Here is a 72,089-nt window from a genome sequence, read left to right as displayed (position 1 = left end):
TGTTTTCACTGAATATACTTTTACTTATTGTTTATCGATAAGTTTATCCATAATCTATTTATCAATAATGTGTTCGATCATTATTACTTTAAAATCTGTTTCTATAACACCTTGTTTATCGAAAGCCTGATTGATCAACAAGTGGTCGATCACTTGTTCGATCATAGAGCGATTTCAGTTTAAACTTCAACCACTCACGATGTTTCTCAAAATTTATCATCTATTTCATTCAAACTTTTCTCAGCCTTCATGTTTGTTTTAATTTTCTATTTAAAGAGTTTCAGAATCAAGACAGACCTTGAGCTTCCTTTTCTCTACATACCTTTATAAAGGCACTGTTTCCTTTTATCAATCACTTGATCGATAAATCAATGATCCATCACTTGATCGATAAACATAGTTACCTGTGTCAAAAGTTCTCATTCTGAATAATCGATAATCTGATCGATCAACCAGTCATCGATCATTATTTCGATTAAGGATGTCCAGTTATTGTTCAAAACATTTAGCTGATTGATTCTACTTTTAAATTATGAATATTCATCTTATCATTTGTTCGGTCTGATCTAAGTCTTACTCTGTAAAGAGAAACTTATTGAATTAAAATTGCAGATTACGAAGAAAAACTCAACGGCTCTCCAACGGTTGTTTAGTAGCCTGAACCTACCATGTCAGAAGCATTAATGGCGAAAACCATTGCAGCTGGGGAAACATGCAACTGAACTCCCAACGGCTAGAAGTTCTTCTGTCTAACGGTTACTAAACTACCTCAATTATAAAAGGCACGAAGAAGCATTAAATGAAAAGATTGAATACGTGAACTACCCTCTGTTGATTATTTACTGTTACATTCAATACTCTGTTCTTCCATACATCGAGCTTCAATGATTCTCATTTATTCACTCTGTAAGAGAGGTTGTATCTATCATCATTAATCACGTTCTGTGTGAAACTCAAGAGTGTGGACTCTTAAGTGGGATTGTAACCTTACGGGTAGTAAGGGGGAGTGATTGAGAGTATCAATTGCTATACTGCGGCACCAAGAGCTCGATTAATCTTGGAACATAGTGGAATACTCAGAGGTGTTCTGAGGACTGGACGTAGGTCAAGTGGTTGAGACCGAACCATTATAAATTCCGTGTCCACTTTTTACAATGAAATCTCTCTAACTCACACTCTTTGCTTTTGTTAACTTATTTTTTTAAATTCTCAAAATTTTTATAACTCACCTAATTCATCCCCCTCTTGGGTGAGACTGCCACTAACAGTTTTGGGCCTCCAAAAATTGATTTCTTTCTTTCTAAAATCACATTTTAATATAGGAAGGTCCTTTGAATTTGTTTAAAATTTTTCTCAACCTCTGACTATTTATTTTAAATTTTCTCCAAAATCAGGCTTTACCAATAAAATTTCAACAATAAATATTTTAAAATTAATTTCTGCACTTCCAAGGCCTAGAAATAATTTTATAAACTCAAATAAATTCTTAGATAATTTTTTCATATTTTTCTTAGAATTATTGATGCCTCTACATATTTAAAATAATTATTTCCAGCTAATTTTTCACTGTTTTTTTGGGAAAAACCTTTGTTTACAGAAAATTCTGTAATAAATTATTTTCATGTTATTTTCACCTCCAAGGCCTCAAATAAGGTTTAAAAATCTCTAATTTATCTTTCTACTATTTTTCAAGAATTTTCTAGAATTTTTTTATAATTTTTTCTTTTTGTCCTTCCTGAACTGATAATTTCAAAAATATCAGTCCAGACTCTATCTAAATTTTATGTCATGCATGGCTTCGTTAGCCAATCTACTTTTCCTATTGGCTCTTGACTTAATTTTTTATTCCCATTATGAGAGTTAAATTTTATAGGATAAGACAGATTTCCTGTATTGTTTTCTCTAATAGTGTTCTTGGCTTTACAATTCTCTATTATTCATATCAAGCTAGGTCTTCATCAAATCTACTTTGCTAATAGCAAGAGGTATTTATAAGTCTTTTGTCATAACTCCTTCTAGTATCATATGCATGTATATAATTCAAATTGATTGAATAATATATATGTGTGTTGTTTCTCTCACACATGCCATTAGAGCTTGGTTCCCGATTTACCTCGCCTTACTTAATTGTGATGCTCTTTATGATTTAATTACTTTTCTATTTTCGAAACATTATTTGGAAAGTTTTTGGGATCATCAACTTTTTGTTTGATTAGCTTGTTTCGATTTGATTATCTGTTGGCTATTATTTTATAATTTACAGATTATTAGGATAGAGGAAAATAATTTTTAAATTTCTCATGAACATCACCATCTCCAAACACTAGAACGTCTGATCAAAATTCCCTTTACATTTAAGTTTGTATCGAGTTTCAATTATTATTGAATATGTGATCGTTTCAAGCTTTTAAATGGGAAAAGAAATAATCTTTCATATTATCCATTAAAGATTGTCGTCACCATGCTGTCGGTCTCATAGCTCAAGTCAGAGATGTGTTGGATTTGGATTCTCTCCGCTTCTTCTCCCATCCTCTTCCCCTCCACTACCCTCTTTGGCCTTTTACAACCATTGGGTCAAAACTTCAATAGTCCATATCTAATATTTTACAACATTTTATAAAAATAAATATAATTATAAAAATAGATAAATAAATTTAAATTATTAAAATCTAATTTGAACATCTCATATCTACAGATTATTATTACAAAAAAAAATTTCAACTTTTTTTTTATTATAGTTATTAACTGTTTAAACCAGATTTTAACAATTTAAATTTATTTATTTTTTTAATAATATTATTTTTATAAGATGTTAAATATGAACCATTGGAATTTTGATCCAATAGTTGTGAAGGGAAAAAGAGGATAGTGGAGGGGAAGAGGATGGGAGAAGAAGTGGAGAGAATCCAAGTCCAGATGTGTTATGCTATTTATATTTTTGATTGTTTGAGTTTTGTTGTCGAGTTAGAGAAACAAAAGGAGAAAGGACTGCTTTCTGATGAACACCATGACCAACTCCATCGACCTTAGAGAACCCAAAACACTGTCATCATTTTCCTTCAAAATTGAATTTTTTTAATTTGCTTTTGACTCATTATCTTGTCAAAATTTGTTTGAAATACTGCTTATCACTCTTTTTTGGTATTACACTATTAAAATGATGTAAAACAACATGAGAATCTCCAGAAAACAACCCAAGCCAGAAGGTGCAGAGTAAAGGCTATAGGAGACGAGTTGCTGATTGGGTCCTAGGGATCCTGTTAGCATGAAGAAGACCCTGGTCAAAATGCCATATTTTGACTTGAAGAGAGAGCCTTCCTATTTCACGTTAAGTGATATCATTTCTGACCCCCATGAAATTCACCATTTTATTAATTTTGGAGTGGACTGGATATGGGTTTGTTTTATTTACAACTTGGACCTTACTGTTTGGGTTTTTGAAAAATTAAATTTATTTATTTTGTTAAATTTATTTTGATTAGGTTGTGTAATTTTTATTTTTGGTTTTTTGTTTTGCTTTTCCAAATTGGGTTGTCATATTTTGGGCCGCCTTTTTTTAATAGGAAAAAAAAAATTACACAGTAACACAAATTGACATTTTGGGCTTTGAATTAGGCTTATTTTTGTACAGACATCAATTTTTTTGGGTCTATGTTTACTTTGTTAACCTTTGTTTTAGGCCTAAACTTTTTTGTTTTGTTTCTAGAATGCTTATTTTCAACTCTATTTGGACTTTTTCAATATGGGTCATTTGGTTTTATTTCCAAAAAATATTTTTGGGCCACTTAGTTGTTTTCCAAAATGTATTTGTACTAAATAAATTTCTTTGCACAATTTTGATTTTGCTTTACAATCTGTTTTATTTGAATATTTTGTTTTCATGCACTTAATTGTTTAAATTGAGGAAAATCAATTTCTTGAACCTTTTGACATTTGGAAAATGTTTACAAAATTTTATTTTGTTTTGTTATTTAATTGTCTATTTTAGATAAATGATTCTAGGCAATTAAAATGACTATTTAAATTTTGTAAAATCCTTTTGAGTTGAAATGTGTTGAAATTAATTTATTAAATAATTTTTTTGGGTGTATAAAATAGTGGGAGGTTTTAATTGAGTTATTTAGTCACTTTTGTTGATTAAATTAATTTATTAAATTCTCCTTTGAGTTGTGCATATTTTGAATTAAAATGCACATTAATAATATTCATGATTAGCATGCGTTTTACTAAGGAGTAGCCACAGCATCCTTAATTTTGTTGCATGCACTAATTAATCACATATGAATTTGAAATATCAACTTTAATCAAATGTGTGATTATAATTTATCTTTGGCTATAGGTAGATATCTTATAATTGCATATTTAATTAGAATGGGATAGAATGGCTTAGTTATTTTCTAAGTAACCCACAGGTATTAGAACATATAAATGCATTCTAATTTCATCAATTTGAGATAAATACATGCTATGTTAATATGCCTTTGCCTACAGGTAGGCATTAGTTATACGTATTTATAATTTGTATGCTTTATTCAATTAAGCATATATATATGGCACAATGAATTGTGACTGCCTCAAATTCTAACATATGAGCTTATTTGTTTGTTAGTTAGTTTGTCTATTTTTCAATTTGCAGTTCCAATTATTGCTCCTAGAATTATGACTGATGTAAGCAACAAAATCATTTTAGATGGCAGCACTTACTACACTAATCAAAGAGATGATGTTTTGTTACAGCTTGGTTGCATTGACTTAGATTATGCTTTAAGGTATGACAAGTCACTAGGACCATATGATAAGGAGGTAAAAGAAAAGTATAAATCATGAGAGCAAAGCAACTACTTATCTCTTCTACTTTTACAATAAAGGATCACCAAAAGCATTCAGGGAGTAATCTCTAAATATAAAATGACCAAGGGATACCTGGAAGCTTTAGATAAGCAATTTAAGCCAATAGACAAGCATATAGGTGGTGCCATCATGTTTAAATTATATGTTACGAGGCTTATATGTATTGGTGGTGTAAGGCAGCATATAATGAAAATGAGAGACCTAGTCACTCAATTGAAATCCTTTGAAATGGAACCTATCAAGCAGTTCCTAGTGCAATTGATCTTAAACTCACTTTCTGCTCACTATGACGCCTTCAAAGTCTCGTACAACACAAACATGGAGAAATGATTAATGAATGAACTATCGTCCATGTGTGTTCAAGAAGAGACTGAATTATTGATAAGTGGAAAGAGTGCACAAAAGGAGCTCATTTAGCATAAAGGTCCAAAGTTGGTAGGGAATGTATTAATTTGTAACATTAGAGTAGATGAGCCCTATGTGGCAATATATAACAAATCATCACATAGAACAAAAGCAGGGAGGCTGTACAAGCTATAACAGCACACTATGCCTCCGAAGCCTTTCCTGATAGGCCACCACCTGAACTATCACCTGAAGATAGTAAAACCACGGGGTGAGACAAACATATCAATAACCAACTTTCCAACTTATCATACATACTAATACGTGCTCATGAGGTGTCAAGTGGGACAGTTATTAATTCTCGAGAAATATATATATCCATAGAAATATAACTTTAAACATCCAAACCCTCACTATGGGGGCCAACACACAAGCCACATAAGTCTATCCCTCACTATAGGGGATCAATCAGACATATAGGCCAATCCCTCATTCTAGAGGGCGAATAAGAAGCCACAAAGACCTATCCCTCACTATGAGGGACGAAGGAAGCCAACCATTGTGTACTAATGGCAACCTTATCACGTGGTAGAATAGGACCCATTCTAAAATCTAAATAACAACCAATCATTCACAATATAATGAAAAATGTCTCAATCTTTTATCAGTATAATTCATAAGATATAAATAATATATCTTTCTAAGCTTCTCAATCACAATTCCAAAAACCTTACAAGACAATTTTCGTAGCTCTAAAGGTATAATATATCTACTCGAGTTCCAAATAACACATCATTATTCTAAAATAACAAAAGACTCACAAACAACATATTAGCACTTATAACAAGTGGAAAGTGGTTACCTCTCGCCAAAGCAATAGAAAGGATTACCACAAGGTCAATCTTTTGCTTAACCAATAATTAATCTACACAATTAATATAACCACATATTAATATAAGCTAAATAATTAATTAATTAAGCTTCTATATATCATTTAAGTCTCTAATTTAATTTAATTTTTATTTTAAATTTCTGCAACTCTCATCACCCAAAATTAAGTATTTCAGAAATACTTAAAATTTTCTAACAAGCCAAATTATTTACTTTAATAAAAAGGATTTTTCAAAATTTTCAAATATAAATTATTATGCTCTAAATTCTAAAAATCTCATTTTAAGTTTAAACCTCAAAATCAAACCACTAAAAATTTAATAATACATTAAATATTTATAAATAAATAATCTAATTAAAATTTTAATGGTATAACTATCAGATTTCTTTTTCTTCATAAATAATAGAATTTTAGCTAAAATAATTATTTAAAAGCCTCCAATTATCCAATACATAAAACTAGATCAATTAAAATCTCAATAATATGTCAGTAAACCCAAATAAAATATTTAACTCAATTTTAATCGGTAAAAATATGATATATCCCAAAAATAACAGATTTTCAACTAAATAAATTAATTTAAATACTAAAAACTAACAAATAGACAAATCTAAACCAATTAAAATTAACAACTCATTTACTTCTAAATTTCTATGGTCACCTTTTATCAAAACTCAATACTTACATCATATATAAATCTCAAAATTTTCTCCAATCATTGCAGTAATCATGTCAATAGGAAGCTTAAAATATATAGGAAATATTCATAAGAAAGTTTGATAAAAGGAAGTAATTTTATATACCTAAAATATCTTTAAAGTTTGTTCTCTCCTTCACCTGTCTGTTCCTCTCTCTCTCTCTCACCCACTCTATCTCTCTTTCTCTCTTTCCTTTTTGGTCTGAGGGGAGGAATTGAATTTTGGGAGGTGTATTTAACACCCCCACACATTTATTAAGGGGGAAATTTCAAACTTAACCCCCAACCCCCCAACTTTCTATTGAATTTTGGTGGAAAGTTTTACTTCTTTTTTTTAAAATATTATTATTTTATTATAATAAAATATTTTTTTCATAAATCCTAAAAATTAATTTAGGATATTACAATTCTCCCCACCTAATTAGAATTTTGTCCTCAAAATTCAAAAAACCACACACAAGAAATAAAAACAAAAGTAACTCAAAGTGCTTATTAAGAAAACAAGTAAGGGTACTCGTAACGCATCCGTTCCTCCGTCTCCCAAGTAGCATTATCGGGACTTGTACCCTTCCAAAAGAACTTAACAAGATGAATTGTCTTGTTCCTCAATTGTTTATCCTTAACGTCTAAGATCCACTATGGTTCTGCTGGATAGGTCAAATTGTCTCACAACTCGGCCTCTTCGGGCTCAATAACATGAGACGGATCGGGATGATACTTTTCAACTGTGACACGTGGAACATGTCATGTAAGCTGGAAAGATGTGGCGGCGGTACAATTTGATATGCAACAGGTCCAATCCGCTCCAAAATCTCATAAGGACCCATAAATTGGGGTGTAAGCTTCTTGGCTTTAATAGATCTACCAACTCCAATGATAGGTGAAACCTTTAAAAATACATGATTACCCACTTCAAATTCTAATGGTCTCCTCTGACGATCCGCATAACTCTTCTGTGGACTTTGGGCCATCAACAACTTTTGCTTGATTAGCTTAATCTTTCTGGTTGTGATGTCCACTAAATCTGGGCCAATAATTGTTCTTTCACTTAATTCAGTCTAACAAAGTGGAGATCTACATTTCCTCCTGTATAAAGCCTCATATGGTGCCATCTGAATGCTAGTATGGTAGCTGTTGTTATAGGCAAACTCAGCTAATAACAGGTGAGTGTTCCAACTACCCTTCAGCTCTACAGCGTAAGCCCTCAACATATCCTCAAGAGTCTGAATAGTCCTCTCGGTCTGTCCATCAGTCTGAGGATGATAAGCAGTACTAAACTTGAGTTTAGTGCCCATGGCTTTATGTAATAACTGCCAAAAGTTCGATGTAAATCTCAGGTCCCTATCTGAAATGATGGACTCCGGCACTCCATGGAGTCGAACAATCTCATCTATATACAGCTTTGTCAATCGTTCTAAAGAGTAAGTACTCTTGATAGGCAGGAAGTATGTTGAGTTAGTCAATTTGTCCATAATTACCCATATCGTATCATAGCTAGCCGGGGTTCTTGGCATACCAGTGATAAAGTCCATAGAAATGCTGTCCCATTTCCATTGGGGAATATCGAGATTCTTTAATAGTCCTGGAGGTCTCTGATGTTCTATCTTGACCTTTTGACATGTCAGGCACCTTAATACAAAATCTATGACATTATAGTCAAAAGAAATAGAATTTCAATCATCCAAACCCTCACTATGAAGGTTAACACATAAGCCACATAAGTCTATCCCTTACTATGGGGTATCAGTCGAACATATAGGCCTATCCCTCACTCTGGGGATGAATAAGAAGCCACAAAGGCCTATCCCTTACTATGGGGGATGAAGGAAGCCAACCAATATACACTAGTGGCGGCCTTACCACGTGGTAGAATAGGACTCAACTTAAAATTCAAATAACAACCAATAATTCACCATATACTGAGAAATATTTTAATCTTTTCTCAATATATATCTGTAAGATATAGGCCAGATATTTTTCCAAACTTCTCAATCAAAATTTCAAAAATCCCACAAGACAATTTTCATAGCTCAAAAAAGATAATATATCTACTCGAGTTTCAAATAATACATCATGATTCTAAAATAGCAGAAATACTCACAAACAATATATTAGCACATATAACAAGTGAAAAGTGGTTACTTCTTGCCAAAGCAATAAAAAGATTACCACAAGGTCAATCCTTTACTCAACCAATAATTAATCTACACAATTAATATAACCACGTATTAATATAAGATAATTAATTAATTAAGCTTCTATATATCATTTAAATTTCTAATTTAATTTAATTTTTATTCTAAATTTTTGCAATTCTCATAACCCAAATTAAGCATTTTAGAAATAACTTAAAATTTTCTAACAAGCTAAATTATTTATTTATGACCTCCAAATTATTTACCTTAATAAAAAGGATTTTCTAAAATTTCAAAATATGGAATTATTATGTTCTAAATTCTAAAAATCTCATTTAAAATTTACGCCTCAAACCGAGCCATAAGAAAATTCAATAATACTTCAAATATTTATAAATAAATAATCTAATTAGAATTTTAATGGTATAACTATCAAATAAATATGTTTTTTCATAAATAATAAACTTTTTAGTTAAAATAATCATTTTAAAACCTCTGGTCACCCAGCAAATAAAACTAAACCGATTAAAATCTCAGCAATATGTCAAATAACCCAAATAAATTATTTAAATTAAATTTAATCAATATAAATCGTATATAATAGATTTTTCAACTAGAAAAATTAATTTAAGTATTAAAAACCAACAAATTGACAAATCTAAACTAATTAAAATTAACAATTCATTTACCTCTAAATTTCTATGATTATCTTTTACCAAAACTCTATATTTATATCATATATAAGTCTCAAAATTTTCTCCAAGCACTATAGTAATACTGCCATTAGGAAGTGTAAAATATATAGAAAATATTCATGAAAAAAATTTGATGAAAAGAAGTAATGTTATGTACCTAAATTATCTTCAAAGCTTGCCCTTTTCTTTACCGGTATGCTCCTTTTGCTTTTCCACACACCAATCTCTCTTTCCTTTTTTCCTTCTTGCGCACAGCCAAAACTGAATATGGGGGGTATATTTAACACCCCCACGTATTTATTTGGGGGGATTCAAACCCAACCCCCAACTTTCCACCATATTTCAGTGGAAAGTTTGACTTTTTTTCTTTTTTCTCTTTAAAATATCAATATTTTATTATAATAATAAAATATTTTTTTTGAATTTTTTTTAAATCCTAAAATAAACTTTAGGATATTATAATTTTAAGGTTTCTTCTTTTCTATTATGGTTGATCTTCTGAATAAATTGTTTGATTTAACCTAAATTCGAAAGAACAATCATCACAGTTCTAAAGCATGAGAACATGTAATCCTTACTAACTTGCATGAGTTATTGGCCGTGAACACGTGCAACTGAAAGATATGGGGCCTTATGAGCCATTATTTGTGTGGCCTTGCATGCCATTATATGTCTGGCCTTATGTGCCATTGATTGCGCATTCAGTTCATCAATTTGAATATTTGTCATTGCACTGAAATGCTTTATATGCATAGCTTGTAAGGTTATGTTCTGTTTAGCTTGTTTTGCATGCTTTATGAGATCTGCATATATGTTTGATGGAAATTACTACTATGGGGATTCTCCAGAATATCACTTTCCCTTCCATGATATACAGTAAAAGCACACAGCTTTAAGGGAAAGGAAGTTATATAAGAAAAAGGTAGGCTAGTTAAAGTGCAGGGAAGCCTATTATATTCCATATATATGTAGCAAAATATCTTGATAAGTTAATATTTATTCTATTATATATCTTATATGGGCAACTAATTATTACTTGCTTTATGTAAATATTATTTTGTATCCTCTATAAGGAGGAGAGCACTGACGGGTACAAGTATGTGCCGTCAACTGATATGATTGCTATATTTTTAATAGGATATTATGAGATTGTTCAGTATGAAATCATTCTAGGTGATAATAGATTAAGTTGAAAGTAGGGTTGATTGTAGATCACTCGTCAGTTATTCTAAAGGTTTGAAATATTTGATTGACAGATTCCAATGTTGAAGGAAAAAAAATTTCTTGTCTTTTTCTAGGTAGGAAACCTAGTGTTAGTGTTTCACAGATGTTAAAATGATCCTATTAGTATATATAAAAGTAAGGTGTTACAATATGAGCTATGTATCAATGATGTATGTTTTGTCTCTTGATGATTTTATGGCCATGAGTGTAGTTGGAGACATTGAGCATAAAGTTAGATCACTATATTGGCACAAAGATAATTAAGGAAGCATATAATACATTTGCATTCATCTTGCATATATTGATGGTATTATTTGCTACTGAGATTCTCTCGAATCTCACCCCTCCCTTAACCAACCATAGTATGTCAATTGATAAGGAGGAAGCATGCATGAAGAAGAAATCAAGAAGCGAAGCAAGGAAGACAGGACAAGAATTTAAGCAATGTATTACATTATGTTGTATAGTTTATATGTTAATGTAGGATATAAACATAAATGTTATGTGATGTTGATTAATACTGATGGCATGTATAATTAACTATGATGATGTATGGGAATAGTTTATAGATTGAAGGAATAACTTTATGCATGCTTGAATTAGTTTGAATGTATATGCCCTAGTCTAGCATGCCAGGTATTCATAGGAACCCTATTAGAAGAAGTAGCGAAACAATCATGTGTATTAAAATCACAAATAATATCCATAATAAAGAACTTTTTTTTAAAGGAAAGCTGAACATGAAAAGTCAAATTAAAAAATATGTTTGCAAGTTTGCCATGAAAGTTAACATTGAAACCATATTCTAGAAGAACAGAAACTAAATTGTGTGGGATGTCAAGAGTAGGGAGAACTTTATGTAGGGCCAAGATTTTTCCAGTATTCAAAGCTAATTTGCAAGTGCCAATGCCTTTCACCTTGATCCTTGTGTTGCTTCCTACATATAATCTCTTGCTTAGATGTAGCAACTAATGGTACTCCACAAAGGATCCTCCATTCCTTTTTACATAGTTTGTTGAGCTTGAGTCTAAAATCTAAGAAGAACAAACAGATTCAGTTAGAAAAAAAGTATTTAAAATATAGGAAACATATAAATTCACATAATCTACTAATACATTTTCATGTTCATTTAGCTCTGTGCAATCCCATGTGAAATGGCCCATCTTCTGGCAGGCATAACATCTAACCTTTTTTAGGTCAAGTTTCTTCATCTTACCCCCATTCTTACATCTCTTCTTAAACTGCTTCTTTTTTTCCTTTTTGAATTTGGAGTCGACTTTCTTTCCTTTCTTATGAAACTTCTTGCCTTTCTTGAAATTAGGTTTTGAGTTGGAAGGATGTGCACCATTAATGTAATAGGCCTACCTAGAGGACTTGTATGCTTCTAAGCGTTCATCTTCTGATTCAAGATTTTTGGCCACATCATTAAAAGTGACAATACTCTCATTATGGGTAAGATTAACCTTCAAGTATTCCTCGCTAAAAGGAAGCAACCTTATCACAACTTGAACTTGTTGTTCATCAGTCAAGGTATACTTGGCCTCTTTGAGTTCCCTTATCATGTTGGAAATCTCCCTTAGGTACTACTTCATAAGAGTGTTTGCCTTAACTTATAGGTATCAAACTTAATCATCGACCTTCTTAACTTAGTCATAGACATCCCACTGAACTTGTCCTTTAGGACTGTCCACATGGTTTGAATAGTATCATACTTTTTGAACTCACATGAGATCATCAACCATTACACTCAATAAAGTGATTCTAGCAATACTATTTTTCTTTTTCTAGGAACGGAAGAGCTCTTGATCTCTTTGATACTGAGTTGTATTCCCAGCTTCAGGTTCCTTCATCAAAGTAGTTAAGGGCTCTAAAGTCTCTTATTCCTTTAAGATGTATTGCACCTTTCGGTTCCAGGTATCCATTTATCCCTATTAAGTTTTTCACCCTTATTCAATTCAATAATGATGTTTTTGGTTGCCATTTTCAGTTCTATGACAAAGCTATTCCATATTAAAAGATTGTTCCCTATACGAGAACCAACAAATTGAAGGACATATAAATGATTATATATAGCATTAGCATAGTATACAATGTCTTGTACTTATATTATTCCTGACTAGAACATAATGACAATGATAGGTCCACGATCAGGAGCATAATATCATCATTAGATTCCATTAAGAATTTAAAATACAAGTACTTTATACTCAAGAAAGATACGTCAATAAATGCCAAAACATCAAACAAATTTGCATATAATTCAAGTCATAACATTAAAAGCATTACAAAGAACTATGTTTCTTCATACAAAAACCATAAAAATAAGAAACATCATACAAAAAAATTTAAATGCCTATGCAAAAATCAGTAAGAGCCTTTCTAAGCTTGGGTGATTTCATGTAATTCTCAACCACTATATTTATAGTGCAAACCTTAAGTGTCCTTCAGCTCTCATTTCTTTTTAGCTTTAACTTCTTCACGAAATATCATCATGACATTAGCATAGAAGTTAATGCTTTCATTGTTATACATGCTTATAACGTATCTTTTAAGAACTCTATTTATATCCCTAATGATTTTAATTCTTATTGCATCATATTTTGCTATCCTTCTTCTTAGAGCAAGAGTAAGAAGTTGATTTACTTCTTCATCCTTTGGTCCAGGATCAGTATAAACATCTTAGAGTTCCTCCATAGGACCATGCTCATAAAGATCCTTTTCCTCAAGATCTTCATCTGGATCCTCCTCAAGGTCTATCTCTAGATCCTCCTCAGGGTTCACTTCTAGGTCCTCCTCAACAACCATCTTTAGATCCTCCCTAATTTCCATGTCTAAGTCCACTTTGAGATCCATTTCAAGGTCTTCCTCCAAGTCCATCTCCTGGTCCTCCTTGGGATCCATTTCAGAATCCTGCTCCTGTTCCATATCTAGCTCCTCATCAGAATCATCACTTAATGGTTCGTATTATAGAAGCACATCATCCACGTATTATATACTAAACAAACCATAAGAATGAGGTTCAGTGTCGGACGAAGCCTCTTGCTTCATTTTTACCTTAAAAAATAATTTTCAATTAATATTTAATTTTTTTAAAAAAATTTTCAAACATAAAATCATTATAAAGACACTAAAAAACTCAAAAATAACTCCTAAATTGCCTTCTAAAATAGGAAAATCATATATCATAATGAGGATCATGAATTTAGGGACTTTTAAAGATAAATTGCACCTCAAACAGAGGTCTCACGTGCCTACATGCACCTAAGGAAGCATAGATCCTGAAAAAATAGAAAAATCTAGCAAAGCCTATTCTCACCACTAACACGTGAATGTCACTCACTGTTATGGAGTTTGCTAATGGTGACATGTGTTGAGCCATTAGCTTCCATATGCCACCACCTAAAAGTGCTCGTGTCCACGTGGTAAACATGTAACAGTTTTAGCCCTCTTTATATTTATTTTATTTTTTAAATAGGTTTAAAGTGCAATTTTGACCTCGATCATATTTTTTAGGTGTAATTTTGTCCCTAATCTTTTAGTACTACAATTTTGTCCCTGATCTTACTTTTCAGGTGCAATTTTACCCCTGATCTTTTTTTCTCAGGTGCAGTTTTGCCTCTAATCTTTGGATGCAATTTTGACCTTAAGGAGTAAAATTGCACTAAAAAAAATATCAGGGTCAAAATTGTACCATTAAAATGATCAAGAACAAAACTGCATTTGAAAAATAAGATTGGGGTTAAAATTGCACTTTAACTCCTTTAAATATTTTAATAAGTACTATTTTATTTTTTGGGCCAGAATTATTTTGGGTTTTTTGTTCTTTTTTTTTTTTATAAAATGATTTTAGGCCTTGAGGAAATGGATAGACAAATTTTTTTTTATTTATATAAAACCCTGGATACTAAAATAGTGTCATTTAGGGTACTGTTCATCATCTTCAACCTCTACCTAGGTCAATCTAACTCCACTGGCGAGATGTGTTGAGTCTATCAGACCCGAAAGTTCTTTTCCCCATGTCTTAGCTGAAAAAGCATGTCGTAATACCTATCAAAATTCTAAGCTAAAATGCAGCAATATAGGAACTAGCCTAGGTCAAGTCTCAAGGAGCCTTTTTACTATTAAGTTCCCTAACAGGTCCAATGAACCATAATTTAACAATTTGAATTGAGAAGAGTGTTAAGGAAAAAGACTAATTCTGTAGTTTCCTGACTTAAAAAGAACCAAAAAGATTTTTTATTTTTTTAAAATTTCATTATCCATTTAGAAAGCAGTTGTAGATGAACGAGGAACTCGAAACACTGCAATGGTACTCGAGATAAATGGTTAGAATGTTCCCTTAGAGATGATCTGCACCTTCCTTGCCTATTTAATGGCAGGAGTTAGAAACCAAATAAAAAGGCTTGGCTTACAACTTGCAAGCCGCTCACTATGAGTACTCAACTCGAGAGAAATAACAGCAAGTAACAGAAGATTCGGTCCAGGAATAATAATCAGCAAATTAATTCCTCTACTAATGACCAACTCGGTTCCACTTAAAACCAACTGAATTTATGCAAGAGCAACAAACCAACTCAAATAATGTTTAGATGCAAAATCAGTTATACAGAGGAAGTAAGCATCAACTCGAGCCTATGAATGATTCATCAATCAATATTCCTATCAATCTCAATGAGTCAGATAGTAACAATCATCACAATTTTGAATTCTAACATTTAGTCTTACAACTCATTCGACAAAATAGAAAAAACTCAACTCAAGTCAATATGAGAAGAAGAAACTCCCTTGCTCGAAGATCTAAGGCTCCAGTACATTCACATCTATAAGAGAACCAGAAAGCTTAGCTACGCATGATCTGGATTTGGAAGAGGCTTCGTCTCATGGGTGCGACAGCCATGGATGAGGAAGAAATTGAAAGAAAAAATGGATCAAATCTCATATCTAAAAACTAGTCAGAGAAAATTAGTTCCGAACTTGCCCAAGATCAGCATCCCCTCCTCCTATCGCATCCGATCTGTTAAAAGCTCTTCTCCCTCCAACGGTCCATAACAAAATCCCCCACTCTCTCACTCCCTTGAAACACTGCACTTCACTTAACCAGCAGGACCTTTTGTTAGGCTGGGCTCGAGCTCTATCACTATTCCTGGCCCAAAATCCGTCTAGCCAATTCTGCAGATCCAGAATATGCTCTCTTTCCTATTTTTCCCCTGTAATCAATTCAAATGTAATGCAAAAAATAATTCCCAACTGAAAATTCATTCAGAACACTAATAAAGTATCATGTTAGTTTAGATTCTCATTCCATGTGCATTTACGATATTATTTAAACAATAATGCAAATATTATTTAATTAACTCTCTAAAGTAGCCCAAAATACGTATTTTAAACACATTGAAAATATGGTTAATCAAATTGCCCCAAATTCCATTTTAATTATTCTATCTTTCATATAAATCATAGTATTTGTAGTTCTCAAAAATGGCCTACCCAAGATAAGAGTGCCATCACTAAGATTTTCATTAGGCATGTCAAGAATATAGAATTCTGCGGGGGAAAAAAGATCCTTAACTTGCACTAAAATGTCTTCTAGAATACCCTTAGGACTTATAATACTCTTATATGCTAGCTACACCAAAACACTTGTGTTTTTAATATTTCCTATCCCTAAAGCACGGTAGACTAAACTAGGCATCACATTTATCACTATACCTAAGTCTAATAAAGCCTTAGCTATAGATATTTTACCAATAATGCAGGGGATGGAAAATACACCTGGATCTTGACATTTTACAGGCAATTGCTTCTCAAAAAGTATTGAAACATTAGGTCCTACTTGTATCAGCTCATTAAGCTTGTATTTCCTTTTATTGGTGCAGATATCTTTCAAGTACTTAGCATATTCAGGGACTCTTTGTATCCAGTCCAACAAGGGAACATTAACTTCTATTTTGCCAAAGAAGTCAATAATTTCCTTGTTTTGCTTCTCAAGGGCTTTCTTTTTACTCATAACAAATGCTCTTGGAAAAGGCTAAATCTTTTAATCTTTCTTCCTCAGATATCAAGTGGGAATCATCTTGTTGCTGTCCAAATACTTGACCAATCTATTTCTAAATTCTTGTACCTTGATGATTCAATTCAAGAGTTGATAAACTGGTTTCCTAAGTTGGCTTTCCAGCATCCAAATCGTAAGATTCAGTAGCTTCAAGGTCTGCTTTCAGATTTCCTCATGTTATCATAAATTTAGACAAAATCTTTACCATCAATTTTCTTATCAGTTTCAGCAAAGGACACTTTCTTGTTTCCAATTTGTTTGCCATTCCTCAAATAGATTGCATTGAGACCCTTAGGGTTTATAACAGTACTTGAGGGAAGAGTGCCAGCAGTTTGTGCTTGGAAATTATTGAAGCTGTCATATAATTGGGTGACAAAACCAGAGAGGTTGCAAGTCTTTGCCCCCCATTGTTCCATTCTCTTCTTAATGGCAACTAGCTTAGCATTATTTTGAGCTCTATCATTGTCAATTCTAGCAGCCAGAATGTTCATAGTGGACATTAGGGATGTGGACATATTGTTCATGCTATTTATCGATTGAGAGGTATCATCTTTTGTTGCCCCACAATCAGATGCCACTATTGCCTTAGTAGAGTTAGAGTCTTGGAATGGATTTTGATTGTTTTTTAACTCTTAATTTTTCCAGCTAAGATTTGGGTGCACCTTCCAACTATCATTGTAGGAATTAGAATTCCAAGTTCTTTGATTCGGTCCTTGTCTACCTTGGAAAAGTGTAGATACTTCTTCATATTCATGTGGGTAGTTAGAAGTGATGTGCATGGTAGAACTACAAACTTCACAGATTGGAGGTACTAAAGCTTGAGATGGTTGTACTTGCACATTATTTAGTTGGGTCGCTAGTTTAGAAATTTGGGCACTCATGGCTACTAATTGTGAGGCTGTAACATCATCAATTCTCCTTGATTTCAAATTGCTAACTTGTCTATCATCTGCCCATTCAAATTGCTGAGTATTAGTGGCAATCTTTTCTACTAAAACCCAAGCTTCTTTAAGAGTTAAGTTTTGAATTGTTCCTTCGGCAACTGAATCAAGACTCCTTTTGTCATTGGGCATTAAACCGCTGTGAAAGTATTGAATTAATTGAGCTTCAGGTATTTGGTGATGTGGATATTTAGAGAGAAGCTCTTGAAATCTGCTCCAGTACTCATAAAAAGACTCATTCTCATATTGTTTGATGCTATAAATTTCTTTTCTGAGGGAGGCCGTTCTTGATGGTGGAAAATATTTTTCCCAAAAAATATTTCTCAGATTAGGCCAAGAGGTTAAGGCACGAGCATTGTGATGAGGCAGCATGAAGAACCATTCTTTAGCCTTCCCTTCAAGAGTGAAATGAAAAACTTGTCTGAAAACTTCATCCATATTAGTTCCCATGGGTTTCATAGAAGCACAAACCATAGACATGGTCTTGAGATGTTTGTAAGGATCCTCACCAAGTAAACTGTTAAACTTGGGTAAGTTAGCCAATAAGGGACTTTTCAATTCAAAATTAATATTGAAAGTAGGACAAGAAGAGAAAGGATCATAAGTGTCATTAGAAGCAGTGAGATCCTTAATAGTCCTATGCTCTCTATTATTTCTATTCATATTATCATCATTAGGCATGACATGTTCATTCCTATGACCATTATCATCTTGCCTATCCCTGTTTAGAGGATTACTAACTTGTTGACTAGGCTCTATACAAAATGATTGTCTACAAACTCACCAATTACAAAATCAAAATTAGAAGAAGTTGGGGAATTAGATTCAACAACAAGGAAGGGCTCAAGTGGCACAGATTGTTCAACCACCTTCTTAGCTTGTTTAGCCTCCTTCCTAATTTGCCTAAGTGTCTTATTTATTTCTGTATCCAATGGAAGTAATTGTTGATCCTTGGTCATGCAACTAGCTTGCAATGAAAATATAGAAACAGAACGGGACAACACAGAATATAAATCCCAGTTACGAATGTAGGCAATCGGACTATTCAATTCCCAGCAAGATCTAGTACCACTAATGCTACATAATCTGAAAATAAGTTGCTACCAGCAAGAGTTTAGTTAATTCTTAAAAAACCAAATCAACCTAAACAACTTGGCATCTTGTGTGATAGTTCCTCCTTTCTTAGAACACAGTCAAATTCAGCAAGGAATAGTACCAAGCTTCCAAATCAGAACTGAGTTTGTTGCTTCTAGTAAAAGCAAATTGTCAACAGTCTTAAACAGCTACCGAATGCAAGTTCACTTTGAAAGTAAGGAAGAATAGCAGGATTCAGCTCACCTCCACTGAATTGAGAAGAATTAAATACAAAAACCAACCAGTAGCTACAACAATTTTCAGGACTGGACTAGCTCAGTGTCAGCAATCATGAACGAATCCTCCTCAGTGAGAATTCAAACACAGTTCAATGTAATAAGAGAATTAACAATAATATTGAACCAAGAAGGATTGAATACTACTTAGATATTTATTTATTTAGGTGTATACTTTTTCTTTGATCTATCACTAGCTCAAAGGACTGCTTAGGAAACCTTAACAAGCAAGGCTCCCTAACAACGATGCCACTTGAAAAAGCATGTCGTAATGCCTATCAAAATTCTAAGCTAAAATACAGTAATGTAGGAACTAGCCTAGGTCATGTCTGAAGGAGCCTTTTTACTGTTAAGTTCCCTAACAGGTCCAATGAACCACAATTTAAAATTTTAAGAATTGTGAAGAGTGTTAAGGAAAAAGGCTAATTCTGTAGTTTCCTGACTTAAAAAGAACCAAAAAGATTTTTTATTTTTTATTTTAATTTCATTATGCATTCAGAAAGCAGTTGTAGATGAACGAAGAACTTTAAACACTGCAATGGCACTCGAGATAAATGGTTAGAATGTTCCCTTAGAGATGATCTGCACCTTCCTTGCCTATTTAATGGCAGGAGTTAGAATCTGAATAAAAGGGCTTGGCTTACAACTTGGAAGCCGCTCACTATGAGCACTCAACTCGAGAGAAATCACAGCAAGTAACAGAAGATTCGGTCCAGGAATAATAATCAGCAAATCAATTCATCTACTAATGACCAACTCAGTTCTATTTAAAACCAACTGAATTTATGCAAGAGCAACAAACCAACTCAAACAATGTTCAGATGCAAAATCAGTTATACAGAGGAAGTAAGCATTAACTCGAGCCTATGAATGATTCATCAATCAATATTCCTATCAATCTCAACGATTCAGATAGTAACAATCATCACAATTTTGAATTCTAACATTTAGTCTTACAACTCATCCAATAAAACACAAAAAACTCAACTCAAGTCAATATGAGAAGAAGAAACTCCCTTGCTCGAAGATCCAAGGCTCCGGTACATTCACATCTCTAAGAGAACCAGAAAGCTCAGCTACGCATGATCTAGATTTGGAAGAGGCTTCGTCTCATGGATGCAACAGCTATGGATGAGGAAGGAATCGAAAGGAAAAATGGAGAATCGAATCTTAGATGTGAAAACTGGTCAGAGAAAATTAGTTCTGAACTTGCCCAAGATCAGCGTCCCCTCCTTCCATTGCATCCGATCCGTTAAAAGCTCTTCTCCCTCCAACAATCCATAATAGAATCCCCCACTCTCTCATTCCCTTTAAATGTTGCGCTTCACTTAACCAGCAGGTCCTTTCTTTTGGGCTAGGCTCGAGCTCTATCACTATTCCTGGCCCAAAATCCGTCTAGCCAATTCTGCAAATCCAAAATATGCTCTATTTCCCATTTTCCCCTGTAATCAATTCAAATGTAACCCAAAAAATAATTCCCAACTGAAAATTCATTCAAAACACTAATAAAGTATCGTGTTAGATCAGATTCTCAACCCATATGCATTTACGATATTATTTAAACAATAATGCAAATATTATCTAATTAGCTCCCTAAAATAGACTAAAATACATATTTTAAACACATTGAAAAAATGGTTTATCATTAGCCATCCAAAGTCTAATTTTCACGTTCTTGGTGTCATTTTTTTTATTTTTTTTTCAAGTTCTATGCAATGAGATAATTTTTGGAGCCTAAAAAAAATTTGATTCTCAAAACACCCAGAATAAAAACTAAACCCCTAAAAAGAGGTTCTCATATATTATGAGTTTCATGCCTCCAAGTCTATGTTTTTGGCCTTTTCCATATGTTTTTAATGGTTTCCTAATTACTTTTACATATTATTGGCATGTAGTAATAGGAAACAAAGAAAGTATGAAAAATAAAAAATAAATGAACTCGTGTTCAAGTTTCATGGAGGCAGTAAAAACAACACACATGCACTTACTCACAAGTATAGTTTACAAATAATAATTATACTAGAAATAAAAGAGAGGATTTGCATAATATTTGAGAGCAAATCACATATGTGAGAACCGATTTGTAACCTTAAAAAAAAAAAAAACAAGAACACGAAAGTATAAACAAGGTAGGAAAAAAATATAGGCCACTGTGACTTTCGGGCATACCTAGAAGGCATATAAATATTTTCAGTAGCCATGTGTGATCCGATGACATAGATGGAGTCAAATTTTGGTTATATAACAAGTATACTTGTGAAGAGAGAATGGGGAGGGAGAAAAGTTGCAAAGACAAAAAAACTTCAATAAGGGAACTATCATGCACACCTACGTATGTATCATGCATGCTTCAGTATTCCCATTTAAAAACTGAATAAAAAACTATTCCCTCTAAAAGATAAAGAATATTTTACAAGTAGTAACCCTCAGTCTTTAGTTTATTATATTTTGGACCTTAAATCTTCTGGGCTTAAGCCTATCCACCAAGGGTGGATCAGGCTAAGTCCAAGAGCAATATAGAAAATCAAAATTCAAAAAATTTATTTATAAAAATGCCATTTGTCACAATTTTGACATTGTCCACACAATCATTATATTAGTGTAGAAAACTGGCTATAAAAAAAATATTTTGCAATTATTATCTTACTTCTGGGTGCTTGAAATTTGAAATTGAGTTCGAGTAAAATGTATCTGATTAGGAATTTTAAAACACAATATTTGACGGTTATTGGCTAAAATCGTCAAGTATTTTAAAAACATACTTGATGGTTTTAGCAAACAACTGTCAAATATTCCTATACGAATCAATACTTGACCGTTTTTTGATAAAATCGTCAAGTATTTTAGACAAAAACTTGACGGTTATTGGGAATAACCGTCAAGTATTATTTTGCTATTTAGCACCTCTTTTTATTTGACGGTTTTTTAAATAACCATCAAGTATTTGGCATTAAATATTTATAAATCTGTAGTAATGTTAGACTTAAATCAAATATGCCAACATGTTAACAAGTGAGAAAGTTTGGGTCTATTTTTCAGTCCCAAAAAAAAAAAACCTAAAGCGCTTCATATTATGTGCCTATATGGTGTAAAAATCAAGTGTGCTGTTATCTCTTAACCCTTTGGAAAGTTTCCATCAAAATATTAAAAATTGAATTGGTTAGCAAAAGGTTGAGGCATATATACTACAAGACAATGATTAGATTGCAGTCAAGCAAAAGTTAATTAAATTAATAGATGTTATTATTTATAATAAGAAAGTACAAAAATATAATGACAATATTAACAATTGATTTCAAAAGGAAAAGTTAATAATTATTTTCCTGAGTTAAAAAATTATAACAAAAACATAGTCTTTAGCTGGAATTAAAATTTTCCTGACCTTCATCTTCCATATTTTCCATTACTCATATTTCACATTTTAGTTCACAAATTTTTCAATTTTTTCAATAATCATTTTATATATTTTTCAGTAATTATCGAACGTAATTTACAAATATGCTTGACTTGACTGCGTCTCCCATACGAAACTCATAAGCGAGGTGGATTTCCATCTAAACTCTGCGTCTCCCTTTCTCTGCTATCACAAGTTTGGCCACAAAAAACAAATTACACATGCTTAACATGCTTAGGACCACTTTGTTTAATTGGAAAAAAAAAAGTGATTTTAGTTGGGAAAGTAAAGGAGAGTAAGAGGAAAACACTTTAGCAAAGGAAATTTAGAGATATGTTTGAGCTTATTTTAATAATTAAGTTGCCTGGATTTGCTTATCGATCGAAATGAGCTAAAAGTGAAAAATGGATTATTTTTTATACGTCCTCATTTTCAATTTACCTCAAATTGCTCCCAACGCGCCCTTTACCATCTCCTTTACTCCCCCAACTAAATCATTGTTTTTTTGGAAAAAAAATAATTAAACAAACTGGCCTAAAATCATGTATGCACAATCCCTCGTTATCAGTTAAGTTTAGATCATTACATCGTTTATTTATGAGTAAAATACACCACCTATCCTTCTGTTTTACCTCAATTACAGAAACCTCCCTTTTATTATGAAAACGTGTATAAACTTCTCCTAAAATCAAAATGTATGTTACACAAACCTCCATCCTATATTTAAGATTCTATTTCCATCCATCCAAACCGTTAGTTGACCGTTAAGTTTGATTTTTAAATTTTGACCAAAATGCCCTTTTTTAACATAATAATTATTTAAACATTTATATTTTTCAAAAAAATATATTTTATAAAATCAACAAATGGTTCTAATACATGTATTTTAAAACTTCTAATATGTTATAAAAATTATTAATTTGAATTTTTACAATATTTTGTAATTTTAATTTTTCATCACATTCATTAAACTATTGATTTTGATTTCTTTTAAAATGCTAAAACATATTTCAAATATATAGTTTTATTTTATCATAAAATACAAATGATATAAGTTTGAAATATTGTTTAAAATATGTACATTTTTAATTCAAAATTTTTAAACACATTTTTGTACAAAAATATATAAACAAATTTAGTCAAGAATATATTTACTAACAAAATTAATTAAATTTTTAATCAAATTTTTTATGTCTACCTTAACTGAATTATTTAAACTTATGCTAAAAATATTAAACAAATAATTATTTACAAAAATAAAATAAATGAAATGAATAAAAACCTCTTAAATTCTTCAAAACAATCTTGACCAAAATGTGCAATACAAAATAAATACATCAAATATGTGTAATATGTCCATATAACATCCAATGATTTTGAATGACATTACCAAGTGACAAAATTTAAATCCTATTCTAGAGGAGTAACTGAAGGTATTTGAGAAGTAATTGAATGGGGATTGCTAGAAATTCCGCCTGACCTGGCAATCTTCAAAATCACCCAAAAAAAAGTCAGATTCAACAAAACACTCCAATATATTTTACAAAAGACATTGAATGTGAGAAATTTGATGTGCATACCTTCTTTGCTCGTCTAGCTTCAATTTTTGACTTTGCTCTTGCTTGTACTAAAGCATGATCTTGAGTTACTTCTTTAAATGAAGTTTGTGATGCACTTACAGAAGATTTCTGCAATAAAAAATGAGTAAATCGAAGTAGAAAATATTAGATGTAATTGTTGATAATAAATTAAGGTAATATATTACTTGTCTATTTTTCTTGACTTTGACAGGAGCTCTTTGACAACTACTTTTATTGTGTCCTAATTCTCCACAATTAGCACACTTGACAGTTGATAGTCTTCGTCTTGCATTTGATGGTGCATCATCATCTTTTTCTTTTTTTCTGCTTACTCTGGGCCTGCCGGGCAGTCTACATAAGGGGGGTGGAAGTATATCCATTTCTTCCACCAAACTTAAATCTGGCAAGGGGCTAATTATGCTAGAATATGTGGCTATGTAATTTATTTTGCTATAATAAGCATCACAATAGTCCTCTACTTTTGCCCTTATATATGCAATGGCAGCTGCACCATGTTTACAAGGCAATCTACTAAGTTGCCATGCTTTGCATTCACAAGTGTGAGAATTCAAGTTCACAGGAAATCTTGTAAACCCATCATATACTTCAAATTGATTATTACTAGCTACATCTACTCTACAATGCCTTCCATCTCTCATGGTCTTGTTTATTTCATCCACAATTCTTGCACCAACATTTTGTTGCCAAGATGTAGTAGAATGAAGCTTCTTGTGAAATCTCATCATTATTAATTTTTGACCTTAACTTATTTAATATATTCAATACGTTCATATTTCTCAAGTCATTTATCCACTTATTAAAAGATTCACAAACATTATTGGTAATGTGTGGACTTTTGCAACTTTCATGAAATGCATGTCGAGTCCAAGTATTTAATGGGATAGACATCAAATAGTGATACGCCTTATCATCATGTCTTTTCATTTTTTCCATTGCCTTCTTAAAAATGAATTCATTTGGAGCTTTAATAGCCATCCAAAAAAATTCCTGTAAGATTAGCAACGGAAATTTAACCTTGAAATTATTAAATAAATGCCTACCACAATATCTATGCCATGAGTTTGGAAAAAATTCAGCAACTGCTTGTCTCAATCCCTACATCCAACGAAAAAAGATCATAAATATGCAATCATAACATGTACAAACTTAAAAGAAATAAAGTCTGTAAAAAAAATTTACCTTTTGTCTGTCACTCATAATTATATAATGATTATCTCTAATTGCATCATTAAGATATTTCAAGAAAAATCTCCAAGATTCCTTATACTCTGCCTCAACCATTACACATGCTAATGGAAATAATTTGTTATTTGCATCAAGTGCAACTGCACATAGTAACACACCTCCATATGGACCTTTTAAGTGGGAACCATTTAGTCCAAAAAATGGCCTACAACCTTTCAAAAAGCCATCTCTACCAGCAGCCAAACACACAAAAATCCTCTTGAAAGTAAGACTTTCTTCAAATGATGACCTATCGTGATAGCATAACTTCACCATACTTCCCCTATTTTTTTCAACAATAACTCTGCATATTTTGGTATCTTCTTGTAACTTGTAGTATGAGAACCTTCACATTCTTCTCTCCCTTTTTTCCTTGCCCTACACAGTTGCATCTGATGAGCCTTAACTTCGTACTTGATAGTCAATTCATTATCCATTAATTCATAGTTCATGTTAAGATCAGCATTCAAAGACACTTTCAATTTATTTGCTATCCAAGTAGAGGTAGCATTGGGTTGCTTAGTTAACCTAACACAATTGTGCGTAGGTTCATATGTCTTTATCATAAAAGTCACACTATCTGGTGTGGAAGAAGCATGAATTCTTCAAGGACAACCGTCAGAAGCACAAATAGCAGTTACTCTTGTTTTTTCATTTTTTAATCTGAATATGTCAAAATTCTCTTGGATTATATAATCCCTTAAAACATTCCTAAACTCATTCACGTTAATAAACAATAGATCTCTTTCCAAATGCACTTTACCATTAGTATCATACTCAAATCTTCTTCCCTTAACATTCTTAAAAATATCTAGAAATTTAGGCTTTTCTATGTCACTACCACTTGCAAAATTTTCATTACCATCAATATCAACTTCAGGCTCACTATCTTCATTGTCTTCTACTCTATTCAAAATGGAATCATCATCAATCCTTTCACCCTCTCCCCTTTCTTCTAGTTCATTATCATCATAATCCTCTTCTTCAAAATCAATATATAATTTATCAGTATGAGGTTCACTTTTATTACAATTATCAATATCTTCAATATGAGTTACATTATCCTGCAGTGAAAATTTTTAAAATCAAAATACAAATATAATAAAATCAAAAGAAATAGAAAGTAAACTAAATAGCACAAATAGGTGATTGGTCATCTGGACACTAAATTCCTAAATAATATTTGGAAATTACTAAAGATAGCATGTGGGTGTGAGATGATTTTCACAAAAAACCGTGCTGCAATATCCGAAAGAAACCATATGTCAATATATACACACACATGTATGTATGTATGTATGTATGTATGTATGTATGTATGTATGTATGTATATGGGCAATTTCATTTGTTTGATGCCATTTTGATGGTCTTCAGTGACGACTTCAAGAGCTATTATGAACAAGCCAAAAAGCTGTCAATGACCATGTGAAAAGCTATTATGCTATGCTCTCTCTGAGACAAGCATAACGCAAGAGGCTGAAGAACCAATATACCCTTTGCTATCGTTGGCGACTTTGAGAGGAAAAGAAGAGTATGAAAAATTGGTACCTGCTTAGCCCTTGCTGCCATTGATTTTAGGTTGCCTCCCAGTCGTTGTTTTGATTCTTTTCTAAGCTGTGTGACCGTAAAAATAAAATTTAAAAATTTGTTAGAATGAAGGGTAAAATAGTAAATAAAATTTATTTTAATATAAATTTAAGATAAAATAATATTTTTAGAATCTTTTTAGAATATTCCTAATAGTGTTAACTAATTGGATTAAAGTGCATGTTTTAAAAATAGAGGGGAGGTTTGTGTAATTGATGCAAATTAGAAGGATAGTTAGAGTATTTTACTCTTTATTTATATATTTTATTTAAAAGAAACTAAGAAAGTTAGGTCAAGGGAAATGGGAAAGTAATTTGATTTCTCTTAAGCTGCCAGTTGAGCTCCTAAATTTTGTCTAATCGAGTAATATTGGATATCAAAGAATTAAAATTCACACACACAAAAGTCTGCAAATAGATACATGAGTACGTGACAATTCGGTATTTTACAATTTTTTAATCATTATGAAGTTATAAAAAAAGGAATGTAATCACCATAAAATTTTATAACAAGTAAGTAGAATGTATTGACAAGTTCTAGCATAGAACCCGACAACAAGTCCAAGTCCATGCTGCTTATTTATTGGGGGACCCTTTATTGATTGCATTCATTATTCTTGGGATCTCATAATGATTTTTCGCTATATATTTTCTTGTCTACCATTTTTGATAAAACTATCTTTTTTTTTTTTTTTTGCCAATGATAAAACTATCTTTTAATGGTATTATTTCTCCCTTAAATGGTTTGGGGTTTAAATTCTAACGTCTTATCTACTCTACTTCACGTGCGGAGTTCATTACTGATTTTTACAATGATTGGCTCAGCATTTTCTTCACTCTCATCTCTTGAAAAGAATTATTTTTTCCAATTTAAAGAAAAAATTAATAAATTGCTGCATTATCACTTCCTTGCTGGTTGGGCTAGATCTATTCATCGATGAAAATCCGACGGTCAACTTATGCCTTGTTGTTTTTGTAGCTTTAAATCCCATATTATACGCTTCCAAAACGCTCCATAGCCACCTACCCGAGCCACCGTCAGGGGAGTAACATGACAATCCAATCTTCAATGATGGGGTCCTACGCAGGAACAAAGAAATTCCTTCATCAATTATTCAATTGGTGAGTTGTTAATAAAATTATTTGTTATTTTAATATTTAAATTAAATCATTTTTATTTTAAATCTGAAATGAAATTTTTAATAAAAATTTCCAAAATTTTATCAGATCATTCCCAATATTATTTTACTTAAATATCATGCACAAGCCTTGAGACCTGTGGCAATATTGTCAATTCGGTCTTCTACTAAGTTTGATTTCTCTCATTTCTCTAATATGTGGAATATTAACCTGTGTTTGGTATAAGGAAAATGCAGGGAAGAAAATTTTCAATAAATTTTGAATTACAAAATTAGAGAAATGGGAAGAGAAGATATTTAAGACACTCCTGTCCATATTATAAGATCTCTTAATCCTATATGTAAGATATATGTTGCATGCTTATTAATTTTTTTTTATAAATTAACCCTATTAAAATTCTCTCAAGAATAATCAAGTATGAGAAGCAATGTACAAAAAACCGGACCGGTCACTAAACCGGTCAAGATAATGGGTTAAGGGTTAATGGGTCAGATCGGGGTTGAACCGGATTTAAACCGGTTTTAATTAAAAATAAAATAATATTTACAAATTACCATATTAAATAATAAAAATATTACATACTACAAAAGAACAAATACATTCATAGAAGAACGTGTCATATTAATATTTTATTTTTATGTAAAGGATTAGAAGAGGAGAGATCAGGGATCACGTGCTGCACTTTCAAAATAATAATAATAAAAAAACCTAAAATGATGCAAGACATGTCATAGGCTCATAGCTACAGATTAGCCATCATTGCTTCAGCCTTCCTCTTTTCTTGTTCCATGAGTTTATCTTCCCAATTCCGTGATTTACATTAGAAAACCACAACTTTTTTTCCTGAGTTTCATGCCCATAGCCCATTTTATTCTCCTGGGCGTATTGATATGCATTTGCACGATCTGCCTGGTTCACCTTCTCTGATCTAGCCTTTTGTATAGCTACCCTTACCTCTGTCAATATCTTTTCTAGAGCAGTGGACCTGGTTTTTTCATCTAGCTTCTTCACGTTAAGTACCGAGGCATTTTTCTTGTTTGAACCAATATGGAACTTCTTCATCAACTTTTGCTTGGAGTACTTGATTCACGGCTTTCTAGCTGCGTAGATCCTCATCGGAGTACTTCTTTCTCCTTCTCAAACTTCCTTCTCTTCCTCCTCTCCTTTTCTTTTCCGGTGACTCACTGACTCCCTTTCTTCTTTTTTGAGCTCTGCGTTTTTTTCTCCCCCCACAAAGTGAACTGGGTAACCCACCAAACCCAACAGTTACCTGGGTTTTGGCCGGGTCGCACCGGTTTAACCGGTTCACCACCAGTTTAGATTTTCCCCGGTTCAAGAGGTGAACCAGACCGAACAAATAGCTGGTTCACCGATTTCCGGTTTGAACCGGACCGGGTTTTTTGAACATTGATGAGAAGTGAGGGAGAGAAGTGAGAAAGATTCTTAGAGTATTTTAGAAAAAAAACATATTATATTAACTAATTTAACTAGCAACCTTAATCTACTCAAATTAGTTAATTAGGTTTTACATTAAAAACTAGAAAAGTAAAAAATAAGAAAACTTAATTACAAGCTTTTAATTGAATTGAGTCAGGAAACATGGAGCCAAAAATTAGTTAATTTGGCCGGCTACCCCGTGACGGATTGTGAGTTAAGTGATGTGGGTTAAAAAGTTTCGCTTGCTGAGCTAGCCCTAACCTACCATTTTGGGTGGGTTGGTGGGTTGGACCAGCAGATCCAACCGATATTACTAGCCCTAATTTTAAATTTGTGGTGTTTAAGGAAATTACTTTTTCTAATCATAATAGCGACATCCTTTTCTTTTGAATCTACTTTTTTTCCATTATGGTTAGCTTTGACTAACTTAATAAGTTGGTTTCTTTTCTGTACTATGGTAGCATTTGATGGAACCAGTTTCGATGCTTATCACTTTGATGAGCACCCTAAACTCATCAAATTTAAATCATCCATATCTTATTTAGATGATCCGAATTTGATTTTTTATTTTTATTTATTTAAAATAGTTATTTTAATATGTATAGGATCTAAAATAAAGATAATCTCTTACCTGTCATTCTTTCTAATCTCTTACATGTCATTCTTTCAAAAAAAATAATTTTTTATTTAAAAATAATTAATTAAAGATTTTAAATCTATACCGTTTAAATTAGATATAAACGATCTAGATCTGGTGAGTTTATGGTGCTCATCAAAATGATAAGCACCAAAACTGGTTCTAACGTTTCATTGACTCTTTTCCTCTTCTATCATAATAATGTGCTAATGATTTTAAAATAGCCAAGTATTGGAGTTATAAAAAAAGGTCTCTTCATCCGACCTCCCCTGACTTCCCCAAATACCCTAACATTGTCTTTTCCTTTTCAAATGCTTTCTAGTTCTGTGCTGTGTAATGTGTTTTAAGGTTCTACTTCCTTTACGTGTGTATATATGGCATAACCAAGTCATAACAAACTATACTTTTCTTTCACATCAGCTTATTTAGTGATCAAGCCAAATTAACATAATTGATGGTCTTACTACCACATCATCGTTATTAACAACATTAACTCTAATTATAGTCCTTCACAAAAAATAGGCCCTAATGGTTTAAATAAATAGAAATTTAAAAAACTAAAACTCATATAATTTGAAATTTGAGGGGCTAAAACAAATATAAAAACAAATAGTAAGGACCAGCAATAGAATTAACCTTATATTATTTTGTTACTATTTATTGTTATTAAATTGCTTTTTGGTTAGTATTTTTATATGGGCCTCGATGACTGGGCCTTGTACGACCAGCCCATTCCTCAACTTTTTATTTTGATTTTGTGTTTTTTTGTGGGCCACTCTGCTTTCGGCTCATTACAACTTTTTTTTTTTTAATTTATCTATTGAAGCAAAATGCACAGTGTTGCTAAAAACGTGAAATGGCCCTTTTTTTTTTGGATAAAAATTTTGGGTGCTTTTTGTTTCAGCTATTGATGAATAAAATTTTGGACAGAAAAAAAATCAACAGGAGTTGGTTTTAGTAGAAAGGGCTAGTCTCCTATCAAGTGGTGCACTTAGTTTCAAATTCCTGCAGATGGAGCTAGTAATATGGGTTTGATCTGTGGATCCAATCCGCCAACCCACCATTTAGGGTTGGCCTGTAAATGAACCTTTTTAATCCGCCAACCCTCTGCAAGTTAGCCCACCAACCCGTGGGCTAACTCGCATCTTTTTTTAAAAATTTTTAATTGTTATAATTATATTATTATATATTATACCCTATCTAAAACATTTTTAAAAAAATAACTATATAATTTATTTGGTGATTTCAATCAAATATTTCAAGAAAAATTTTTTTATTATTGTTTTAAATATTGTATAAAAGAAAAATATATTGAAACGTAAAAAAAATTCACAAAAATAAATAAATAAGTGGTGGCGGGTTGGTGGGCCAACTCTCCAACCCGCCTTCAAACGAGCCTTTTCAGCCCGACTCATATGTGTTCATCCTGTCACGGGCCAACCCGCAACCTGCAGGTTGGTCCATATTACCAACCCTACCTGTAGGGAGAAGTGCCTACATTTGGTACCTAATAGTGTCTCGAACAAGATTGCCTTTAATAGGAAGATATTTGTGCCTATCCAAAAAAAGTGCAGAAGATATTGATAATATATGTCAAACATTTAAGGAGAGGTAAGAGGAAACATAGGTGATTTAATTAGGGACAATTTGGTATTTGTTTTGGTCCTTCTTTCTAATTTTTCCCTATAAAAAAGGTTCAATTTTCACATATGTATTGTTTTTAATTAATTTTAACTATTTTGTTAAACTATATAATTTAGTTAAAAAAAACTTATAAAAAGGACTGGGAGTATTTATCTTTTGGTAAAAGATTTTTTTTCATATTACATTCTTTCAAAATTATAATTTTTTCCGTCATTTTCAGAATTATATTTAGTAACATTTTTTATTTTATCTGTGGAATAATTTAATATTTATTATTAAAATTTTGTTACCTATTTAAATGAGGATAAACTGGGGTAAATATATCATATTTTTATGTACTTACTATATTTTTTAAATCTATATAAAACAACCCTAAAAAGATAAATATACTAAACTGGAAGAAAGAATACTCCTTCCAGTCTTTTCTACAAGTGCTTGATAATCAAATTACAAATTTTAAGAAAACAATTAAAATTAGTTAAAAGTAATAAATATATAAGAAATGAATTTTTTTCAAGCATACCTTTATTTATAAGGAGCAAGTGGGGGAGAGAGAAAGTATAAAAAAGAATATAGTATACAAAGTTGTCAACCTTTTAATTAATATACAGAATAATTAGAGGTAAAAATGATAAGAACATATTAAAATGCTGAAAACCACAATTAAGATCTTATGAAAAAAAGACTAAGGGCCCGTTTGGCATCACGTTTGGGGGCCCAAACGTGCGTTTCCATCAGGCTTCTGATGTGGCTGCATTTTTGAGTTGTTTGGATTCATAGTGGGCCAATCTGACTTCTGGAGGCTCAGATGGACTTATGGGAGAAGTTGATTTGTGGAGCTTTTTTTTGGAGGCCGGTGCGTTTGAGAAACCGTTGGTAGCATGTTAAATATTTTTACCTACCTACCCTCTGCATGTTTATTAGCTAAAAGAAAATACCCACACACGCACTTGGCACTCTGATTTTCAAACGCGATCTGAAGCTGAAAAAGGGAGCCTCGCTCAAGACGTCGTCTTCTGCCATATCCCCGCCGTGCACCCGCCGTGTCTCTGCCGTCTCATCAGTTCCGGTTCTTGTGTGGGAGTGGGTCGTTCGGTCAGTTCTGCCAGTTCGTTCGGTTGTTCTTCCTCTTCCTCTGCTGGTTGAAGCCAGCGTCGCCGTCCATTGTCGCCGCCGTCTCCTGCCGTGTCATCTCCGGTTCTTGTGTGGGAGTGGGTGGCTTGTGGCCATTCGTTCAGATCCTCCAAATATCGTTCGGTTGTCGCTCTTCTCCCTCTGTTCAGTTGCATTCCAGGGTCGCCGTCCGTTGTCACCGCTGTCTCTCGCCGTGTCTCCGCCGTGTTCCACCGTCTCCTCTGTTCTGGTTCTTTTGGACTGTGGCCGTTCGTTCAGCTCCTCCAAATTCTGCTGGGTTGTTCGTTTGATCGTTTCTTCCTCTGTTCGGTTGCAGGGCAGTCCGTCCGTTTTCACCGTCGCCGACCGTGTCTGCTCCTAATCCACAAGTCTCGTTCGTTCAGCTGGTAAGAGATACGTGTTTTTGGTCCTAGATCTGCTGGTCTTCGATTCATGTTGTTGGCTGCCATTGGTAGATAATTCGGACCCATAGCCTTATTGATTTTAAAAGTGTTGATCTGATGTTCTTGCTCTTGATCTGATGCTCTTTCAATTAATGTGGCCTGGCTGTCGAATGGTAGTAGTGTAGTAGGAAAAACTGATGGTAGTATGACCTGGTAGTATCGTAGGAGGCAGAACCGCTGGTCTTTGATTCTTCTGATGATGATTTGTGGTTCTGAGTACCCCTTTCCTGTTAATTATTTGTGACAAGCTCCGAAAAGTTGGCGTTTTTTTAGTTTGAAAATGTGAAGATTAGTGTTTCAATTAATGTGGCGCTTATTGTTGATGAGTATGTTTTACAAACCTAAATATATATGATTCTGAGGTTATAATTCATAAATATTATATATATTAGATATTTCCTCTCATATTTATTTACAAGAGAAACATAAAAAGAATTTTGAAACATAAATATCTGATATTTTTTAGGTGTCTGCCTCTTGGGAAGTTGTTTGTAAAGTGCCTCTAATTTAAGATTGTTGAATTTGTATAATATTTCTGCATTGTTTGAAGAAAAGTGCTCTGGTTCACTGTAACGCCCTTTTGCATTCTTGATTGACATTTTTCAATAGAATTATGAACAAAGATAAAGGTAAGGCAACATGAGATACAAGCACCACAGAGGTGTTACTTAAAGAATGCATAGAGCAAATCTACCGGAAAAATCGTCAAGAAACATCATTTTCAAAGACTGGGTGGAACAACATTCATTCTGCATTCAATGCAAAAACAGGAAAATCATATGAGAGGAAGCAATTGAAAAATAGGCTTGATAGCTTGAGGAAGGATTGGAGGACATGGGTTGATTTGAACAAAGAAACTGGTGTAGGTTGGGACCCTATAAACAATACAGTGGTGGCAACAAATGAGTGGTGGGAGAAGAAAAAACTGGTATATAATTGTTGATCTTGAGTTATGAACTGTGTTATTACTTGTTATAGGCTTTTTATTTTTGTTGATTGTATTCTTGCAGGAGAATCCCCAGTATGAAAAGTTTAGGTACCAGGGGTTAAAGTTTGCTCATGAATTAAACACGATATTCAAGGGTGTGATAGCATCTGGAGAGGATATGTTGGCACCGTCTTTAACCCAACCTCAGACACAAGAGGATGATGAAGAGAATGTGTACAGAGTTGATACAGATCTCCTTGAAGGATCGGGGGATAGCGAAGAAGATCTTGGAGGTGCTAGTATAGGAGTTACGGATAAGATGGTAGGCGTAAACTTAACAGCAAATACTGCACCTAGTGGTTCAGGAAGCCATGGGAAGAGGAAGAGAGGTGAAGGGTCTAGCAGGCAAACAAAGCAAAAACTTCTAGCCTCAAGACAAATAGCGGATTCAGTTAGTGAAATAGCTACTGCATCTAAGGATAGAGCTGCAACTCTTAAGAAAATAAAAGAGGTATCAATTTCTGAGGTTACGGCCGAAGTGCTCTGCCTTGAGGAAATTACAAGTGACTCTGATTTCCGGAACCGGTGCTTAAGACTTCTGTTGCACAAGAGTGTTCGGGAAATGGTTGTTTCACTAAAAGGACAGCCAGAATACTTGGTTGCATGGCTACAGGATATGGCATACAATCCACCATCATGGCTGAAACCCCCGCCTGCTTGAACTATATTTTAGGACGCATGTTATGATTTTATTTTGTCTAACTCGGACCAGAGTTGTTATTATATGTTTTTCAGTTAATGTTTGTGGAACTATGAAATTATGTAACTTGTTAACTGACTATGAATGTTTTGAATGTTTTTAAGTTACATGTGTTATTTATAATGGTAATTGCAGCTTATGAATGTTTTTAGACTAATTTTTATGTCTTTGCATGTATAACAGAAAGAAATATTTATTTGCACATACCTAAAAATATTTATTTGTCGTTTAAAAAAATTCTTACAGTTGAATTTAACCACACTCACAGGTGACATTATCTATGGCAAATTGGAACAATCAATTTACGTTTGAGTGGATGGAGGAAGATGAACAGTCTAAAGAGGAGTCGGAGGAAGATGAACAGTCTCAATTGATTTCCCTTTTAGATGAAGAGATAACACAATATGAAGAGGTAGCTGTATTGGTGAGTCAATATGTGATGCCTTATGTGTGCAAAGAGCCACAAAGAACTAGTCAGCAAATAGGTAATTTATGGGTGCAAGAAATTTTGCGAGATCATGAAATTCGGTGTTATGACATGTTTCGAATGGAAAAAGAAATGTTCATGCGATTATGCTCTAAACTGGTCGAACATGGTTTAAAAAATTCTAAGTATCTGGGAGTGGAAGAAATTGTTGGTATGTTTTTGAACACGGTTGGTCATGGACAATGTAATAGGATGATTCAAGAAAAGTTTCAACATTCAGGAGAAACTGTAAGCAGGCATTTTCATAGAGTATTACAGGCTTGCCTTAGTCTTTCCAGGGAATATATCAAACCACTCGATCCTACGTTTTCTGTAACTCACCCAAAAATAAAAAACGATAAACGATATTCGCCATATTTCAATGATGCAATAGGAGCAATTGATGGCACTCATGTACGATGTGTGGTGAGTCTTTCGAAGCAAGACAAATATATCGGGAGAAAGGGATATCCGACACAGAATGTCATGGCTGTATGTGATTGGGACATGTGCTTCACTTTTGTGTTAGTGGGATGGGAAGCTACTGCACATGATGCTCGTGTGTTTAACACTACTGTCTCAACTCCAGCCTTGGATTTCCCTCATCCACCTCCAGGTATATTTTCAGTAGCTTCAATTTTAATTATATCAAATTCATTTGATATTTTCATTAATTTCACAATGTCAACATAATTTCATGATTTATTAGGGAAGTATTATTTGGTCGATGCTGGCTATCCAACTCCACCAGGATATCTTGGTCCGTACAGATGTGAGCGCTATCACCTTCCAGACTTCAGGTGACAACCGGGATTTGAAAATTATAACGAAGTCTTCAATTACTACCATTCAAGTTTGAGGTGCACTATAGAAAGGACTTTTGGGGTGTGGAAGAATAAGTTTCGCATCTTAGATAAGATGCCAAGTTACAAGTATAAAACTCAAGTCCAAGTAGTTTGTGCTACAATGGCTATACATAATTTCCTCCGAAGAAATTCTGAAACTGATAGAGATTTCATAGAAGCTCAATCTGAAGGTACAATTGACGAAGACAATCATGATGAAGCTGGTGAGACATCCTCTTCAAATTTACCTAGATCAAGACAAATGAATCATGTGCGTGACACAATCAGAGACCAAATTGTATTGAGCGTGGCATCCAATTAGTTATTTGATGTATTTAGTTTAAAAATGCTACGTATGTATGACCTCTAATTTACATATTTATCCATTACATATATTTAATTAAGTTTTTTATTATTTTTCAATTTCCTTCTAGTAATAACTTAATTTTTTTTATTTTTAATAAATTTTTTTTCAATACTTCTTTTAAAATGGTCACATTATATATATAATTTCTTTATAATAATAAATTAAATTTCCTTATTTTTAATAATTTTATTTTCATTACTTTATTTATGACAAATAGTCACATTATATATATAATTTCTTTATAATACTAAATTAAATTTCTTTACTTTTAATAATTTTTATTTTCCTTACTTCTTCACTTTTAATAATTAAATATCTAATATTAGATATGTGCTATTTAATAGAATTCATGTCCTTTTAAGTCATTTTACATTCAAACTTACTTTTACATTTATCATCCAAACAAGTTTCAACTTCTCAAACTGACTTTTTTCTAAAACCCAATCCAAACATAAATCACATTACCCAATCTGACAAAAGTCAGATTGAAAAAAAAGTTACTTCTCCACCGCCAATCCAAACACACCCTAAAGCAGTTTAAATTTCGGGTTCTTTACCGGAGGGAGTAATTTTGAAAAAGTATAAGTGCATTAAATGTTACTGATCGAGTATTAAATACCAATCAATACAATTAATATGAATATTATATTATAGCAGGGCATATTCTGAAAATTTTGTCATGCAGCCGGAATTGTGTCAGTGTGTAACTTGGTATAATTTAAGTGCAGTGTGAACGGACCAAAGCCAGAAGCCCAGAACAATTTTATTTGAGCCTCAAGGCTTAAAATTTGTTATTAAAATAAAAAATTGTTTAAAACAGAAAAATTAAATTAAATTAAATATGAATACTTCAAAATCAATTTTTATGGTTCAGATTAAAATGAACATTTTGTGCCTTGTCTTTTTCAAGAGCATGGAATATTTTCTAGCAAAATTATTGTTCTCACTTTCTAGACAGTTAGAGCATAACTGAATGCCGATGGCATACACATAATCCTTACTTGAATTGCAGAATAACGATTTCATTTGAACTAAAAATTCAAATAAAACTTTTTTACTGGAAGCAAAAATTTGCCGCCGCTAAGACTTTTTATAAAACTTTGATTAATTTCGTCGATAGTAGTTTGAATTTTAAAAGTAATAAAAATTTAATTTTCATAATATAAGCAAGTGTACAAACAGCTTTTTTTTTCCCCTTTTAATAAGAAAAAGTGAGCAACATCAATATTTTACCTGGAAAACGGTGCGTTTTAAGTGAAGGAGGTACCGTAGGATAGGGGAAGAAGACACTCGCATTAAAATACAGCACCCCATATGACATTGCACCCGGACTCAGCTTTAAAATCCAGATTCGTGTCATGGTGTCCATCATTCAACCTCTCATCCACCCTCTCTCTCCCCATTATTATTGTCTTAGTTTCGATCAGTGCCTTAAAATTTCTTCTCTTCCCAAAACCAAAAGAAAGAGGCTGAGAGAAAATCATCATCACATGGCTGCCTCGTCGGAAACCATTTGTGTCACCGGAGCTTCTGGCTATATCGGTTCCTGGCTTGTAATGAGACTCCTCGAACGCGGTTACACTGTTCGAGCCACCGTACTCGACCCTGGTATGCTTTGCCCAGTATTCCCTCTTACTAATAATGACCTGAGATTATAAACAAGATTGAATCTGCGACCTCCCAGTTATGAAGAAACTTTCATGTCGCTAGCTAGACTATGAGTTTATTAACCCAGTAAGCTATAAGGCCGTTAGTGTACTACTCAATTTTTACCAATTTTTTTTTTCTGTTCTTATTCCATGGGACCTTCATCTATTTATTTTCTGAATCAGAACAATACTAGTACTTACAGTTTGAGGTTATAAGCGAAATCAAATCCGCGGCACTCCACTTGTTGTAAGGCAACTTACATGCCATTGACTAAGAGCTTTGTTTATTTGATATTTGCTTTTGCAGATAACATGGAGGAGGTGAAGCATTTGGTGGAATTGGGAGGTGCTGAGAAACAGTTGAGTATTTGGAAGGCAGATCTAAGGGAGGAGGGAAGTTTTGACGATGTCATAAGTGGCTGCACCGGAGTTTTCCATCTAGCCAACCCTATGGATTTCGAATCCAAGGATCCTGAGGTATTATATTCTTCCTCTGTTTTATTCTCAGGTATGCATAAAGGGTAATTTAAGAATTGAAGTGCCCTAAGGACATCTTTGACAAGCAAGAATAATATCATCATCCTTGACAAGGTCTCTTATCTCTTTATTACTTTATAATTTAGATAGTTAGATTAAGTAGGAAGAATTTTCATTTTTTGTTGTCGGAAGTTCGGTAAGAAGAAAATGAGAAAGAAATGAGAGTAACGACGTGAATATATATCTTATTAAAATATTCAAATATTTGAGTCTTCACAGTCATAGATATTATATATATATATATATATATGTAATATAGAAGGTGATAATAATGTGAAGAAAAATTTCGCTCAAATATTTATATTTTAAGAAATAAAGTTTTTTTTTAATTTTTTTTTTAGTTTTATATGATTAAACAGATAACACACGTAAACATGTCCACGTCAAGATAGAGCCTAAGACCTCATGAGTATTGCTATTATTAGGGCAATTTGCCGCTGATAATTAAAATTTTTTAGAACACAAAAGCACATTTGGGCCATTTGGCCATAGTAGCCATACATATTTTGTTTTATATATATATATATATATATATATATTGTAGGAAGTACTTTTTCTTGATCCAACATATTTTGTTTTATATATATATATATATATATATATATATTGTAGGAAGTACTTTTTCTTGATCCAATACGAACGAAGCTTACTTTTCTTTGTTGGAGATAAGAATAAATTCCATAGTAATATAAATAATGTGCACCAATCGCATCAAAAGGCTATTTTGCCCCCTCTATCTTCTTTTCTTGAAGCCCTTTTCGTACACTAAGCATGGTCTAAGTAGCGGCTTAATTACCCTGCATCAGTAAATTCCTCAATCTAGACGATATAATAATAATGGTGTTCTTCCTGATGGTTTTTAACTATCCCTTTATTTTTTTATCTTTTAACGTATTAACTTTAATAGCTATCATAACATTCAGGTCAAAAAGATTATCATAGTAGCACATCTTGTCAAGTCTTGGAACTTTTCCTTCATTTCCCCTCATTAGTATTTTGATACGCAATTACCAAATTTTTTACCGAAAGGTTTTCTGAATTCTGTACTAGGACATTGTAAATATTTTAATTTGTATTAAAATAAAAACTTTTTAACATGTCTAATCATCATAGGGAGTACTTTAATTTAGAAAAAAATAAATAAATATAGAAAAACAAAGTGAATTAAGATCTTACATTTAGAATTAAATTAAATCTTCAATTAATTTTTATATTTAAATATCATGTATGACCCTGATATTATGATAGGCTAAAAGTATATGATTAGTCCTCTACGTTTATAGGAAATTTAGTATAGTTCCTTAAGTTTAAAATATAATGCCTTTTAATCTCAACATAATTAGCCCCATTTAGTAGAAAATACTAATTCGCCAAATTTAAATAGTGACTTTACAATTAAATGCTTATAAAATATAATCTAATTTTTAATTCCTTATTATAATCATTTTATATTTTCAAATTTAAGCATGCTATACTAGCATTTATTTGTGAAGTTAATATTTTTCACTACATGAGACTAACATTGTTAAGATTTGGAACTAAAAATGTACTTTATAAATTTAGTAACCTAAATTAAAATTGGAAAAACTAATATGATAGTCCTTGTAGTTTCATCAAGTTTTGAATTGGATCCTTGTAGTTTTTTTTTTTTTTATTAAACCCGTATTATTTACACTGTTAATATTGTCAGTCCCTCCGTCAAGTGAGCCGTTAGTTTAAGCTAACTCCTCCTTCCTCTTGCTTGGTGGCACCATCTCCTATATTGGTTTCTCTCTCCCTTTCCCACTGTTCGTGATTTTACATCCTTTCCCTCTCTCTCGCCCATCATCATCTAACAATACTCTTCGCCTCGATGATAGTTGCCTGGCTAACATTAGATTCGCGCATTTAAACTTGATTTCAAGCACTGTCTTCAACGGGAAATCAACTCAAAATATTTCAACACAATATAATTGGGTTAAACATTAGTTAGCATTTTTCATGACCTTGGAAAGCCTCACTAGTTAACCTGCAAGTTCTCCATTCTTGCAAGATCTTTGCCCCCATATCCTCATAAAACTTGATGGCATTGACATTCCAATCAAGCAGGACCTACTCCACTCCTCCCTACCCGATCTCCATTGCTTGCTTGGCTACTGCCGAGCACATCATTTTCTCAAACCCTTTCCTTTTCTAACAATCTCTCACAAACAAATCATCGACATAGAATCTAATCTAGGCTTAGCGAGAAACATGGAGTGATTGGGAAAGAATAGTGCAAAATTGAACGTCTCCCTCTTCGGATCGGATACTCAATCAGAAGATCCAGATTCACAATCGAAACCGTCTGTTTGTAGAATGGATTGAAGGTTGATTCCAGCTCTAAAGAGTGTTATGTTATCCATGGCTCCATCGATTCGCATTTCTTTCATCTTCTACTTCTGCTGATTATGATAGCCCTTTCTGAAGCTCATATGATGCCCCCTTATTACCTCTCTAGAACTTGCCTTTGCGATTTGATGATAAAGTCGATGGCGTGCCCGAGTTGCTCGCCAAACATGGCTTTCGCAAGGGTCGTCTTCTCAATAATGTCAAATCCTGCAACGTCACTGATAATGGCATCCTGCAAGTCCAGCTTCAAAAACCTTGTCTGGTGTTCGTTAAAATGTCAAATACCTACTCGTGATTTTGATAGCCGCAAGAACAAAATTTTTCGAAACACAAGGTGAAGGTTTTACCAGAGAAGACAAAGACAATGACGGTGGAGAGAGAGGCCGGTAGAGGATCTGAGATTATGAATAGTGAGAAAGAGGAGAGAGAAGCCAATAGAGGAGATGATACCATGAAGCAAGATGAAGACGAAGTTAGCTTAAACTAACGGCTCACATTACGTAGGGACTTACAATATTAATAGGGTAAATAATAAGGATTTAATAAAAAAGAAAAAAAATTACAAGGACCTAATTCAAAACTTGATGAAACTATAAGGACTGCCATATTAGTTTTCCCATTAAAATTTGATATAAACTCAAAGAATCAAACTTAGCTTGTATATTTAGCCTGGTTCAATCGTTGGAAAATGTTGAATTCTTCAAATCATACATATGCATGTTTGTAGATATTTGGATAATTTCTTTATAAAAGATGAAATGATATTGGTAATTTGTTGTTTGGCAGTATTACCTTTTTTTTTAACATACATCCTCTAATGTAGGAGTTTTTGAAGGACTTTGGTTTAATCATTGCTATAAGATTCTATTTACTTCAGTTTGGCTATTAGATATATTAAATATTTTTTTTTCTAGGATACCCCAATTTATTGTGCCATTTTTTTCACTTGCTTAAATTTAAGATTCAAATTTAAATGATCAAAAGTCAACAGTCTAATTCAACGAAAGAAAGCTTTTGAAAATAATTAATATACTTCTTTTTAAATCCCAATAAATTAAATAAAAAAACCCCATACATATGGCATTGAATCAAGCTATAATTTTTGATGCAATATTGTTACGTTCTACTCTTTAGTTAATGGAATAATATCTAATACAAATGATTAAAAAGGGTACTTAATTAAAAAATCATTAATTTTTTTTTACGAAAAATTTAACTTAACTAATTTTTTAATATGTATAAATTAGTTATCTAGTAATTCTCACATTTATATGGATGGGATGATGCAGAACGAAGTGATAAAACCAACAGTGAATGGTCTATTGGACATTATGAAAGCATGCGTGAAGGCCAAAACTGTGAGAAGATTGATATTTACATCTTCTGCTGGAGCTGTGGACATTTCAGAGCACCAGAAATCTGTGTACGATGAAACATGTTGGAGTAACGTTGAATTTTGTCGTAGAGAAAAGATGACCGGTTGGGTCAGTATATTATTGTTTATTTGTATTTCAATTTCGTGTGTGTATAAAATATAAATAAAACCTAAAGATATTTATTTGGCAGATGTATTTCATTTCAAAGACGCTGGCAGAGCAAGAAGGATGGAAATTTGCCAAACAACACAACATCGATTTCGTCACTATTAATCCTACTCTTGTGGTTGGCCCTTTCCTTGTCAATTCAATGCCTCCCAGTCTTACTACTGCTCTCTCTCTCATCACTGGTGCGCTGTTGCTGCTGTTCAATTACGCATGCTTTTTTCTGACATCTAACATCCCACGCCATCTCAAACAGAATTATTTCTAATAGGATAGTATTTTTGTCTAGCAAAAAAAATTATGCATATATGTTTTTTTCTTTTGAATTCTCAGCTATATACACATAAATTAATTTTCTGTTTGACCAGCATGCATGGTAGCTTGTGGGAAAAAGAGGCATATGATGATGTGGGTGAAAGCAACATATTAACGTAGAACTAGCTGTGCAAGTAACCTTCATTGACAAATATGAGATTGACCATAAATTACCTTTATTTTATTAGTGCAAATAATCCTCTAAAGTTTTATTTAATATATATAGGTAACTCCTTAAATTTTAAGTCGTTGACAGACGCGCCATGTTATTTTGTATTTGTGCAATGGAATAAATTAATAACGACAGAGAAATTATTTACATCAATTTAAAAATTTAAAGAGATTATATTCATTGTCACCTTTATTTTTAATGCTAGGGAAGTCGTTTGCATATGCACATGCTCTTTAAAACTTATGTATAATCAATCTTATTTCTTTTAACTTCAACTTATTACGTAATTACTCCTCCGGTCCTTAATCTAAGACCCATTTAACTAATTTGATTAGATTAAGGAAGTTAGGTAAGTTAGTTAATTATAAGAAAAGTGACACATTTTTCCTAAAATACCATAATCATCTTTCTTAATACCCCCTCTCCCTCTTCTACTTGATTATCTCCCTCTTCGACTTCATTATAATCAAGGCAGTATCCATAAGGGTAATTTAGAGAAAATTGATAAATATGATAAATGAGTCTTATATTTAGGACCAAAACCAACTCAAGAATTGGGTCCTATAATAAGGACCGGAGGAGTATTACTTTTAAGAGTATAATTTAATTTGTGCTCCAATTGCAGGGAATGAAGCACACTATTCAATCATAAAGCAATGTCACTTTGTTCATTTAGATGATGTGTGTATGGCTCAGATATTCTTGTTTGAGAATCCAAAAGTCGAAGGAAGATATATATGCTCATCCCATGATGCCAATATTTATGACATTGCCAGGCTGCTTAATCAAAAGTACCCAGAGTACAAAGTCCCCACCAAGTAAAGTCCTTACTAATTTTTACCTTTTTCTTGTTATTCCATCTCACAAAAAATGTAGGGAGTCAGATAATTAGTTCTTATAATTTTTTAATAAATTCTTCATTTCACTTTTATTAATCATTTACTCTATTTGGTCCTTACTATAAGGACCTTTAACCACCTCACCGAAATGAAAGAGAGGTGGTTCAGTTGTTAATTTTATTTTAAAATACAATAAATTTCTGATTTCACCAATATTTAACTAATTTTGTTTTTAAAAAATTGTATTACATCTATCTCACTATGATGACTTTATATAGGGTGATATTGGGGGAAAAAAAAGAGTTACTATGTTATCAAGTGACCTATAATAAAGTTGGCAGAAGAAAATGATGTTTAACATTTATGACTTAAACAAACTCTTGAATTGATTCATAGATTTAGGATTGAAAGAATCGAGGTATAAACAATTATTCATGCACATGAACAAAAGAATGAATGAATCAATGATAGACTAGGTCTTAAACATGAACTAATGTTGATTTTGTAGGTTTGAGAATATGCCAGATGAGCTGGAAGTCGTGCAATTCTCTTCTAAGAAGATAAAAGATTTAGGGTTTCCGTTTAAATACAACCTAGAGGACATGTTCACTGCAGCCGTTGATACTTGCAGAGAAAAAGGACTTCTTCCCAAGCCTACAGAAACACCACTTAAAGGTACCACTGACTAAATGTATTGTTCTGCTGGTTTAGGATTTACAGCCTTGGCTCTTCAATTTAGGCTTTTTTCCCCTAAATTATGATTTTAGATATGTGTGTTGGAAATAAGAATGGTTTAACAGACGATAAATAATTGCTTTATTACCAGAGGTATGTATAACAGTATTGTGAAAAGCTTGTCTCACTCAATTTTACTCCATTTAAGGATGTTCTCTTAGCTTTATATATACACTTGTTAATATTTCTCTGCATTATGAGATTTGATTTTTAATCTAGCTTTTGAGTAATGCTGTCCTTGTGTCACGGTGCCATTTTATATATATTTTTCCATTAGCATCGGACTCCCCATTTTTTTACTATTATCTTTCACATGTTTTGATTCTAATTAATATATACGTATGTATGTTGTTTTTCCTAATAGACAATATAATGATATGATTCAACTGCCCCAAATACTCCTTTTACTGTACAAGAGTCACAAATCAATCACACTTTGACTCACTTTTGAATTGAAAACCATGTCTTGGGGTTAAAAAAAAACATAGTTTTCAATAATGTGATTTTTGTTTTTGGCTCGCGAAAGTATAAAATCATGATTTGAGACCAAATAGATTTGAGTCTTATATTTAGAATCAAATTGAATATCCAATTAGTTCTTATATTAAGCAATGAAGGTAATATTACTTAATTATATTTTTTCATATATCATTTATTATTTACAAATTTCTTATTTTAAACAAAAATATAAATTAAAATCTATTCTTACATAATTATCTATATAATTATCATATTAACTTATGTTATTTTTAGTAATTTATACATGAAAAAAATAATTCTCATAATAACCATCCAAGCATTCTCACTTTATTAAGATCACTTTTTTTTTTCTTTACAAAATCTATTCTCAAAATCCATTCTTCAAAAATCTATTCTTTATGAGATATTCTTTAAACCATGGTTTGGTTTTTATCTAGACACCCCCCGTAGAAGAAGAATAGAAAGAAACTCAAACAAAAAATCACTCAACAATTTTGACGCAAAGTATGATATATAAATGAAATTAAATCACACAGAAGACAATGGCCAAACAAAATACCATGTGTTCTTTTTTTTTCTTTTTAGCAAATGACATCATCCCTTAGTATTCACAGCTAATTTAATTTAAGTTTTTTTTATTATATATATAGTCACACACACTTGAGTACAAGATGAAATTGATTTTGATGAATGTCTTACCTTGCTTGCTTTCTTATTTAGTCAATCATTTGCTTTTCAATTTATTTGGGTGTTGAACTTGAATGAAATTTTCATATTTTTTATTTTTGTCAACTGATTTTTTAAAGAATAACTGGGCTATGGTGAGAAAATTTGGGCTGAAACATTAAGAACCCAGCTGAACATAAGGATATGAGTGGATCACACCATATACATACAGCCCTTCACGCGAGCTACTTCTTGAGCCCTTTGAAAGACCAAGAAGCAGGTCAGTATAAAAGCCCACGAGCCTTTTTTTTTTTTTTTGGCAGACACCCTGTGCTACTCCCAGCCAATAGCTAAAGATTAATCTTTCTGAGACATAGAGATCACCAGAGTAGGTTTCGCCTCTCCCAACAAAGCTTTTTTCATGCACATGGCCTGAACATTATGTTTAAAGGACCTAACCGTAATACAAAACTTGAATAAACTAAAGAAAATTTAATTTATTTTTTTAGGAAAAATGGCAAAAAAAAAAATACATGTTAAATTTCAATATGATAAATAGGTAATTTCAACAGATTTTGACACATCAAAATTATTACAGGAGTAGGAAAAATTGTTACAAGAATAATCAATATGACTTATTTGTTTTTTTAAAGTTTAACAGGTATTTTTCTTCTCATTTTCTTTTTTTTTTAATAAACACTTAATACATCTCCACAGATATTTTCCAGGGTGCTATCATTTTTAATTTCAGGTTTAATCATTATAATTTACATATTTATAATTGAGTTCTTATCTTCAAAATATTTTTTAACTTAATAATTTTTCATATTTTGACTTAATTATTTTTTTTTGTGAAATTTATTTTTATTTTGCATCAATACTTACCACTTTTGTAATTATAAATTATACACATAAGCAGTCAGTAAGATAATGGATAATTAATTATATTAACATCATATAATTAAACAAGAAAAAAGCTAAAGATGTACAGTTTTTAAATTTTTATAATATAAAAAATCAAATAGAGTGTTAAACAAATTTATAACATCAAAAGGCTATCGTGATACACTACGCCGATCGCTATTCATTAAATCAATAACGTTTCACCTCTTTTTTTCTTTTTTCTTTTTTTTTTGGGGGTGTATTTTCATGTTATAGCTTGCCCTTTAATATGGATAGGGAAAAAAGCAGAGCTTCGGCCAAGAAGTTCTCACAAAACGGAATGAAGTATCCTCAAAATATTTTATTTTTAATTAGTATGAGTTAAATATTCAGCATGTTATATGTGCCAACGTAATAAACTTATAAACGAATGATAATGTTTTAGATTTTCAATCAAAATAATATTACTTATAAGTTTTTATGTGCCAATGTTTCTTTCGATGTGGTCGCAAGAAGAATAAAGAAGCGAATATTTAAATTACTCGCAATAGGTAAAGGACAATGAGTGATCCCTAGTATCAAGTCTTTTATTAAATTAATCAAAATTCTTTCAAATTAGTTCATATATCAAAATTTAAACATTAAAGAAGAAATATATTTTATTTTTTAAAATGAAATAAAATAAAACAAGCTAAATATAATATTATTTTATCGTTGCAAAAAATTATATTTTTGATGTACAGTGCTTTTTTTTTTTTGGGATTGAGATGTATAGTGCTTTGATTGCGGAAAGCTACCACTACCATCACAATTTTGACCTCAAATGTTTTTTTTTTAAAAAAAAGAACTACTAACCCCAACACATAACATAAATGCACACTACTATAAAAAAGATTTTTCACGATGCTAATTTATGGTGGTCATAAAAAAAACTGGAAAAAAAATATGACGGTAGTATTTTTGTAATTATAGGGAAGTAAATTTTACTTTTTACGGCTATTATCTAGAAAACTTGAAACATCCTTCCTTTAACTCCTCAGAGTATGCGCTTGGAAGCATTACGGTTCAAATGATTCATGAAACAAGCCCGTAGATTGAAAATTTACAATTTGGTTCTCGAGTTACTATTTACTGTTTAAATTTCATATTACAGGTCCAACTTCAAAAATCATAATGAATTCTATAAAAATCATATTAAGGTGCTCCAAAATTCTACTCGAAGCCTCTTTCAATTCTCTATAGGAAAAAATTATGAAACTGGACTTATCCTTGCCCAATTCATACAGTTTATTCCTTAAACTTTACTGTTCATTTAGTCAAAACTGTACGTTTTGGTTTCTCTGCCCTAACTTTGACCAAGCATAACTCTTAGCACACATATCCAGTTTAGGTGATCTACCACTTGTTTTAAAGATCAAGATGTTTACTTTAACCATACCAAATTTCATGGCTTAACTCATACATGTGATAGGTCAAACTGGAGCTGAAAGCTGACTACTCGAGGACCTACGTTTTATCCATTAGACAATTCTTGCTTTAATTCTTTTTATTGTTTTGGCACGCATAGCTTGTCTTTATTCTTTCCCATTCATTCTTATATATTTCCATTCATGCCATAAACATTCTAAATAAATACATTGCATCATTGGCATTCATATACATAATTTACATAATAGGAGAATTATACATTAATCAAAAGCTTCATTCATTAACATGAATAATTCTCCACTTTCTTCTCCTTCCTTCTCATGCTCTCCTTCATGCAATCATTGTCCATCATATTTGACCTAAATAGTTGGTTAGAGAGGGGTGAGATTCAGGAGAATCTCAATAGCAAATAATAACCACCCAAACATATATGGCAAGCTTGGTATTTATAACATACTTGCAACTTAACATTTCTATAACATGGTGGCATGTTTGGTAATCATCATGCATTAACTATAAAACACATAGGCCTATGACACATTTCAAACATATTCACAATCACAATGCATGAGTTCATAAAACCATATAAACACAGAACATGTCATACATGTAAGCAAATACCAAGCACATAAGAGTAGGATAAAGTTTGCTATCTTGTGTTTTTAAACTTTCTCTTTACTTTCTCTTGCTCCCTTTGCTACTGTAGAGATATTATAGGAGATATTATAAGATATGTAAATATCCTGTAATTAGTATATAGGATACGATATGATATGATTTCATAGTAATGAGCCATTAATACCTAGGCTCCTCTATTGTATATAAATACCCAATCGAAGTATCAATAAAATACACAATTTTCATTCTCTAAATTACATGGTACCAGAGCAGGTTTATTAGGTTAAAAAAAAAACGTTTTTTTCCGGTTCGTCCAGCGTCCCTGCACTGTTCACCGTCCCTACACTGTTCACGGAACTCCAGCCTCCCGTCCTCTACAGTGCACATGCGCCGGTCAACGGAGGTCGCAGGGTCCCGATCGATCAACCATCGGAGTCTTGTTGCCGTCTGAGCAGCGTGTGGCCTTCACGCGCCGTCACCCTCCGCTGCTGCACTGTTCACGCGCCGTCACGTCGCAGCGTTTTTCCGGCGTCTTCTCTCATTTTCCGGCGTCGTCGCTTCTGTTCTGACCCTTCCCTGCCGCTTCTACTTCCTGGGTCCCATTATTTGGTGTGATTCAGAGCACTTTTGGCTTCCTGAGAAAGCGTTGGCGCTCTGGTTTGTGGAATTCTAATCTACTTTTTATTCTGTGGTCCCTAGTGTGATCCATTTGACTGATTATGTTGGAAATTGTGCCCTAGGGGCCAATCATTATGTTTTGAACATTGTTAATTTATAAATTTATTAATTACGTTATCATATTATTTGCATGTTTATTGTGATGACTATCCTTGGATAACTCATGGTTTATCCTAAATGTCCCTGGTCGGTCATCTATGTGGCAGCAAAGATGAAATAAGACCAGTATGACTTTAAAGATATATAGAGATATAAATTAAAGTCATAGGCACATGTAAGAGTACAAGGTGTTGGACCGACCCACTATGAGAGAGCTGCATGGGTTAAGTCATAAGCTTCTCTCATATACAAACTATGTCACTGTGCCCTTTGACCTGAGATCATCATGGATTCCTACATGAGAAACGCTTAGCTTTGACCTAGTCAAAAGTCACTTTTGATCGAGTGATCATAAAGACTATGTTCAGGCTTAGTGTTTTTTTTCATGCGGAGGAATGTGAATGGTCAAGATGGAATTTGTCCCTCACATTCGTAGAGAGACATTACCGGGCCCGTTGATGAGTGAGTCTGAGAAATGTATGGCCATACTATAATGGAAAGGTAGTTTCGTTTCTATACTCAGACTACTCAGGGATCGAGAAAGTAACGGTCATGAATAGGAGGATGACGTTCTCCATGCCTTATCCATGACCAAAATGTCGTGTGACAAAAGGGACGCGATATGGTTGTATGAAAGGTTGCATCGTTCAATGATCCTCATATGTTTTGGGTAGTCGTGATGTCTTGCTAGAGACCGCTTACGACTTGTGAGTCATTATAGTTAATGGCCCACTACCAACTTCATATGGGCCTACAGGGTCGCACACAAAATAGCCCAACACGAGTTATGATGTCCAGATTCATTGAATCTAAGATATGTCCAGATTCAATGAATAATATAGGGTGGACGTGTATATATATATATAAATTCGTGTATATATATATTATATAAATATAAGAGATATTAATTGTTAGATTTAATTTATAAGGATAAATTAAATATATATAAATTAATTCCGTCATCTCTTTATTAAATAAATAGGTGAATTAAATCTGTGAGACGGATTTAATTTAAACCATATTTATTTAATTGTTCTCTTATCTGATTAGGCAATATTTGATATTGTATTAATTTTGGAATTAATTTAGAGTTAATTTCGAAATTAAATATTATTCATTAAACCTATGGCATCCTATATATTTGATATGAGGAGCTAGGGTTTTAAGCGTGAGAGTACCAACAAATAATAGACGGCCTAAGAGAGATAAGAGTGGACGGATTCTCTGAAAACCCTAGACAGACAAAAGGGCGCTAGCAAGCCGTCTGTAATCGGAGAGCTATTCGTGTGGATACCGGTAGAGGAAGCCGACCGGAGTTGTCGACTTCGAACGATAAAGGAGGCGAGCAGAGGCATCCTGAACGGCGGAATCACCGAGCCACTCGGAAACCGAACACCGAAGGTAATACTTCTTACTACCTGACTTAAACACGATCGGTAGATCCGGGCAAGGGATTGAAAGTTATAAAATTTTTTAAGTTTTTCCGCTGCGCGTCGTCTTTCAATTCCCTTCAGATTAGTGTTGCTGTGATAATTATTATCCTAATGGGTGATAACAAGTATGTTGTCCCTGAGGTGGTTCCAGTAGTCACTAAGATTACTGAACACAAACTAACTTGAAAAAATTATATAGATTGGAGTAAGACTATTCGTATTTATTTTCGGAGCATTGAGAAGGAAGATCACTTGACTGACAATCCTCCTGATGAAAAGGATGCCTCTCGCAAGTCATGGTTAAGAGATGATGCACGGCTTCTGTTACAACTTCGTAACTCTATTGATAGTGAGATCATGCCTTCTATTACTCATTGTGAATTTGTTAAAGAACTAATGGATTATTTGGCACTCTTATACTCAGGAAAGAACAACATCTCTCGTATTTACGAGGTCTGCAGATCGTTCTATCGGTCCGAGATGCTAGTTGACCGTTCCCTCACAAATTTCTTTATGGATTTTAAAAGCACCTATGAAGAGCTCAATGTTCTTATGCCTATTTCTGATGATAGGAAAGTTAATGTGTCTCACTGCGAGCAGATGGCCACCATGAGTTTTCTGACTGCACTGCCATCCCAATATGCGGCTGCTCGATCACAAATTTTGTCGGGAGCTAACATCCCCTCTCTTGAAGAAGCTTTCTCTCGTGTACTGAGAATTGAACAAAACCCTTCCTCAGCTCCCATTCCACCTACTAGTGCATTACTCAGTCGAGGCCAGAATGACAATCGAGGGCTCCCTAGTCGTAGTGGTCCGAAACCAGGAGGTGGTAATCAGGAGCCCAAGGAAGTGATATGTTACTACTGCAAGGAACCGGGACATACTAAACGCACATGTCGTAAGCTGCAAAACAAACAACAACGACAGAGCTCTGCCCATGTGGCCACAACAACCAGTGACATGGTTACTATCTCAGCTGCGAGTATGCTCAATTGAAATTTGCAAATCCCCCCGTGAGCACTGCTAGTGCAACAGGTAATGAGGCTACTACCCTTGTCTCTTCTTCCTCCAAATGGATCATAGACTCTGGTGCTACTGACCACATGATAGGTAACCGTCATCTCTTCTCTAGCTATAATTCTTATGCCAACCCTTCTGTTATCACAATTGCGGATGGTTCCCACTCTCGTGTCCTTGGATCTGGCACTGTTAAACCTACTCCTTCTATTTATTTAAAATATGTACTCAATGTCCCGAATCTTGCTTTTAACCTTTTGTCCCCTAGCAAGCTTACTCGCCAATTAAATTGTTGGGTCTCACTTTTTCCTGACCATTGCTTGATACAGGATCTTTTGATGAAGAAGATTATTGGTAGGGGCTACGAATCTGGTGGGCATTACTTCCTTGGTGATCAGGGGTCTTGTGCGGTGGCTTGTACTAGTGGTGTCACTCCATTTGAAGCACATTGTCGTTTGGGTCATTTATCTTTATCCTCTTTAAAAAAGGTTTATCCTCAATTTCAGCATTTGTCGTCTTTAGATTGTGAGTCGTGTCAGTTTGCTAAACATCATCGTCTACCGTTAGTGTCTAGAGTCAATAAACGGGCTTCGTCCCCTTTTGAGTTAGTGCACTCCGATATTTGGGGTCCGTGTCCAGTTGAGTCCAAAGGTGGTTTTAAATATTTTGTCACATTTGTTGATGATTATTCCCATACCACTTGGTTATATTTAATTAAAAATCGTTCTGAGCTTTTCTCTCACTTTTGTACTTTTGTTGCCGAAATTAAAACTCAATTCAATACGCTTGTCCACACCTTGCACAGTGATAATGCTAAAGAATATTTTTCTGAATCCTTTCGCTCTTTTATGCTTCAACATGACATTCTTCATCAATCTTCCTGTGTGGATACACTGGCTCAGAATGGTGTGGCCGAAAGAAAAAATTGTCACTTATTAAAAGTGGCCCGTGCACTTTTATTTCAAATGCAGGTTCCAAAACCATTCTGGGCAGATGCGGTCTCCACAGCTTGTTTTCTTATTAATCGCATGCCCTCCTCTGTCCTTGATGGTAACATTCCCTACACCACTCTCTTTCCTTCCAAAGCTTTGTTCCCTATTGATCCTAAGATCTTTGGCTGTGTTTGTTTTGTTCGAGATGTGCGTCCCACGGTCTCCAAATTAGACCCTAAGTCTCTTAAATGTGTCTTTCTTGGCTACTCTCGAGTTCAAAAGGGTTATCGATGTTTTTCTCCTACTTTGAATCATTATCTAGTTTCAGCCGATGTCACTTTTCAGGAATCTGTTGCCTACTTTGCATCTAATGCTTCCGCTTCACCTTCTCCACCGGCAGAGAGGATACCTTTCTGGTATATTCTGTTAGTCCAAGCTTACCACCAGCACCAGCTCCCGTATTGGCACCTGGTCAACCACCTTTGTCTTAGGTCTACACTAGACATTTGAAGGAAACTACTCCTACTGTTGCGCCACATTCTGCTCCACCATTATCTGCTTCGTCATCTGATCCTGCAGCAAGCATCATGCACCCTGAGCCTGACCCTGCTCCAGGTCTAGATGTCGATCCCTCAATTAACTCTGAGACACCTCCTGTTCCAGATCCAAATCCCTCCCTTGATTTGCCCATTGCCCTTCGTAAAGATAAACGTACTTGTGCCCATCCTATTTCTTCTTTTGTTTCATATAACCACCTTCCTTCTGTTTCTCTTGCCTTTGTTGCCTCTTTAGATACTATTTCAGTACGTAAGTCCCTTCATGAAGCCTTATCCCACCCGGGTTGGCGTACTGCTATGGAAGAAGAGATGGCGGCCCTTCATTGTGCTGGCACATGGACCTTAGTAGATTTACCAGCAGGAAAGAAAGTTATTGGGTGTAAGTGGGTGTTGAGCCCTAAAGTTAAGGCGGATGGTACACTTGAACGCCTCAAGGCTCGCCTTGTCGCAAAAGGCTATGCTCAAAAGTATGGTATTGACTACTTTGAGACTTTTTCTCTTGTGGCCAAGCTCTCTTCTGTTCATCTGTTTATCTCCATGGCCGCTACCTATAGTTGGGATCTCCATTAATTAGATATAAAAAATGCATTCTTGAACGGTGATCTCCTTGAAGAAGTGTATATGGAGCAACTACCAGGTTTTGTTGCTCAGGGGGAGCGTGGGAAGGTGTGTCGCCTTAAGAAATCACTCTATGGCTTAAAACAAAGTCCTTGGGCATGGTTTGACAGATTTAGTACTATTGTGAAGAACTTTGGCCTGCACCAGAGTAAGTGTGATCATTCTGTGTTCTATCAGCAAACAAGTGCTGGCATGATCCTACTGGTTGTGTATGTCGATGACATTGTGATTACAGGAAACAATGCCTCGGGGATATCATCTCTCAAGTCGTTCCTTAACTCATATTTCCAAACGAAGGATCTGGGTTCATTGAAGTATTTTCTGGGAATTAAAGTCATGAGGAGCAAGAAAGGCATCTTATTGACTCAGAGAAAGTATGTTCTTGATCTGCTGAAAGAAACTAGGAAACTAGGGGCTGCCTCGACCAGCTTCCCTATGGTCTATAATCCTCTACTTGATGCTGATGGTAGCATACCATGTGAAAATCCTGATGAGGCTGCTAAGAGCAAGCCATTTGAAAATCCAGAGAGGTATAGGAGACTAATTGGGAAGTTGAATTACCCTACAGTGACCCATCCTGATATCACCTATCCAGTAAGTGTCCTTAGCCAATTTATGGTTGCGCCAACTGTCCGACAATGGGAAGCCTTAGAGCATTGTTACACTACTTGAAGGGATCCTCGGGTCGTGGGATATTGTACAAGAATCATGGTCACACAGACATTGAGTGCTTTTGTGATGCTGATCATGGTGGGTCGAAAGCCACGAGACGATCTACTACAGGATACTGTGTTTTTGTAGGAGGCAACTTGGTGTCCTGGAAAAGCAAGAAACAGAATGTGGTGTCACAATCAAGTGCAAAAGCGGAATACAGAGCCATGGCGCAATCTGTATGTGAGATAGTTTGGATATACCAGCTACTAAAAGAGGTTGGTCTTAAAATCTCGTTACCAGCAAAGTTGTGGTGTGATAATAAAGCAGCCCTACACATAGCTTCGAATTCGGTCTTTCATGAACGAACGAAACATATTGAGATTGACTGTCATTTCATCTGAGACAAGCTCAAGGAAAACTTCATCTCTACAGGACATGTCAGATCCAGCGACCAGTTGGGTGATCTTCTCACCAAAGCTCTCAATGGGGTTCGAGTTGAATATCTTTGTAACAAGTTGGGCATGATTGACATCTATGCTCCAACTTGAGGGGGAGTATAGAGATATTATAGGAGAAATTATAAGATATGTAAATATCCTGTAATTAGTATATAGGATACGATATGATATGATTTCATAGTAATGAGCTATTAATACCTAGGCTCCTCTATTGTATATAAATACCCAATTGAAGTATCAATAAAATACACAATTTTCATTCTCTAAATTACAGCTACCAACCATTAGGGTTATTTGCTCAACCTTTGCCATTCATCTTTCTCAATATACCATGATCCTAAATGCATCAACACATCATTTTCATTCATTCATTAGAGTTATGGTAATCAATAACATCAACACTTTGTTTTCTGAGTTTATTGACTTCTAACTTTTGAGCTTGATTTCCAACCTTTCTAAAATTAATTCTACATGCTATTCCCACACAATTTTGCATGTAGAATCCATTTCCAAGCTCAAGTAATCAAAATCAAACTCCTTCCCCATGAACTAGCCTTGACTGAAATACGACTCAAGTTACATAGTCATGAAATTTAACCAATTTCAACATAAAGCCACTTGATTCTTATTCCTTTCAAACCTTTAGCTTTAAACATTATTCTAACATTAATTTCATCTTCTCCTATTCTTAAGAATTTTGTGCAGCATGTCCCCTTAGAGTTTCAAGCTCCCAAAAATCCATAACCAATCTCAACAACAAGAGTAGTAAAAACTACATTAAAAACCGTGAACATACCTTGTTTTGGAGCTTGATCTTGCATGGAGTCACTTGGCCTTTCTCCCTTCTTCTTCTTTCTCTCTCTAGAATCCATTTTAAAAGAGTTTCCTTATGGTTCCATGAGCTTACACGAAAATGAGGGGTGGGAAGGGAGCATTTATAGAAAATAAGACTGAATCTGGACCGTTGATCTTAAAAATATGTGGCTTGATCTGGACTGTCCATTTTCTCTTTTTATCTTGTGATGACATGTGTCCTATGACATCATGCTTACATCATATTGATGACATCATGCTTACATCATCAAGCCACATGCTTTTAATCCAACTGTACATGTGTCTTGCATCCGACCGTCTACGTGTCTTCCATCCGACCGTACACGTGTCTTGCATCCAGATGTACACGTAATACGTTCTTTTCCTATCTAATTGTACACTTGTCTTTTCTATATTCCTTCATCATTTTGGCATTAAAATAGGGGGAAATTAATATAAAATTGGTGCAAAATACAACCCTTAGGCATTCCTTCACCTATCTTGCCATTCTGCACCGTATAGGGTACTTTTTGGGGTCTTGACTTTTTCGAGACCATTGGGACATGTTATGACACCATTTTCTCACCTTAAATAAATCCACATGGCATTATATAACATGCCCAAAGAGAGAGTGATGCTCTTCCCTTGTTCTTCCATTAAAATAATTAAAATAAATAATAATATTTATTTCGGAGTGAACTTGATTGAATTCTTTCTACCGGTCTGTGACTCTGAGAATCTATCTCCAGGTACGAGTACTATTTATTCAACACGGGGAATTCCTCTAATTTTTCTTAAGTCAAAAGTCAACCTCTTGACCTTTGACTTTAACTTTTCTCGGATAGTATATAAATAGGTTTTAAATTATACTAAAGCCAACATCTTCGCTTTCTGGGGACGGAATTATTTTTAAAACCTGTGATAACTCCTCAAGTATTTTTTTTCCATTTTGTCTGATTATCTGAGGCCTCTCTATACTTTAAATAATTCATTTTTGAAAATATTCCAAATTAGTCAAAATCTTGGAAATTCCACAATTTCCTTCCAAGGGCATTTTCGTTATTTTTAGCCTCATATAGGCCTCTAAACCTTATTCCTATTTTTTTAAAATTTTTCTGAAGTGTTCAAGCCTTAACCTACCATTTCCCATTTTCTGGGATTTTTCTGGGATTTTTGGGCATCATTTCTATTTTTGCCCTTACCAGCTCAAAACTTTACAAAATTATGATTTTACCCCTGGTTTGGCTTAACCTCAAAATTCACCTCATTGAGGCCTTCAACATAACTTTTGGCCTACATTTATCCGTATTTCTCATTCTTGAGCCTCGGGACTTCATTAGAGTATCTAACTTTCTCTTTTTTCAATCCCAGAAAACTTTCCCTTTGAGATTTAGTCCCTAGGAATCCCTCTGTCCTTCTAGGAAATCTCAAGGACCTCTGTTAAAAAGGGTTTGGTAGCTTACCCATTTCAGGATAATTATGGTACTTTTAGACCCAAAATTCAGGATGTGACAATCTCCCCCTCTCAAAAGAAATTTTGTCCTCGAAATTTCCGGGTCAAACCTCTATTCTTAACGTTAATGAGAGGTTAACTGAGGAGAACATCTTCATTTATACTCAACTTTGGCCTCTTTATCCTTACATTATACCTCATTGCCAGGTTTCAATCCTGGAATTCATCCTTACATAGCTTTCTGTTCACTATTTTCCTGTCAATTATACGGGCATGGCTTTTGCTTTTACGTATCTTATCATCACTGATCGTATTCTTCTTATACTTTAGGCCTACTCTTTCATGATAATGCCATGACAGTGTATCTATCTTCATGATATTTTACTATACCATGGCATTTTAAGTTCCTTTAACACTGCCTTTATTAGGTCTTTTCGGCATATTTTGTCATTCTCATCTTTACTTAAGGGCCTATCTTCTTTCTTTCACATTCTTATTTCACATATAGCTTGCCTGAATACATAACCTTTAGGACTTACAGCCTGTGGTTCTCTTAATTCTTACTTTCCTCACTTTCTTTTGTTGACTAGAACAGAATTAAACTCGACCTATTCAACAATAATAGTGTCTGTGGAAAAGTTAAGGGTACTCTCTCTGTACTAAGTAACCAACCTGAGGAGGTTTTCTCATCTTAGACTCATCCCCGGTCATCTCATTCTCACGCTCTAAAGAGATACCACCCTTCTGGCTCAATAACCTTCTTCTAGGCTTAGTCTACTGTGACCTTAAGAGCTACCGCGCTCTCCCGTAAGCCTCTTCAGGATCTACTATGACCCTAGATTTTTTGTCCATTCTGCCTGAGCCATATCCACTCTTTAGGAGCCTTTAGACCAGTGGACTGAGTCAAGGAATAAGTCACCTACCCTCAACTGGTAACTTGACTGATTATTCCCTAAGACTGATCACAAATGTTAGTATTGTCTTCTTAGGCCTTACTCAATCCTTTCTGTCAACTCTAAAATCATTCATCTTTCCTGCCTTTCCTTTTCTCTTACTTTTAGCTACCTCAGGCTATTTTTCTTTTATTTATGCTCTTTTAATTCTCCAGGCCATTGGCTCACAACCATGGCCTTTTAGGCTTGTCATCGTATCCATGTTAGTCTGCCATATCTTATGATTTACTTTCTCATCTTACAGGGAGAAGTCTTGAAAAATCATCTCTATCATCTTTTTAGGTATTCCATCCTTTCATTGCTCTTGGCCAACTTTGCTCTCATTGGGGTAAAGTTAACTTCGTGAGCCTTTCCCCGGCTACTGTTATTCTTGCCGTGGAAAGACGTGTTGCTCACAGCAGAGCATGTATACTCAACCACTTTCCCTACCTTGATGGAGGACATAACACTTTTACAGGGACGACGTCAACTCTACTGCTTCGAGAGGACACGCTGTTACCTTCATAACATTGTCAACCCCATCATAACCATTTCCTTCCCTTCCCTTCAAAGAATAGCTCACTCCTAATAGAGCGGTGTCCACTCTGCGTCAAAGAACCACCTCCCAATTTGAGAGACATTCTATGGCCAAGACTTGTCGGTTACTTAATCTCTGTCCCAACACATTCTTGCATGTCAAATCCTTATTAGGGGAGCCTTTCGACCTGACTCATTTGATTACTATGGTAGTGGCATCTGTCTATAGGAATCTCACCTCTTAAATTCATTACTGGCCTGAGTGCTATGGTCACACTTCTCATTAATGCCTTAGGGATACAAAGGAATACTCACTAGTCCCCTTACGGTATATCTAAGCATCATCAGGCTCTAGGCATTATTGGGAACTTATTTATCTCTTTCTATGTATCAGTTTCCAGTGTAACCATCAACTATCACATTCCCATCTATTTTCATTCAACTCTATCCTCAAGAGCAATCTTGCTTAGCTCTATTCTTTCTAACTTTCTTTACTTTCTGACCAATCATTCCTATGGTCAGGTATTGATCATCATATACTGATCACATCACACAACGAATATTCAATCACCTTGCTGCGTGGCGTCTAGGCCAAGCACCTAACTCATCATCGATTATTTATTCAATATTATCTTATCTCTATCCCTCTTGGTCTACTATCCCTTAAGAGTTTCTACCTCTATTCAGGGATTTGAACAAATCTCAAGCATCTTATCCTGTTATCTTGCCTCTATCGAGGTCACATTGATTACTTAAGGTTTAGGTTGCTACTTGTTTCCCCTACTAGAGCACTGACTCATACCCCTAATTGGCTTATTGTACTCTTAGCCACTATCCTCTAGGGGAGTCCTTTGAATTTGACTCAAACCCCGGTCAAGCTTTCTCAGCTCAACCATTCCTTTTCTGAGGGGGAGCCCCTTAGCAATGACTACCTATCTCTTAGGTTACATTTTATCATTCCTTACTTCTCCTCTATGTCCATTTCCCTTAGAGAATCACCTCAATCTCATAACCTTAGTTGGACTAATCCTGATAACCCATCACTTTCCTTGATAGAGATTTCACCCATACTAGGCTTTGGTTGAACCAGTGCTCCGTTTATACCTTTGTCAGAGCTTTTACCAGATCTTTTGTTCCATTTAAACAATTACCAGAACCAGGTTCTGATAACAAAATAAAACATCTTTTCTTTAACCCCTCAGAGTACGTGCTTGGAAGCATTACGGTTTAAGCGATTCACGAAACAAGCCCATGGATTGAAAATTTACAGTTTGGTTCTCAGGTTACTATTCATTGTTTAAATTTCATATTACACGTCTAACTTAAAAAATCATAACCAATTCTATAAAATCCATATTAAGGTGCTCCAAAATTCTACTTGAAGCCTCTTTCAATTCTCTATAGGAAAACATTATGAAACTGGACTTATCCTTGCCCAATTTGTACAATTTATTCCTTAAACTTTACTGTTCATTTAGTCAAAACTGTACGTTTTGGTTTCTCTGCCCTAACTTTGACCAAGCATAACTCTTAGCACACATATCCAGTTTAGGTGATCTACCTCTTGTTTTAAAGATCAAGATGTGTACTTTAACCATACCAAATTTCATGGCTTAACTCATACATGTGGTAGGTCAAACTGGAGCTGGAATCTAACTGCTCCAGGACCTACGTTTTATCCATTAGACAATTCTTGCTTTAATTCTTTTTATTGTTTTGGCACGCATAGCTTGGCTTTATTCTTTCCCATTCATTCTTATATATTTCCATTCATGCCATAAACATTCTAAATAAATACATTGCATCATTGGCATTCATATACATAATTTACATAATAGGAGAATTATACATTAACCAAAAGCTTCATTCATTGACATGAATAATTCTCCACTTTCTTCTCCTTCCTTCTCATGCTCTCCTTCATGCAATCATTGTCCATCATACTTGACCTAAATGTTTGGTTAGAGAGGGGTGACATTCGGGAGAATCTTAGTAGCAAACAATAACCACCCAAAAATACATGGCAAGCTTGGTATTTATAACATGCTTGCAACTTAACATTTCTATAACATGGTGGCATGTTTGGTAATCATCATGCATTAACTATAAAACACATAGGCCTATGACACATTTCAAACATATTCACAATCATAATGCATGAGTTCATAAAACCATATAAACACAGAACATGTCATACATGCAAGCAAATACCAAGCACATAAGAGTAGGATAAAGTTTGCTATCTTGTGTCTTTAAACTTTCTCTTTACTTTCTTTTGCTCCCTTTGCTACCAACCATTAGGGTTGTTTGCTCAACCTTTGCCATTCATCTTTCTCAATGTACCATGATCCTAAATGCATCAACACATCATTTTCATTCATTCATTAGAGCCATGGTAATCAATAACATCAACACTTTGTTTTCTTTGAGTTATATTGAGTTCTAACTTTTGAGCTTGATTTCCAACCTTTCTAAAATTAATTCTACATGCCATTCCCACACAATTTTGCATGTAGAATCCATTTCCAAGCTCAAAGTAATCAAAATCAAACTCCTTCCCCATGAACTAGCCTTGATCGAAATACGACTCAATTTACATAGTCATGAAATTTAACCAATTTCAACATAAAGCCACTTGATTCTTATTCCTTTCAAACCTTTAGCTTTAAACATTATTCTAACATTAATTTTATCTTCTCCTATTCTTAAGAATTTCATGCAGCATGTGCCCTTAGAGTTTCAAGCTCCCAAAAATCCATAACCAATCTCAACAACAATAAGAGTTGGTAAAAACTACATTAAAAACCGTGAACATACCTTGTTTTGGAGCTTGATCTTGCATGGGGTCACTTGGCCTTTCTCCTTCTTTCTTCTTTCTCTCTCTAGAATCCATTTTAAAAGAGTTTCCTTATGGTTCCATGAGCTTACACGAAAATGAGGGGTGGGAAGGGAGCATTTATAGAAAATAAGACTGAATCTGGGCCGTTGATCTTAAAAATATTTGGCTTGATCTGGACTATCCATTTTCTCTTTTTATCTTGTGATGACATGTGTCCTATGACATCATGCTTACATCATATTGATGACATCATGCTTGCATCATCAAGCCACATGCTTTTAATCCAACTGTCTATGTGTCTTACATCCGACCGTACACGTGTCTTGCATCCGACCGTACACGCCGTACATGTAATACCTTCTTTTCCCACTAACCATACACTTGTCTCTTCTATAGGGAGGAAATTAATATAAAATTCGTGCAAAATACAACCCTTAGGCATTCCTCCACCTATCTTGCTATTCTGCACCGTATAGGGTACTTTTTGGGGTTTTGACTTTCCTGGGGCCACTGGGACATGTTATGGCTCTATTTTCTCACCTCAAATAAATCCACATGGCATTATATAATATGCCCAAAGAGAGAGTGATGCTTTTCCCTTGTTCCTCCATTAAAATAATTAAAATAATTAATAATATTTATTTCAGAGTGAACTTGACCGAATTCTTTCTACCGGTCTACGACTCTAAGAATTTGTCTCCAGGTACCAGTACTATTTATTCATCACGGGGAATTCCTCTAATTTTTCTTAAGTCAAAAGTCGATCTCTAGACCTTTGACTTTGACTTTTCCCGGATAGTGTATAAATATGCTTTAAATTCTATTAAAGCCAACATCTTTGCTTTTTGGGAACGGAATTATTTTTAAAACCTGTGATAACTTCTCAAGTATTTTTTTCCCATTTTGTCTGATTATCTAAAGCCTCTCTATACTTTAAATAATTTATTTTTGAAAATATTCCAAATCAGTCAAAACCCTGAGAATTCCACAATTTCCTTCCAAGGGCATTTTTATCATTTTTAGCCTCATACAGGCCTTTGAACCTTATTCCTATTTTTCTAAAAAAATTTTGAAGTGTTCAGGCCTTAACTTACCATTTTCTATTTTCTGGGATTTTTGGGCATAAGTTCTATTTTTGGCCCTTACCAGCTCAAAACTTTGCAAAATTATGATTTTGCCCTTGGTTTGGATTAACCTCAAAATTCATCTCATTGAGACCTCCAACATAACCTTTAGCCTATATTTATCCCTATTTCTCATTCTTAGGCCTCGAGACTTCACCAGAGTCTCTAACTTTCTCTTTTCTCGATCCCAGAAAACTTTCCCTTTACAATTTAGTCCCTAAGAATCCCTCTGTCCTTCCAGGAAATCTTTGAGACCTTTACCAAAAAAGGTCTAGTAGCCTGCCCATTTCATGCTAATTTTGGTATTTTTAGATCCAAAATTCAGGATGTGACAAAACCATCATGAAAAGTTCTTTTTATGGTGGTTTTTAAGAAAGCTGCTGTGAAAAGTATTTTTACGATAGTTTTTAAAAAAACCGCCATAACAAATACTTTCAATGGCAGTTTTTGAAATAACTTTCTTAAAAAGTCTATCAGAATTTTAAAACCCTATCTCTCGTGTGATAGTTTTCACTTTTCACAGTCAGAGCTCATGGTTCCCCATTTTCGTCCCTACTTGATTTTCTCCCTCTTCCTACCTTTGTCAGCATTTATCCTTTGCTTCTATTGTCTCTGCCATGTTCTTCCATCACCATTGCTGTCGCTGTCGCTGTTGTTGTCGCCATCGCCTCATCGTCTTTATTCTTATTTGTGAGTTTTTCATCTTTTCTCCTCCATTCTTTTCATGGGTTTCATAGTTTTCGTCGTTTGGTTGTTTTCTTTGATTAAAAATATGATGCTTGTTATGAATTTAAATAGATTTGATTTTTGTCTCTCCCCTTCTTTAAACATACTTTGATACTTGAAAGCTTGAATAGATCCAATTTCTCTCTCCCTCATTTTGTAAATCAGAGTTTGACAGCTTAAAATTCATGAAGTTTATCATATTTGAGTCTTTGATTTTACCTTTATTAAATCTTAGTGGCTTCAATCTGGTAGTTGAAGGTGAAACTAAGTGGTGCTATTACGGTGGGAAACAAATCTATGTTTGCTCAATCAAAATGCTTTTGATTGGTACAAGTTATTGGTTAATTAATTCTCAAACCTCTTCCTTTGGGGCTTTGTTCCCCCATTCCATCCTAATTTGATGAAAGGTAAACTAAAAAAAAAAAAACTTTTCATAGTGGTTATTTATATAACCACCATGAAAAGTCACATAGCACAACAGTTCTTAAAACCGCTATGAAATTCTCTGCATTTTATGTTGATGGCATAGACGTCACTCTCAAAACCGCTGTGAAAAGCTCATTTTAACTGCAGTTAAATGTCTTTTTTGTAGTAGTGGTAGTTAGATAAGAAGCAGATAATGATGATGTGTAGATACAATAAATAATTTTGTTTGATTTGCCAAAGTCAACTGATATCTATATTGTTAATTAATTTAGATTTTAGCTGAGTGAAGTCCTATAATTTTTTAATGAAAATTGAAGAATTTGCTTAAAAATGTGAGTCACTTGTTACCTAACCCGACTATCATTTTGTTTATGTAGTCTTTTTTTTTCCTAATTTTGATTCAGCCTTGATCGATATATTTAAATTGATCGTTTGGTATAATGGAATGAAAAAAGATTTTTTGAATAATGTGATTTGCACTCTAGCAACCAAATACAATTTTAATACTTATTTCCATCTCTTTCTCCTTTATATTATTTAGGGTAAAAGTGCATCTAGCACCCCGAACTATTTTTAGAGGTACACCCAACACCCTAAAATATTTATGGGTGCAATGTTTACCCCAATATAATTATTTTAGTTCAATTTCTCCCCTCCACTAACAATCTACCAAAAGGATGTTTATTTTTACCAGATAAGCAATTTATTTTTTAAAAAATAATGACACCTAAGCATGAAAAAGCCACCTCTGTTTTTTTTTTTTGAAAAAACAAATGGGATATAAAGCTAGGTTTAGGTTTTGTAAAACATATGTGCGAAGATAACAAGGAGAACTAGGCGACAAAGTCAGTGGTGTGCGTGTGAGGAAAAGCATTGACAATCAAGTAAAACTCATCTATACTATACAGTTTGATTCTTCCTTCTATGTTGTAGTGAAATCTCATGAAAGCCCTCAATTGAAAGTGGATCTTACTAAAAAGATTTTGTCTTTTATTCAGAAAATGATTATAGATGCGAATCTTAAAGATGATGTGGACTGGGATAAAGATGATTTGGGTGTAGACAAAGATCATGGGAGGTGCACAAAGATGACGTGGAGATGGTTAATGGCGATGATGTGGATTTCATGATGAAGAAAAGCATGGAAGGTACTTGTAAATTCTATTCAGAACCTGGTTATGATTCTTAATTGCTTGTTCTATTTTTTTTGAATTGGCTTATTCTTCCTCCGCCGTATTGATCTTTTAATCACTTTTCACACTCAAATGTAGTTGTGTTTAATACATTGAAGGATCTTGCTCTGTTCATAATTTCTTCCTTATGTGAATAACTAAGTATTTCATGTGAGAAATTAAATTCCAAATTGCATTACTAGTTAAGCCTCGTACATGGGAAATTTAGCATTATATCAACCCACTGATTTCACTTATTGTAAGCATCGCCATCGTATTTAATAACTTAAATGCAATTTTTTGAACCATATTTAGCAACACCATCATATTTAATAACATAAATTCGATTTTTTAAACCATATTCAACAGTACTATCATATATATTGTACGCTAGGAATAGCTAGACAATTTTGACTCTGACCTTGTTAAGTGTCATAGTTGAAGGACCCTAAAATGGTTCTGAATTTATTTGGGATCTATCTCACTGAGAATTTGTTAATTCCTTTATGTTATATTATTTGTTAATTGTTATTTGCGGCAAACAAGACCTTGCAATACGAATTTGTTAATTGCTTTATGTTACATTATCCATTGTATTACAATTGATTTTGTTTGCTGCAATAGAGTCATTAAATGAGCAATCTGAGGGTGAAGAGAAAGATTCAGAAGGTGAAGAATCTAATGGTGATGAGGAGAAGTTAGGAATTGAAGAATTTGACAGTGAGGATGAACTAAGGGAGTTGATTGATCATAATGACATAAACAAAGGACCCTTTTTCATGTTGGGAATGACATTTGCCAACCATGAAGAATTGAAGAAGGCCATTAACCAATATGCAATAATGTATGGGGTTAAAGTCAGATTATCCAAGAGTAAGTCCTTGAAAGTGAGAGCTATATGTCAAGAGGGATGTCCTTTCGTTTTGTATGCTTCAAAAGAGGGAGCCAACCCTGGATTAAAAGTAAAAACTCTGTGTTATGAGCACAGATGCCTTAGGATTTATAAGAACCCAAGAGCCAGTGCAAAGTGGCTAGCTGGGTACTTTAAAAATAAGATTCAAGAGAGACCATAATATAAAATAAGAGATATGAAAAAAGATGTAGAAGCTAACTTAAAGTTGCATGTGAGCCTCCATAAATGCAAAAGAGCAAAGATGTTAATAATGGAAGAAATGGAAGGAAGTTATAAGGATGAGTTTGAAAATTTAGAAGCTTATTGCAATGAGTTGAGAAGCTCAAACCCAGGTTTGGATATCAGTGTGGAAGTGAGCAAAGAAGCTTTAGAGAATGGGAGAAGAGTATTTAATAGAATGTATGTTTGCTTTAATGCTTGCAAGGTAAGATTGATGTCTATAGGTTTTATTTATTCTAATTATTTACTATAATACCTTAAATATGTATGTACGAATTAATTGGTTGTTTATTTTTGCATGGTTTATAGATTGGGTGGAAGGCTGGTTGTAGGCCATTTATTGGGTTGGATGGGACTTTTCTAAAAGATAAAGCTAGAGGAATTCTTCTCGCACAATAGGGATTGATGCAAATAATTCTTTATATTCACTTGCATTTGGATTGACTCAACAAGAGAATAAAGTAAATTGAAAATGGTTTTTGCAATGGCTCAAAGAGTCATTAGATCTTGGGGATGGATCAACAGTCACATTAATGTCTGATATGCAAAAGGTACTTGTAATCACTTCACAATATTTCATTCTATCATATTCATAGTTCTAAATTGAGCTTTTTATTTTTAGGGACTGTATTTGGCTGTTCAAGAGGTTCTACCTGAGTGTGAGCATTGGTTATGTGCTAGACATATTTATACAAATTGGAGCAAATGGTAGAGGGGACTTGAGCTGCAGGAAAAAAAAATTTTCTTGTGTGTGGACCACATTTGATGAGCAGTTTAAGGACAACCTAAAACAACTAGGAGGGTTGAACAAGGAGGCAGCAAAATCAGCTATGTCCTATGGTCCACAACAATGGGTAAGAGCATATTTTAGCAATAGGTCTCAATCGTGGATTGTGGACAATAATGTAAGTGAAAGCTTGAATGTATGGATAGACAAATATAGGTATCTTCCTGTTATTCATATGTTTGAAGGGATAAGAGAGAAGTTGATGATTAAATGGGCTGATAGTGTCAAAATTGCACAAAAATGGAATTGTGACTTTAGCCCAAAATGTGTTGAACTATTTGAGTCCAATAGACACTTGGCTATGGGTTGTCGAGTAGTTTTCAATGAGAATGAAGGATATGAAATAAGGAAGGGGTCAGATAAACATACTGTTTTCCTTGGTAGGAAGTTATGTGCTTGTAGGGTATAGGAATTAACGAGGATCCCTTGCCAACATACAATTTGTGCATTTTATCATACCAAAATTGAACCAAGTTGTCACATATCCAAATACCATAATAAGAGCACATACTTGGCTAGTTATGACATGAAATTACAACCTGTTAAGGATAAAAATTTCTGGAAGATAGAGAATTTTCAGTCTATATACCCCCTACTATTATGTAAGTTGCCTGGAAAACCCAAGAAAAAAAGAAAGAGAACTGAAGGAGCAAGTAGGATGAAAAGGGTAGGGATTGTTTAACAAAATGCTCCTCATGATGAGGCTGCAATGCAACAACCAATAACTAAAAAGTTGACAAAGTCAAGTTCTAGAAGTAGATGCAGTATTTATAGGCAAGAAGGGCACAACAAATCAACCTATAAGGAGGTAAGTGTATCCTAAAGTATTTTGTTAACTAGTTTTGGCATGTTTCCTAGTTTAATAATAATTCTTCATTGGTTTGTCACCCTTTTTAACCATTTTGCATTTTTCAAATCTTTTTTTAAAATGATGTAGCGTCCTCCATCAACAAACAAAAATACAATAAGAAAAAAAAGAGGAAGACCCAAGAAAGTTAATTGCTCGGCTAGTCAAGATACTCAACAAAATCAGGTCACTGAAGAAGCACAATCTCAACCAATAAGAAGTTCCCACAAGAAGAGAGTTGAGTGTGGTATGGGCATTAGAGTTGACTTAGACATAGGACGAGCTGTATTAAATGTAAGTTCCTTTTTTTCTCTTGCTTGTTATTTGGGGATCTAATTGAAATAAGCATGTATGCATTCATCTAGTAATAACTAGCTAGCTATTGCCTAATTCTTTTGCCTTGGTCTACCTTGGAATGCCATCCGAGACCATAATACAAGAGGGGACTGGTCAACACTACATGGAACATTATGCTAAGCTTGGGACACATTTCCCAATACCAAATGAATAGGAGATGAGGAAGAGCTATCACTAAAATTCAAATAATAGTCAAGAAAGAAGAATTGCACTCATTAATGATGGTGCAAGAGTCTCACATCCAACTCAACTTCCATTCACACCACCGGGCTTAAGATGGATGGGACAACCGTGCTTAACTAATTCACAACTACAAGCAGAAGGACAGAGGAGGATTGCTTTACAGAAGACTAACTCAAAAACTGATGGCTTATAGACCTATTTATTTTGTAGTAATATATAAATGTATATTTTGGTCTACAAAGGTTGTGCATTTTGACACCATGGATTATGTCACCCTTTTAGAAATGATTATATATTACATTGATCGATTATTATTATGTCATCACTTATCACTTAGATAAGTATTAAATTATTTTAGTGACTTTATACTTTGTTTTTGTTATTTTCCTATTCACTTAAATTGGTTAATCATGAACAATGTTTTCCTGATGCTATATTGTTGCCGTTCAATTTTCATTGTTCATCTCTTCACAGTCTGCTACTCCATTCGATGACAATAGAAAAATTTAAATTAAAAAAAATCCCAAAATGGCCTCTACTTAAAATCTCTCACTTCACGTCATCTCTCAAGCTCCATATATATGAGACCGACATGAGTATTCAAGAAAAAGACAATATTCCAAATTTTCAACAGGACCAGAAATTCCATTTTGTTTTAATTTATTTTCTCTCTTCTTGGCACCTAGCAATGAAACTTCCAAATAAGTCATTAGTTTGTTCTGTTCTTTTATGAAATGTTTATCGGCCAAATGGCGAAATCTGATGTTCCCACACTCGTATCATCTTGGCCTTTCCCCGGATCCCATATCACTCTTAAGGGAAACAAGTGCCTTCATAGACGAAGAACGTGAATAACATAAGTCATTAGTTTGCTCTGTTCTTTTATTAGATTTTTATTGGGAGCTTGGTTAGTATAAGTCCGTCTCTATATGGGAATTGTTGCTCTTGTATGTTGCCACCATTTTTTTAAAATAGAACCAAATTATAGTGAAAATGTAATACATGAAGCCGAAAGCCGAAACATGTGGCAAAGGAAAGCAAATAGTTCTATGAAACAGAAAAATTTCAGATTCAGAGATGGTAATTAAAGTTCGCCAAACAGCCACACACTTGGAAGAAAAAAGCCGATCTCCTCCTGAAGTTTCTAGAAAAACGTTCAAAATTAGATTACCGTATTCATGTTCTCCCTGTCGCCTGTGTCTTCGCACAAGGAGTTTTAGAAAACCGACAACGCTAAAGCTCATATCAGGTGTGTTTTTCTCCAAAATAAAAATAAAAATTACACAGGCGGCTTTTCCTCACCCGCACCCCGCTGATTTTGTCACCCAGTTCTCCTTGCTCAATCGCGTCTCCTCACATGTGTTTTGCAGAGCCAAAACCTTCGTTCATTTGAGATGGAGATCATTCTTTCGGGAAATAAAATGCACAGGTGGCTTTTTTATGGTTAGGTGTCATTATTTTTTTAAAAAATAAATTGCTTATCCGGCAAAAATAATCATCCGTTTGGCAGACTGTTAGCGGAGGGGAGAAATTGAACCAAAATAATTATATTGGGGTAAAAATTACACCCATAGATACTTTGGGGTATTAGGTGCACCTCTAAAAAAGTTGGGGGTGCTAAATGCACCTTTACCCTATTATTTATATCATGTTTTCATTCTTTCAAAAATCTTAATGTAACAACCCTTATGAAATTAGTAAGCTTAAATTATAAGCATAAAAAAATTATGTTAACTTTTTTAAAAAAAGTTTAGAAGAGAATTTAAATTAACTTATAAGTCATATATCTATCCCATATCCAACAGGATTCTTCTAGCACTCTAACAAATTCTTAAAATAGAATAATTTAAAACTTAATATATATATATAATAAAAAAATATTATTATTAAGATTTCGTAAACTTAGGTACAGAAAACCTTAGATTCGTGTAACTCCCTTGCCACCCACAATACAGTAAAAAATAAAATTTCTCATTTTCGAAAACATATTTTTTTTCAAAAAGATTATTTCCTTATTAAACACAATTTATTTTAATAGATAATTATCTAAATTATCCTTTAGCTGATTACTTAATCAGTCGTAAGATGAAGATCCATAAAATATTTTGAAATCTAAATTTGAAATGTATTAATGTATATTAGAAGATATCTAGATATTATTAATATTGCTCATTATACTAGAAGTTATCCTATAGAATTTATTAGAAATCTTATTTTAAATCCTAGTAACATTTCACAATAAATAGTGATAACAACAAAACCTACAATATGATTTATTTTAGTTTATCTATTTAAATTCTTATAAGATCCTCACTTTTAAACCCTATTATGCGTAATTCGCTCCCACTTGTCGTCCTCCATGACGCCGAAATCCCCACCTTAACATTCTTACATCCTTCCTTTGTGCACTATTATTTCTTTCCTATGCTTTTGATAAATCGTTCCCCCGCCTTGCCTTCTTCTCTCGTATACCCCAGATCACAATTAAATTCTTGAACATAGTGCAATCCCCTTTGACATCATCAAAATACAGCTCAGGTGTTACTAGCGAGGGCTTCTTTGGAGGTGTTCACTTTTAGTGTGGTTAACGAGGGCGATTCCAACAGGTGAGGGGGTCAATAGTAAGCTGGCACTATTCATTTCACCTTTTTATGCTCTTAGCCTTATCTATAATTTTCTTGTTTTTCTTATTCCGGTCTATCTGGGAAGCAATTCCAAATTGTTTTACCTTTTCTTTATACTTTTAATGTGAGATATTTATTATATTATAACTATATAGATATTAATTAGGATAATTAATGAATATCCTGTGTGTGACCTATAGTTATTTTAGTTCCAGTCCAAGGTGAGTAATTGACTCACACGGTATACTAAGTCTAGAGCAAAACTCTAATTCTATTTTTTGTTCATTCTCTGAGAGTTCCTCATTAGTGATGGCTACATTCCAGTTGCTATTACTATAGCCAATCACTAGCTGGAAGATTCCCTGTATCATTTTCTCTAACGGTGTTTTTGAATTCACAGCTCTCTATCATTCAGATCAAATTCTTCATCAAATTAACTGAGCTAATAGTAAGAAGTATTTATAAGTCTACCGCTATAACTCTTTTGAATATCTTATACATGTATATGCTTTAAATTTCATTAAATAATATATATACATGTGTTGTTTTGCTTACATGTGCTATCAAAGCCAAGTTTCCCAATTCATCTCGCCAAAGTCTTTTATGATGCTTATTTGAATTTGTTTAATTTTTTACTTTGAAAATTATTT

At 33.8% G+C, this 72,089-nt stretch overlaps 2 protein-coding genes and 2 long non-coding RNA genes across 4 annotated transcripts; 2 read left to right on the top strand and 2 right to left on the bottom strand.

Annotated features, from left to right (window-relative positions):
* Positions 1–24,053: 24,053 nt before the first annotated feature.
* LOC114754322 (uncharacterized) lies at positions 24,054–25,355 on the bottom strand. The gene is made up of 3 exons (XR_003741150.1): positions 25,238–25,355; positions 24,177–24,284; positions 24,054–24,084 (listed from the first exon to the last, which is right to left on the bottom strand). It is a non-coding gene; the product is annotated as an uncharacterized LOC114754322 (long non-coding RNA).
* An 8,701-nt stretch (positions 25,356–34,056) lies between these two features.
* LOC114754302 (L10-interacting MYB domain-containing protein-like) lies at positions 34,057–35,092 on the top strand. Its single transcript, XM_028943079.1, has 3 exons — positions 34,057–34,072; positions 34,214–34,371; positions 34,454–35,092. Exons 1-3 carry the CDS (start codon positions 34,057–34,059, stop codon positions 35,090–35,092), a joined length of 813 nt encoding a protein of 270 aa, XP_028798912.1.
* Positions 35,093–38,299: 3,207 nt separating this feature from the next.
* LOC114754336 (dihydroflavonol 4-reductase-like) lies at positions 38,300–45,007 on the top strand. The gene is made up of 6 exons (XM_028943108.1): positions 38,300–38,417; positions 38,766–38,935; positions 42,655–42,849; positions 42,932–43,091; positions 44,019–44,211; positions 44,741–45,007. The coding sequence occupies exons 1-6, from the start codon at positions 38,300–38,302 to the stop codon at positions 44,919–44,921; spliced, it is 1,017 nt and encodes a 338-aa protein (XP_028798941.1). The 3' UTR covers positions 44,922–45,007.
* A 10,236-nt stretch (positions 45,008–55,243) lies between these two features.
* On the bottom strand, positions 55,244–67,965 carry LOC114754319 (uncharacterized). Its single transcript, XR_003741149.1, has 3 exons — positions 67,955–67,965; positions 55,686–55,690; positions 55,244–55,414 (listed from the first exon to the last, which is right to left on the bottom strand). It is a non-coding gene; the product is annotated as an uncharacterized LOC114754319 (long non-coding RNA).
* Between the last annotated feature and the right edge of the window lie 4,124 nt (positions 67,966–72,089).

The sequence above is a fragment of the Neltuma alba genome, unplaced genomic scaffold, assembly GCF_004799145.2.
Source record: "Neltuma alba isolate B1F8T4 unplaced genomic scaffold, ASM479914v2 tig00010128_pilon, whole genome shotgun sequence".
Lineage (NCBI taxonomy): Eukaryota > Viridiplantae > Streptophyta > Magnoliopsida > Fabales > Fabaceae > Neltuma > Neltuma alba.
This window is presented reverse-complemented; position numbering and strand designations above follow the sequence as displayed.

Coding starts and splice junctions, on each gene's coding strand:
- LOC114754336 (XM_028943108.1), top strand. CDS start 38,300: ATGGCTGCCTCGTCGGAAACCATTTGTGTCACCGGAGCTTCTGGCTAT. Junction 38,418..38,765: donor AGCCACCGTACTCGACCCTG/GTATGCTTTGCC, acceptor TTGCTTTTGCAG/ATAACATGGAGGAGGTGAAG. Junction 43,092..44,018: donor TGCTCTCTCTCTCATCACTG/GTGCGCTGTTGC, acceptor CTCCAATTGCAG/GGAATGAAGCACACTATTCA.
- LOC114754302 (XM_028943079.1), top strand. Junction 34,372..34,453: donor GGTGGGAGAAGAAAAAACTG/GTATATAATTGT, acceptor GTATTCTTGCAG/GAGAATCCCCAGTATGAAAA.